This window comes from Rutidosis leptorrhynchoides, chromosome 10, assembly GCF_046630445.1.
Source record: "Rutidosis leptorrhynchoides isolate AG116_Rl617_1_P2 chromosome 10, CSIRO_AGI_Rlap_v1, whole genome shotgun sequence".
NCBI classification, from domain to species: Eukaryota; Viridiplantae; Streptophyta; class Magnoliopsida; order Asterales; family Asteraceae; genus Rutidosis; species Rutidosis leptorrhynchoides.
The window spans coordinates 86,553,165-86,625,253 of record NC_092342.1 but is presented as its reverse complement, the minus strand read 5'-3'; the positions used below and the strand labels follow the sequence as shown (position 1 = coordinate 86,625,253).

The following is a 72,089-nucleotide window of genomic DNA, read 5'->3' as shown; positions in this document are numbered from 1 at the left end:
TAAAACCGGATTTACGCCGTCGTAGTTACAACCGGGGGCTGTTTTGGTTTGGATAATTAAAAACTATGAAAAACTTTGATTTAAAAGCTATACTTCTGGGAAAATGATTTTTCTTATGAACATGAAATCATATCCAAAAATCATGGTTAAACTCAAAGTGAAAGTATGTTTTTCAAAACAGTCATCAAGATGTCGTTCTTTCGACGGAAATGACTACCTCTTTCAAAAACAACTTGTAACTTGTATTTCCGACTATAAACCTATACCTTTTCTGTTTATTTTCATAAAGTCAAGTTCAATACGAAACCGTGGCCGCTTAAATCACTCAAAACGGATTAGAAACGAAGAAATGACGAGCAAAACAAAATTGGTAAAAACTACTCATTTTAGCTACGTGAAAATTGGTAACAAATCTATTCCAACCATAACTTAATCAACTTGTATTGTATATTATGTAATCTTGAGATACCATAGACACGTATACAATGTTTCAACCTATCATGTCGACACATCTATATATATTTCGGAACAACCATAGACACTCTATATGTGAATGTTGGAGTTAGCTATACAGGGTTGAGGTTGATTCCAAAATATATATAGTTTGAGTTGTGATCAATACTGAGATATGTATACACTGGGTCGTGGATTGATTCAAGATAATATATATCGATTTATTTCGGTACATCTAACTGTGGACAACTAGTTGTAGGTTACTAACGAGGACAGCTGACTCAATAAACTTAAAACATCAAAATGTATTAAAAGTGTTGCAAATATATTTTGAACATACTTTGATATATATGTACATATTTGTTATAGGTTCGTGAATCGACCAGTGGCCAAGTCTTACTTCCCGACGAAGTAAAAAAACCTGTGAAAGTGAGTTATAGTCCCACTTTTAAAATATAATGTTTTTGGGATGAGAATACATGCAGGTTTTATAAATGATTTACAAAATAGACACAAGTACGTGAAACTACATTCTATGGTTGAATTATCGAAATCGAATATGCCCCTTTTTATTAAGTCTGGTAATCTAAGAATTAGGGAACAGACATCCTAATTGACGCGAATCCTAAAGATAGATCTATTGGGCCTAACAAACCCCATCCAAAGTACCGGATGCTTTAGTACTTCGAAATTTATATCATATCCGAAGGGTGTCCCAGAATGATGGGGATATTCTTAAATATGCATCTTGTTAATGTCGGTTACCAGGTGTTCACCATATGAATGATTTTTATCTCTATGTATGGGATGTGTATTGAAATATGAAATCTTGTGGTCTATTATTATGATTTGATAATATATAGGTTAAACCTATAACTCACCAACATTTTTGTTGACGTTTTAAGCATGTTTATTCTCAGGTGATTATTAAGAGCTTTCGCTGTCGCATACTTAAATAAGGATGAGATTTGGAGTCCATGCTTGTATGATATTGTGTAAAAACTGCATTCAAGAAACTTATTTCGTTGTAACATATTTGTATTGTAAACCATTATGTAATGGTCGCGTGTAAACAGGATATTTTAGATTATCATTATTTGATAATCTACGTAAAGCTTTTTAAACCTTTATTGATGAAATAAAGGTTATGGTTTGTTTTAAAATGAATGCAGTCTTTGAAAAACGTCTCATATAGAGGTCAAAACCTCGCAACGAAATCAATTAATATGGAACGTTTTTAATCAATAAGAATGGGACATTTCAGTTGGTATCCGAGCGTTGGTCTTAGAGAACCAGAATTTTACATTAGTGTGTCTTATCGAGTTTGTTAGGATGCAGTAGTGAGTCTGGACTTCGACCGTGTTTACTTGAAAAATGATTGCTTAACAAATTTTGTTGGAAACTATATATTTTTAACATGTGAATATTATGTGATATATTAATCTCTTAACGTGTTTGATATTATGTGATAGATGTCTACCTCTAGAACAAGTCCCATTGACTCACCTAATAATAATGAAGAGTCAAATGTAAATTGGAATGATTCGTGGACTGATTCACAAGTTCCCGAAGAGGAACCGGAAGAAGAGTCGGAACCGGAAGAAGAATCGGAACCAGAAGAAGAATCGGAACCGGAAGAAGAAATAGAACCAGTGGGGGAAATAATAAAACAGTTAAGTAGAAGAAAATCCTCAACCAACCGACCAAAGTTAATTATGGTCAATGGTGTTTCCGCCAAGGAAGCAAAGTATTGGGAGGATTACCAATTCTCCGATGAATCGGATCCCGACAAGGATTCCGATGATGTTATAGAAATTACCCCAACACAATTTAATAAGGCAAAAGAGAACAATAAGAGAAAGGGCATAAAATAGAGAAATTTGATTCCAAACCCGATGAACTTTATATGTATCGTCAACACCCGTATTTCTTAAGTTGTGACAATAACCCGGGAACCTCTAAACCACCAGGTTTTTCTAAACCAATGTGGAAAACGACGGCTCGTATTAGGGGAACATCATATATCCCTAGAAACTTGGCAAAACGAACCAAAACCGAAGAAGAAGAAACGAGCGAGTCGGAATAAGATAGTTGTATTCGTGTGGTGTAATATATGTAATATAGTATGCTTATGCTTTATGATATATGTAAAAATTGCTTGTATTAATAAGTATTTTTTTTTATGAATCTAACTCTTGTCTATTTTACAGTATAAAAACACAAAATGGATAGACAACCCAATATTTTAAGAGACCTACCCGGAGACATGATTGATGAAATCTTGTCTAGAGTCGGTCAGAATTCCTCGGCACAACTATTTAAGGCGAGATCAGTTTGTAAGACATTCGAAGAACGTTCCAAGAATGCCTTGGTTTATAAAAGGCTTTCGTTCGAAAGATGGGGGATATCACATTGAGAAATCCATAAGTTACGATGTGTTTACTTTGACGCATATATTGCGGGGAACCCAAATGCTATTTTACGCAACGGGTTAAGAAATTATTTTGACTCAATATATCCGAATATAGGACTTCGTGATTTAGAAAAAGCTGCTAACATGCAACATAAAGAAGCATGTTATGCTTACGGGTTAGTAATGTTCGCTTCTCACTAAAGTGAGAACAAGAACATCAGGCTACAACTATTAAACAAAACGTTCCTACAAGTGACGGAGTCGGTAATTGGGGTAAGAAATGAGGTTTTTAGATTGTTACAGGACTGTTGGACATTACGTAACCCTCGTCCCTTTGACGACGTTACAACACGCTGTCTTATCAACGGCCATAACGGTTATGTTCCACAAGACCAAGGATGGGAAGTAGTCCTAGTAAAACCAGAATGCATGACTTGTTTCTGGATGTATGAATTACGTGTATTTATTGCCTTTGCTAAACGACTTGTGTACTAGCTAGAATTATCTTCACAACCATCTTGTATCAAATTTATTGTGTGCTATATTTCATGATATATGTAAAATAAGCGGTATTGTAAGTTTGTAAAATATTGTGTAAAAGTTTAAACGCGAAATATTATTATAATCAGTTTTTCATATAGAATTGTAGTAGTTGAATTATATATTAGCTACTAAGTATGAACTTAACGGGTAGGTACTACCCGAATTTAAACTTATAAAACACTAATATGAAGAAAAAGCTTTTATAAATGAGTTCATATTATGCTACGAGATACTATTGACTACTCTTAATATTCTGTATGATTAACTTGTTTCATTTGACTATTTTGAAGGAAATGGCACCAACTACTCGACATACCTTGAATTTGAGCGAAGAGGAATTTCGTGCCTTTCTTGCTTCAAACATAGCTGCAGTACAGGCTGCGCTACATACCAACAATAACCTTGGATCTAGCAGTACATGAAATCGTGTAGGATGCACCTACAAAGAATTCACTGCATGCAAACCTTTGGAATTTGATGGAACCGAAGGACCGATCGGATTGAAACGGTAGACCGAGAAGGTCGAATCGGTGTTTGCCATAAGTAAGTGTACTGAAGAGGACAAAGTGAAGTACGCTACGCATACCTTCACAGGTACTGCGTTAACATGGTGGAATACCTATCTAGAGCAAGTGGGATAAGATGATGCTTACGCACTACCGTGGTCAGCATTCAAGCACTTGATAAACGAGAAGTACCGTCCCAGAACCGGGGTCAATAAGCTCAAGACAGAACTTAGAGGGTTACGAACCCAAGGATTTGATATTACCACGTATGAAAGACGATTCACAGAATTGTGCCTATTGTGTCCGAGAGCGTTCGAAGATGAGGAAGAGAAGATCGACGCATTTGTGAAAGGATTACCGGAAAGAATCCAAGAAGATATAAGTTCACACGAGCCCGCCTCCATACAACAGGCATGTAGAATGGCTCACAAACTAGTGAACCAGATTGAGGAAAGAATTAAAGAACAGGCGGCTGAAGAGGCCAATGTGAAGCAAGTCAAAAGAAAGTGGGAGGAAAACGGTGATAAGAATCACCAATAAAACAACAACAGCAATTACAACAATAATCGCAACAACTATCCCAACAATCGCAACATCAATCGCAACTACAACAAACGTCCCAACAACAATAACAACAACAACAACAACAACAGCAACATCAACTACAACAATCATCCCAACAACAATAACAACCGCAACAACAACAATAATCAGAACGGGGTTCTGCACCAAATTTTGCAACAAGTGTAAAAGAAATGGTCATAGCGCTGCGAAGTGTGAGGTCTACGGACCAGGGGTTAACAGAACGAAAGGAACAAATGGTGTCGGAACGAGTAATGGTGGAGCAAGTAGTGTCGGAGCAAGTTATGCCAATGTAGTTTGTTATAAATATGGAAAACCGGGTCACATTATTAGAAATTGCCCGAACCAGGAGAACACGAATGGACAAGGCCGCGGAAGAGTTTTCAATATTAATGCGGCAGGGGCACAAGAAGACCCGGAGCTTGTTACGGGTACATTTCTTATTGACAATAGATCTGCTTACGTTTTATTTGATTCGGGTGCGGGTAGAAGCTATATGAGTAGAGATTTTTGTGCTAAATTAAGTTGTCCATTGACGCCGTTGGATAGTAAATTTTTACTCGAATTAGCAAACGGTAAATTAATTTCAGCAGATTATATATGCCGGAATCGAGAAATTAAACTGGGTAGCGAAATATTTAAGATTGATTTGATACCAGTAGAGTTAGGGAGTTTTGATGTAATAGCTGGCATGGACTGGCTGAAGAAGGTGAAAGCAGAGATCGTATGTTATAAAAATGCAATTCGCATTGTACGAGAAGAAGGAGAACCCTTAATGGTGTACGGAGAAAAAGGCAACACGAAGCTACATCTTATTAGTAATTTGAAGGCACAAAAACTAATAAGAAAAGGTTGCTATGTTGTTCTAGCACATGTAGAGAAAGTACAAACTGAAGAAAAGAGCATCAATGATGTTTTTGTCGTAAAAGAATTTCCCGATGTATTTCCGAAAGAATTACCGGGACTACCTCCACATCGATCTGTTGAATTTCAAATAGATCTTGTACCAGGAGCTGCACCAATAGCTCGTGCTCCTTACAGACTCGCACCCAGCGAGATGAAAGAACTGCAAAGCCAACTGCAAGAACTATTAGAACGTGGTTTCATTCGACCAAGCACATCACCATGGGGAGCTCCTGTTTTGTTTATCAAGAAGAAAGATGGTACATTTAGGTTGTGTATTGACTACAGAGAGTTGAACAAACTTACCATCAAAAATCGTTATCCACTGCCAAGAATTGACGACTTATTTGATCAACTACAAGGCTCGTCAGTTTATTCGAAGATCGATTTACGTTCTGGATATCATCAAATGCGAGTAAAGGAGGATGATATTCCAAAAACTGCTTTTAGGACGCGTTATGGTCATTACGAGTTTATGGTTATGCCGTTAGGATTGACTAACGCACCAGCTGTGTTCATGGACCTTATGAACCGAGTGTGTGGGCCATATCTTGACAAGTTTGTCATTGTTTTCATCGATGACATACTTATTTACTCAAAGAATGATCAAGAGCACGAAGAACATTTGAGAAAAGTGCTAGAAGTATTGAGGAAAGAAAAACTGTACGCTAAGTTTTCAAAGTGTGCATTTTGGTTAGAAGAAGTTCAATTCCTCGGTCAGATAGTGAACAAAGAAGGTATCCAGGTGGACCCGGCAAAGATCGAAACCGTTGAAAAGTGGGAAACCCCAAAAACTCCGAAGCATATACGTCAATTTTTAGGATTGGCTGGTTACTACAGAATATTCATCCAAGATTTTTCCAAAATAGCAAAACCCTTGACTTCATTAACGCATAAAGGGAAGAAATTTGAATGGAAGGATGAACAAGAGAAGGCATTTCAGTTATTGAAGAAAAAGCTAACTACGACACCTATATTGTCATTGCCTGAAGGGAATGATGATTTTGTGATATATTGTGACGCCTCAAAGCAAGGTCTCGGTTGTGTATTAATGCAACGAACGAAGGTAATTGCTTATGCGTCTAGACAATTGAAGATTCACGAGCAAAATTATACGACGCATGATTTGGAATTAGGCGTGGTTGTTTTTGCATTAAAGACTTGGAGGCACTATTTATATGGGGTCAAAAGTATTATATATACCGACCACAAAAGTCTTCAACACATATTTAATCAGAAACAACTGAATATGAGGCAGCGTAGGTGGATTGAATTGTTGAATGATTACGACTTTGAGATTCGTTACCACCCGGGAAAGGCAAATGTGGTAGCCGACGCCTTGAGCAGAAAGGACAGAGAACCCATTCGAGTAAAATCTATGAATATAATGATTCACACTAACCTTACTACTCAAATAAAGGAGGCGCAACAAGGAGTTTTAAAAGAGGGAAATTTAAAGGATGAAATACCCAAAGGATCGGAGAAGCATCTTAATATTCGGGAAGACGGAACCCGGTATAGGGCTGAAAGAATATGGGTACCAAAATTTGGAGATATGAGAGAAATGGTACTTAGAGAAGCTCATAAAACCAGATACTCAATACATCCTGGAACGGGGAAGATATACAAGGATCTTAAGAAACATTTTTGGTGGCCAGGTATGAAAGACGATATTACTAAATATGTAGGAGAATGTTTGACGTGTTCTAAGGTCAAACGGAGCATCAGAAACCATCAGGTCTACTTCAACAACCCGAAATCCGGGAATGGAAATGGGAAAACATTACCATGAATTTCATTACTAAATTTCCAAGGACTGCAAGTGGTTATGATACTATTTGGGTAATAGTTGATCGTCTCACCAAGTCAGCACACTTTCTACCAATAAGAGAAGATGACAAGATGGAGAAGTTAGCACGACTGTATTTGAAGGAAGTCGTCTCCAGACATGGAATACCAATCTCTATTATCTCTGATAGGGATGGCAGATTTATTTCAAGATTCTGGCAGACATTACAGCAAGCATTAGGAACTCGTCTAGACATGAGTACTGCCTATCATCCACAAACTGATGGGCAGAGCAAAAGGACGATACAAACTCTTGAAGACATGCTACAAGCATGTGTTATTGATTTTGGAAACAGTTGGGATCGACATCTACCGTTAGCAGAATTTTCCTACAACAACAGCTATCATTCAAGCATTGAGATGGCGCCATTTGAAGCACTTTATGGTAGAAAGTGCAGGTCTCCGATTTTTTGGAGTGAAGTGGGGGATAGACAGATTACGGGTTCGGAGATAATACAAGAAACTACTGAGAAGATCATCCAAATTCAACAACGGTTGAAAACCGCCCAAAGTCGATAAAAGAGCTACGCCGACATTAAAAGAAAAGATATAGAATTTGAAATTGGAGAGATGGTCATGCTTAAGGTTACACCTTGGAAAGGTGTTGTTCGATTTGGTAAACAAGGGAAATTAAATCCAAGGTATATTGGACCATTCAAGATTATTGATCGTGTCGGAACAGTAGCTTACCGACTTGAGTTACCTCAACAACTCGCGGCTGTACATCACACTTTCCATGTCTCGAATTTGAAAAAATGTTTTGCTAAAGAAGATCTCACTATTCCGTTGGACGAAATCCAAATCAATAAAAAAACTTCAATTCATTGAAGAACCCGTTGAAATAATGGATCGTGAGGTTAAGAGACTTAAACAAAACAAGATACCGATTGTTAAGGTTCGATGGAATGCTCGTAGAGGACCCGAGTTCACCTGAGAATGAGAAGATCAGATGAAGAAGAAGTACCCGCACTTATTTCCAGAAGATGAGCCAACACCTCCAATCGCTTAAAATTTCGGGACGAAATTTATTTAACGGGTAGGTACTGTAGTGACCCGAACTTTTTCTGAACCTTTCTATGATTATATGTTTAATGAAAACTATATTTACATGATTAAATGTTTCCAACATGTTAAGCAATCAAACTTGTTAATAATTGGTTAATTGAAACGGAAATTTTGTAAACGTCTGATTACCCAGTTTGACCAATGATTCACGAACGCTATAAGTTGTATATGACATGATGATACATAAATGAATAAATATATATGTTTTACATGATATAATGATCATCAAGTATCTCATTAAAAATAGTAACAATAAGTTATATACTTAAAAAGGAGACTATTGACGTATGAAATTCGAAACGATACATATAACGATTATCGTTATAACCACGTCTTACTAAATATATATGAAGCATATTAATAAATTGTTATATTATATATAACATGATAATATGATAATTAAATATATCATTAAGTGTATTAACAATGAACTACATAAGTAAAAACAAGACTACTAACTTAAGGATTTCGAAACGAGACATATATGTAACGATTATCGTTGTAACGACATTTAAATGTATATATCATATTAAGATATATTAATATATCATAATATCATGATAATATAATAATTTAAAATCTCATTTGATATTATAAACTTTGGGTTAACAACATTTAACAAGATCGTTAACCTAAAGGTCTCAAAACAACACTTACATGTAACGACTAACGATGACTTAACGACTCAGTTAAAATGTATATACATGTAGTGTTTTAATATGTATTCATACACTTTTGAAAGACTTCAAGACACTTATCAAAATACTTCTACTTAACAAAAATGCTTACAATTACATCCTCGTTCAGTTTCATCAACAATTCTACTCGTATGCACCCGTATTCGTACTCGTACAATACACAGCTTTTAGATGTATGTACTATTGGTATATACACTCCAATGATCAGATCTTAGCAGCCCATTTGAGTCACCTAACACATGTGGGAACCATCATTTGGCAACTAGCATGAAATATCTCATAAAATTATAAAAATATGAGTAATCATTCATGACTTATTTACATGAAAATAAAATTACATATCCTTTATATCTAATCCATACACCAATGACCAAAAACACCTACAAACACTTTCATTCTTCAATTTTCTTCATCTAATTGATCTCTCTCAAGTTCTAACTTCAAGTTCTAAGTGTTCTTCATAAATTCTACAAGTTCTAGTTACATAAAATCAAGAATACTTTCAAGTTTGCTAGCTCACTTCCAATCTTGTAAGGTGATCATTCAACCTCAAGAAATCTTTGTTTCTTACAGTAGGTTATCATTATAATACAAGGTAATAATCATATTCAAGCTTTGGTTCAATTTCTATAACTATAACAATCTTATTTCAAGTGATGATCTTACTTGAACTTGTTTTCGTGTCATGATTCTGCTTCAAGAACTTCGAGCCATCCAAGGACACGTTGAAGCTAGATCCATTTTTCTCTTTTCTAGTAGTTTTATCCAAGGAACTTAAGGTAGTAATTATGTTCATAACATCATTCGATTCATACATAAAAAGCTATCATATTCGAAGTGGTAAACTAGTAATCACTAGAACATAGTTTAGTTAATTCTAAACTTGTTCGCAAATAAAGTTAATCCTTCTAACTACACTTTTAAAATCAACTATACACATTATCTATATCTATATTATATGCTAACTTAATGATTTAAAACCCGGAAACACGATAAACACCATAAAACCGGATTTACGCCGTCGTAGTTACAACCGGGGGCTGTTTTGGTTTGGATAATTAAAAACTATGAAAAACTTTGATTTAAAAGCTATACTTCTGGGAAAATGATTTTTCTTATGAACATGAAACCATATCCAAAAATCATGGTTAAACTCAAAGTGAAAGTATGTTTTTCAAAACAGTCATCAAGATGTCGTTCTTTCGACGGAAATGACTACCTCTTTCAAAAACGACTTGTAACTTGTATTTTCGACTATAAACCTATACCTTTTCTGTTTAGTTTCATAAATTCAAGTTCAATACGAAACCGTGGCCGCTTAAATCACTCAAAACGGATTAGAAACGAAGAAATGGCGAGCAAAACAAAATTGGTAAAAACTACTCATTTTAGCTACGTGAAAATTGGTAACAAATCTATTCCAACCATAACTTAATCAACTTGTATTGTATATTATGTAATCTTGAGATACCATAGACACGTATACAATGTTTCGACCTATCATGTCGACACATCTATATATATTTCGGAACAACCATAGACACTCTATATGTGAATGTTGGAGTTAGCTATACAGGGTTGAGGTTGATTCCAAAATATATATAGTTTGAGTTGTGATCAATACTGAGATATGTATACACTGGGTCGTGGATTGATTCAAGATAATATATATATCGATTTATTTCTGTACATCTAACTGTGGATAACTAGTTGTAGGTTACTAACGAGGAAAGCTGACTTAATAAACTTAAAACATCAAAATGTATTAAAAGTGTTGCAAATATATTTTGAACATACTTTGATATATATGTACATATTTGTTATAGGTTCGTGAATCGACCAGTGGCCAAGTCTTACTTTTCGACGAAGTAAAAAAACCTGTGAAAGTGAGTTATAGTCCCACTTTTAAAATCTAATGTTTTTGGGATGAGAATACATGCAGGTTTTATAAATGATTTACAAAATAGACACAAGTACGTGAAACTACATTCTATGGTTGAATTATCGAAATCGAATATGCCCCTTTTTATTAAGTCTGGTAATCTAAGAATTAGGGAACAGACACCCTAATTGACGCGAATCCTAAAGATAGATCTATTGGGCCTAACAAACCCCATCCAAAGTACCGGATGCTTTAGTACTTCGAAATTTATATCATATCCGAAGGGTGTCCTGGAATGATGGGGATATTCTTAAATATACATCTTGTTAATGTCGGTTACCAGGTGTTCACCATATGAATGATTTTTATCTCTATGTATGGGATGTGTATTGAAATATGAAATCTTGTGGTCTATTATTATGATTTGATAATATATAGGTTAAACCTATAACTCACCAACATTTTTGTTGACGTTTTAAGCATGTTTATTCTCAGGTGATTATTAAGAGCTTCCGCTGTCGCATACTTAAATAAGGACGAGATTTGGAGTCCATGCTTGTATGATATTGTGTAAAAACTGCATTCAAGAAACTTATTTCGTTGTAACATATTTGTATTGTAAACCATTATGTAATGGTCGCGTGTAAACAGGATATTTTATATTATCATTATTTGATAATCTACGTAAAGCTTTTTAAACCTTTATTGATGAAATAAAGGTTATGGTTTATTTTAAAATGAATGCAGTCTTTGAAAAACGTCTCATATAGAGGTCAAAACCTCGCAACGAAATCAATTAATATGGAACATTTTTAAACAATAAGAACGGGACATTTCATCCTGACCTCATGTAGTGCTATTGGAATAGAACTATGAATTATCTAAATATAATGGCGTCAGGCCAACGTGGTTATATTACGTTAATTCATAAAGAAGTCCCAATATTGTGACATGAGAAATAGAAAACGAGTCAAAGAAAATTTTTACACTACTCATTTAGAAATTCCGATGTATTACATGGGTAGGGAAAATATTCATTATCTTATTTATTGATATACGAGAAGCTCGTTTTAACCAGATTGTCTATCTCATGCTCTATCCTTCATAACTCGCTTGTTAGCAACAGCTTCGCTCGGGAACAGTTTTGGACCAAGGACTTATGTCCTGATAATAGTCAAAACAACATTTAACTCATTGGTTTTCATGACTTCATAACATTTGTTGGTCAAATGTCGCACGACAATTCAAGTCCTTTACTCGATCTTCCACGATCTTACTTCAACTTGTAACCTCTGAAATACAGATACTATGTTATCATCGGGAGTTTTACACATTTGTTTAATTGGGCGGTCCTCACGAGATTATGGTCGAATAGAAGCAATGAAATATTTTGTCATGTATACAACTTATAAAATCATATATGTACGTATGGATTCAAATGAATAAATTTACCCTTACCTATTTTGTCTAGTATATACTAAATCATACCTTCAAAATTATTTGTTAAAAACCACTCATTTATTGAGCTGTTTGACTAAGTCAATTTATTTTATATAAAATGGTACACGTTGTACATACTTCTAAATTTACTAAGAACTTCGTTCCATTTATGTTGTCACATCAAACGTTTAAAGATTTTTCAAAACTTCTTTGATTGATTATATTAAAGATTTTTGTATTAATCTACACCATGTATGGATCACACTTCTTCTTATCCTCTGTTTAGAGATGAAACTTACCATTAAGATCCTTGTTAAAGACTCTTACGCCACTTTGGATGGCAGTTTCATAAAATTGTTGAAAAGTCTTTGCGCTCATAAAATTTTCCCTCTTATGATTGGACATGGCCGAAACGCCGACCAATAAATCAATTTTCTGGGGTACACTCGGTGGTCACCCTATTGTAAAAAAGGCGCTAGGTGGATTTCTACCCCAACTGTTGTTATAGTGGGTATCATGGATGTATATTACACTAGACCGTTTGAGGAGTTTCTACTCTCAATATTCGCGGTTAACCGCAACACCCTCTTAAACATTAATCCTAGGATTCAATACTTTGAGGTGCACGATGAAATGTCCCGTTCTTATTGATTAAAAACGTTCCATATTAATTGATTTCGTTGCGAGGTTTTGACCTCTATATGAGACGTTTTTCAAAGACTGCATTCATTTTAAAACAAACCATAACCTTTATTTCATCAATAAAGGTTTAAAAAGCTTTACGTAGATTATCACATAATGATAATCTAAAATATCCTGTTTACACACGACTATTACATAATGGTTTACAATAAAAATATGTTACAACGAAAGAAGTTTCTTGAATGCAGTTTTTACACAATATCATACAAGCATGGACTCCAAATCTTGTCCTTATTTAAGTATGCGACAGCGGAAGCTCTTAATATTCACCTGAGAATAAACATGCTTTAAACGTCAACAAAAATGTTGGTGAGTTATAGGTTTAACCTATATATATCAAATCGTAACAATAGACCACAAGATTTCATATTTCAATATACATCCCATACATAGAGATAAAAATTATTCATATGGTGAACACCTGGTAACCGACATTAACAAGATGCATATATAAGAATATCCCCATCATTCTGGGACACCCTTCGGATATGATATAAAGGTCGAATAGTCAATATGAACGGGACATTTCAACTCTCACCATCATCATATTTTTTTTCAATTATAGCTTGGATCATTCAATCATTGCATAAACGGATTGCTCTCATCATTCTCTACACGATCATACCACTTGATTATTGATTAGGGTATAAACCCTAACCCTAGCTTTTCAATTTTTTTTGTTTTTATATGTTATAATGATAGTATAGTGCTTGTATGTTGTTGGATTATTGATTGTATGCACAGAATCACTCGTTATTGCATGTTTTCGGTTTGATTGATTGTGGACAGCAAACTATTCGACCGTTTCAGTGAACTAAACTGATGTAAATGTTAAATTAAAGTGTTTAGATGTGTTCCTCTCATCAAGACATTAATTTTAGACTCCGGATTCATGTTATTTCTATTCCCGGAACTTAAGTTATGATTAAAATGGTGTTTTGTTGAGATTAAATTGTGAAAACGAATTGGTACAGGTATGGTCCGACTTTGTGATCATCTTTGGAGTCTTTAGGGTGTACTAATGTGTTAGGATTGATGATGGGATGAACTTTCATAATCGGGTCATCGAAATCCGAGCCACGGATCACCCGGTATGACTAAAACATGTTTTTGAACGGATTAAAGCTACAAGTTGATTTATGGCTGTAAGTCACGACTTATTTGCTGTTCTTGGGGTGTTCTTGAGCACACTAATGTGTCGGGTGGGTTGGTTAGGCGACGATATATATAAGACACGCCGAAAAGTGATTCCCAGGGCTCAAGTTATGACCCGATGAACTTTTAATTAAAACTTATGGTTATAACATCTAGCTTATGATATAAAATAATGATTTTCATTATCATTAAATTACTTATGATATAAAAGTGATTATTTAAATTAAGACTTATGATATACATATTTATTATATCATTTATTAATTACATTTTGATTAATGAAACTTTAATTAAACTTGTGATTAATAATACTTTTATTATTAATGAAAAATACTTATGGTAAGTATTAAACTTATATTATGAGATTATTATAATAAGACTTATAATAAGGATTAATTAATTATTTAATTATTATAAGGCTTAGTTATTATTTAATTATAATTTAATTATTAAATACTTATGATTTAATAATTATAATTAGAAACTTATGATATGATTAATAATTCATTATTAATTAATAATACTTATGATATGATTTAAAATCTATTATTAATTAATAATACTTATATTATGACTAATATTTAATTAATTAATTAAATACTTATGTTATATTAATTATATCATTTAAACTTATGTTAACTTTAATAATTCAATTTAATTTAATTAGACTTATGTTATGACATAATTATACATATATGACTTTAAATAACATTATAACTTATGTTATTAATATAACTTATACTTTTAAAATTAACGTTGACTATGTTTGACCAAGGTTGACTTTTGAGTTGACTTTCGGTTGACTTTGACTTTTAGTTGACTTTTGTTGACTTTCTAATTAAGAAAACTTTCCTAACTTATAAACTTTCTAAAAATAGAAACTTTCTAAATATGAAAACTTTCTAAATTGAAAACTTTCCAAAAATATTAACTTTCCTAAAATAGAAACTTTCCTAAAATAGAAACTTTCCTAAAATAGAAACTTTCCAAAAATGGAAACCTGCTAAAAATAGAAACTTTCTAAAAATAGAAAGTGTGTGTCTGTACGCTGCTCCGATCAAACCGATGCATGTTGAGTATTGTTCTATGTCTACTTGTAACATGTACAATAGCTATCATACTAAGACTTGACCTAAGTTAGTTATTTATATCGATCTGCTTTATTTATAGGTCAGCGTTGTGATCATTCCTGATCACTTTACTTCTTTTGTTGTTCGCATTTTTGTGTGGTTACTTCATTTTCTTTAAGGTGAGTTATAGTCTCATTTTTTCCATTTTAAATCTTTTGGGATGAGAATACATGCACTTTATTTTATATTTTGGACACAAGTGGAAGTTGGTTTAAATTATTCATTGTGAGTCGAACAAAAATATTCCCTAATCTGGTAATTGTAATCACTGATTTCTACTGGTGAACGCGAATCCTATGGATAGATCTATCGGGTTTGACAACCCCATTTCGAGCGAGTCGCGCTAGCAATTTATAATCGAAATGTTTAGTACTTCGTATTTAGTTGAAGATACACTTGTTCGGTGTATATTATTTATTGTGTTTGGCAAGGATAAATAAATGGTTAAGTGGTTACCAGGTGGCTTACGGAAAATGGAATAATATTTTTATATGTTTTCTAGCATATAATTTTGTGGTCCAAAAAGGAGTTTTTATGTTTTCAAACATAAATTTTTATGGTTTAAATTAAATATTGTTTGCAATATTAAAATCTATAATTCACTCAACATTTTTGTTGACAGTTACTCGCATGTTTTATTCTCAGGTTCATGATTGATTGCTTCCGCTGTGCTTAGAGAGTCTGCATATTTATGATGGCAGCTTTTGTTAAACATTAACTTGCATTCTATTTTGATACATTTAATAGTGGATGTTGTTGACTTGTTTTGGTCAACTTTTGGTTAGGTAATAATGTATGATTTTTCTAAACTTACACATTTTGGTAGGTTTCCTTTATAGGAAATCATTTTTTTTTAATAAAGAATGCAAGGTTATTTATCAAATTCATATAGAGTTATGATCAAGCTGTGGGACCAAGATAACGATGGTCGTCAAGTGTACTATGACGGGTCGTTTCATTGTTGCTAATTGAGTGTGATAATGTTGAATGTCAAAACATGTGTTGATGATGATCTCAAAAGTCTAGAACACATATGAACTTTGTGAAAATCTTAATCTAATTGCAAACTCATTGACACTAATGAAGAGTGAAAATGTGAAGAACATTAACATCAAAACATCTAAGTATTGATGATAATTAAAGTTTGCAAAACTTGTTGCCTACAATTGAATTATACACTTTGAATTGATTTGAAATATCATTATGTAGAAAAATAGCAAGGACCAGGGACGCTCAATCTAAAGGAGGAGAGAATAGATATAATCCTCCAACTGATGCGAGATAACGTACAACATATAACAAGAAATGGCTCAAAGCAAGAGCAATAGCAGAAGGAAGAATCATAAGCCTTGAAGCATTCCCTGAAGTAATTGACAAGCTGTTTGAAAGGAATCTAGCTTCGTTTGTACTAATCAATGGACCTATAAATCCTGAGTTGATAAGAGAGTTCTATGCCAACTATAGCTTCAACACATAAACTAAGATGGTAAGATTTCATCTTAACAAAAAGTGGTGGGAATTTCCTCTCAAAACTTTTGGTGAAATTCTGGGTGTTCCTATTGAAGGAATGGAGTTCTACAGTAGACGACACAAACTAGAACATCTTCCTGAGTTTATTCAAGCTACCGATGTATTAACCTTGCTTTGCAAACCTAACGCCAATCACTCCGAAATCTTATCCAAAGGATTAACCGAAAAGGATCTCCGATTAGATCTGGACATTCTGAACAAAATCATTGACCACAACATCTAATGTAGGTTGGGGAACCACTCTCACATTCATGTTACCCAAATTTTTGTCATGTGGGCAATTGAATTAAATGTGGAGATTAATGTGGCATTTTTGATGATAACACGAATGAGCAATCTGATGACTGAATCAACTAGATCTCTTCCGTATAGAATGCATCTAAACAGTCTATTCAACTACCTCAAGGCAACACACGCTATTGTTCAATAACTTTCATTCGAGCCACTAGACAAGTCAACTATCATTCGAAGTGGTCATATAGGAGAATCCTCTCGTGGAAGAAGATCGAGTCTTCATGAGGATCTTGAAGAGATTGAGAACTATCAACCAGAGGAAGAATCGGATGAAGAGGAGATAGAAGATGAGGAGGCTAACTTACAGGAACATCAAGAGTTCGTGAATTCGAATTTCAAAACCAAGATTGACAGAATTCTGAAGCGAGAGGAAGAGATTAGCGAAAATCACTCTAGGTTCAAGAAGGCATTGAAAGGATTTGTGAAAACAATTTCTTGCAATAGGTCGTAACTTGTATGTCTGGGATAATGATCTTTATCTGTGTACTATGTGGAATGCTTAAATGTTGGTACTAAACAATTATGTGTAAGATAGTTAATAATGTTGTGTTTATTGTGTGCTTAAGTTGATTTTGCTTGTATACCCATGCAAAAATAGAAATTTGTCACTGTACGGCTGCTTCCACGGTCGACCGTGATTCGACAGCAGAACACCTGACATAATTAATTTGTCCTAGCACTCTTACACAAATTCAATGATCAATAGATTGCAAAAGGACAAATTGATATCTCTGACAAAGTGCTCTCAATTTAGCTACCTACCCCATTAAAGTTTGCTAGACACCATTCATCATTTGTCTATTAAAGCAAATACATTCAAAAAATTCACACCCCATCAACTACTCCAAACATCTCTTTGCAAAACAAAGGTTCTTCACAATGAGATCCATTGTTGAAGGGAGAGAAGTTCTTACACATCATCTTACTACCTACTCTCTTGAAAGCTTCTCAAACATCAAGTGAGGTGTCTTTCTTAATCTAAGAGGCTGACTCTATCCCCTTCACATCAATGAATTCTATGAGAATTTTCAACTCACACAATAATGAGAAAATCTAATTTTCTCTTTATGGAAAAAGTTATTCATTAACGCTTAAAGAATTTGGAAATATTATGGATGTTCCGAGTGAAGGTCGAACATTCTTTCTAGAACCAAATTCGTTTGATGAATTTCCTAAATGGGTAAAGAAAGACAATGCACTAGATATTATGTGTAACGGAACTCTTAGACCCAAATACATTAAAAAATCAAGTCTTACCAAATCCAGTTGATCAATTCAACTAAAAAAATATCATTAAACAAATGAAACCCAAATAAACTAAACAAATATAACTACAATTAAATTCCCATGTTCAATGAAACATTGGCAATAGAAACAAAATTCCAGCTAATCTCAACAGCATACTAAAGTCGAAGCACAAAATTCAAGCTTTTACCTGATGAAATGACATACACCCAGTAAAAAAGATTCAATCTTTAACACAATCAATTTATTAACTAATTAGATACTCTCACTAAACTCATTTCAAGAAACTCAACAATCACAAGTAATGAATACCAAAAATCAAACTTTAGCAACACTGCACAAGTAATGACATCCACCCAGTAAAAAAGATTCAATGAATACCTGATGTTGTAAATTCCGAAGAAACCCTAAAATTTCCTCCCAATTCGCGACCGTCATATAAGAACAACAATGGCAAGAAGTGTTCGATACTTTATGAATATGGATATGGAAGTCACACAGTTAGACCCCACTTATAATCTTTTTTGTTACGCACTCAAAGTGACGAATCTATGATCCGAAATCATGTGTATCCAATATAAGATAAACATAAATTAACATTCACTATAACGAAAATTAACATTAGATACTTTACAAAATCTAAATAACTATTTAAACGCTCATTTTAAAGACATGTTGTTTTATAATTGGTAAAAGTAGCTCACCTTGTAGCTAACCTTTAACTGATTTCAAACTTGTATCGGATAGGAATATTGAAATGTTGAATCGAAGAAGAAGATCATTCTGCATTCGAATTAAAACCAAATACGATATTCATTCAAGCATTTAATCAAACACTTAAAGTGAAACAAATATCCCACATGTCAATCAATAAATTCGTATTCTTCAAATAAACTTTATTATATATCAAGTTACAAAAGACAATATTCATGACTAATGTTATCGAAACCATCTGAAGTCAGCAACTAAAAAACCAAATCACCTGCTAAAATGGAATTAAAATTATATAAACCATAACCATAATCAGATTAAGAAGTTTACCAACTACAATAAAATCTCAAATGGAAGGTTTCGGATGACATTGCTTTTCATGCCCATCTTGGAATGCATAGCATCTACCCCTGATCGGTTCATCTCCTTCATTACCTTCATCCTAAGCATGTTCTCCATGGACTGCACAGTTGACAAACCCATGTTTCTATACCTGAATTGTGTAAAAAAAAAAATTCAAAAATAAGAGAAAACATGCATTTATAGAAGACTTGCCTGCTTAACCGGGTAACTTCATCATATACGAAACTAAATAAAGGAGTTTATGAATAAATAGTCAATAAACAAAATTAAAAGCATACTGAACCTTGATGAACAATGAAGATTCCATTATATCAGAGTATTGCAGTAGGAGATCGCGAAGAATTTTATCGGATACAAATATTAGTCATCTATGTAAATATATGTCATCTAGTAATTCCATTATAAAATAAGGGTTAAGAAATTTACCTTAATCGAAAATCGAGGATTCTAAAAGGATTTAATCCGGATCATGTAATAGCTTCGTGTTCATGGTTAGGGTTTCGAGTTCTTGAATATTATGTAACAAATGATGAATCAATCTTCATCAATTAAAACCCTAAATTAGTTAAACGAAGATCGAACTTAGCTGCAATCGTCCTTCGTCCTAATCAAAACCTGAATTAATTTTATCATATAAACATGTATGAGAAGAGAGATCGACCTGCACCAGAATTGACGGATCAATGGATAAGAGATTTTGATAATGATGAAGAAGGCAGCGATACGCATCAATGGATACATATCGATGGCTCAGATATTTTTGATGATGATGATGATGATGATGATGATGAAGGGAGCGATGAATGGGATTTAGTTTCGTGATTGATAGATGAAAGGTTGCAAATGATGAAAAAATTGTAATCCCTAATTTTTTGAAAAAGGCCGCATAGTTTTGGAGGTACAGGGGTATATGTGTAATCAAACAATTGAAGTTTGGGATTATTAGCTCATAATCTAGATTAGTACTTAATCAATGGTTCAGATCAAACAAAGCTAATATAATGAGTGGCTAAGATTGTTTCTCTTTTTTAAAAGTGAGCTAATTTACCTTTTGTTATTATATATAAGAGAGAAGAGAGATTGAGAAATATCCGGTGATACTGGAAAAAACTTTTCAAAATCTTTCAATCATAAATTTGAATTTTAATACTTTTATTTGTTTTATATATTATTTGATGAAATTTATATAAATGAATTAAATTTTAATTTTTAAACTTGTTGTTATTAATATAATTTTTATCAAATATATTATATAACATAAAACAATATATTTATTGTCAAATTGTGAAAACTAGTTTTCGAACCCTCGCTTCGCGCCGGAGGTTCGATTTTTAATGTATTTTATTGTGTTTAGGTACGTAGCCTGCGAGTGAAAAATCAACATATATGAATAGTACCCTAAATATTTAGCATTTTTTTAAAAGTGTCTGTTTTGCGTATAGTTAGTGACATTGTGTTCATAAAATTATTTCGAGTTTAAGGATGGTGTCGGAAAAATTTAACTCGTTGCGAGCGAGAAGATATGACCTGTTGAATATTTGAGTGGAGTTTATTTAGCATATTTTATGAAAATTTTGATTTGACGCTTTAACCCCTGTGTTGGGGGTCGATTTTAATTTTTGAACAAAGTGTGGGGGCTTGTGTGGTGTTACTTGAAAGAAAGAAGGGAAAAGGGGGAATGTGAAAAGACGAAAGTACACCTGGTACTGTTCATAAGTTTTGTCTAATAGTTAGTATGGTAATTATAGAAAGTAAGTTTCGATAAGGAAATTAAATACTTCATACTTCATAAATAATATAATTGAGTTTAAATAGTTAAAAATGGAATGTTATAGTGTTTAAACAAAAACATTGACTTAAAAACTTATGATTAGCATTGTCCTAACAATTTTAGATCGGGGTAAATTTTGTAAATTCAGGCAAACTCCAAATTTATATACATGTGCTCTATATAACTCCAAACGGCGGTGATAAAACGGAACAAAAAAAAAGATAGAAAGAAAAGAAAAAAAAAGAGGGCTGTTATAGAGGCCGCAATTCATCACCGGAGAAAGACCTAATTTGTGATTTACATTAAACGATTACTGATTGTAACCTTCATCCGATCGATTTGAATCGATTTTGTTTTTTTTCTATATATTCAATCGATCAACTAGCAGCAACTGAACCGATCGATTCAGGAAGATTCGAGATTGGGAAATTTAGGGTTTTTGTAAGTTCCTCTTTCAATTGAACTATTTTTTCCGCTATTTTTTGCTAAATTTATCCACTCTGGTACATTAATTACTCGAATTTCATGAATATTTGTTCAATTTTATAATCTGATTAGCTATTTGTTAATTTGATTCGTTGCCTGAGTGTAGTATTGTAACCCTAATTTAGTCACATTACCCCTAATTTTATATATGAATTGTTTTCTTTCAGTTAGTACATTAAATCGCTTTGTGTTTCTTATATACATGTTTTTTTTATTTGTGCGATATGATTGATTTATGCTGATGTTTTTATGCAGTTTTTGTGTTAATCACGTCTTACATTGTCCAAGTATTGGCTAGGAGACCTCTGAAGATTGAATATTTAAGTGTACAATGGCAGGATATGAGTTAGATGTAAGCAACTATGGAGTTCATCTTTTAACCTCTATATCTTTTCATGTCCTTTGGGATGGGAAGGGATGGGATGATGTTCTTTATCTTGTAAGTTAACTTTATTGTTTATGGTTACATTCGTGTAGCAATATGAGGATTATGAAGATGAAGCTGGTGAATATGATGAGGATGGTGATGAATACGAAGAACAAGAGGAAGAAGAAGAGGAGCAGTTGCCGACGCAGGAGGAGTTGGAATACCTTCAATTTAGGAACAAGTTGAAGGATAATGTTAGAAAGAAGATGAAGACTGGTGCAGGTTCCGTCCCTGCCAATTCACGGGAGATAAAAAGTAAAATGCCCTATGACAAGTGAGTACCTTCCTTTAAAAACTAATAATATTATCACGAGGCTTGTTTATATCGTTAGGTCTTGTCTTATGAATGTCCAAGGATCATAACTTAATAAAACTAAGCACTACGTGTTGCAGTTTTGGATCTTTTTTTGGGCCTTCACAACCAGTTATTGCCCAAAGAGTAATTCAAGAAAGCAAGTCACTGTTGGAGAATCCACATTTGGCAGAAAGGGTTTTAAAAGCTAAGAATGGTGTATGTATTTTCTTTCCTATTCTTCATAATAGTTATGGTTTTAGTTTTATGTATAAAAATACACTCAAGTAATAACTGTTTGGTCTTTATGAAGTGTGTAGTTGAGGTAAGAGTTGTGATAAAAACACATTTTAAGGTTTAGGTTCTTAAAATATGGAATTAATATTTTTAACAAGTTGATTTTAAATGGTTTATATCTTTGTTGGATTCTACAGAAGAACAAGGGTGGTACTTCAACTCAAGCAGCAACCAAGGCTCGACCCAATGGCAATGGGCAGCTTCGGAGAGTAGAAAATCATGTAAGATTTAGTTTTTATTTGACCAATATATTAATTTTTCTTAACCCCATATATTTAAACTTCTTTTTTACCTTTTAGGCGAAACCTAAAGCAAAAATTCAAATGTTAAAGAATACGAGAGACTACTCGTTTCTATTATCGGATAACGCCGAGTTTCCAGTTCCTCCAAAGAATCCTCCTAAAACTGTCCCCTCACCAAAACCTGGTATGTTACTTCATATATGTTTTTTAATATTATATTATATAAAATATAAAATAAAAATAAAAATACATATTCCAAAATATTTACAATGGAGTTTTTTGATATATGCTGAAGAGGTGCATTTGTCACAAAGACATGCAAATGGTAGTGGTAGAAAAGTAACGAATGGACGTGAAGAGAGAAAACCCGTGCCTACGTCTAGTCAAAGTCAAATGCGAGCGAAACCTGGTCAACAAAGTCAACGACCTAGTACTACCAGTAAGTCGACTTCAAGACCATTAGATTCACGAAAACAAGTTGGGAAAAATGAAGGGAGTGGTCTGGGCCGGCCTTTGGGACATAAACATTTGCCTTCAAAGACGCCATTGGCCAACAAGCAAAAGGCGGTTTCTACACAAGTTGCTAGAGGATCGATACCCAACGGGCACAAACCGGTCCCACCCAAAACACCAGCGTCTGTTCATAAACGACCCGTTGAACATAAGAGGGATGATAGAGGATCTAGTAATGGAAACATTACTAGAAACCCTGTAGTGACATCTAAACCTCAGGTATATTTGTTTGTTTGTGGTTTCCCTTTTTGTGTGTACACTATATAAGTGTCAGAATGGGCGGGTTGAGGTAATAAGTTAAGCTGGATTCAGGTCAAAACAACTAGTTTTTAGTACGGGTCAGAATAAGTCTGGTTGGGTTGACCTGAAACATTTTACTTTATTATTTAAAATAAAATGTGTCAAATCCAAAAATATTGTATCAGAATATAAATACTATATTGTCTTAACAGAGCCTGATTTGGCCCATTCATAGGCATATGGGTTGAAATTGTCACTTGGTAGGTACCATGCTTAAGATTAATGATTTGTGATGTAACATGTTTTTGGCTTGCTTTTGAATCTGACAGATAAAGCAACAATCAGCTAGACCACCATCCAGCTCACAACATAAGGAACGGCCATTAAAAAGACCTGCTCGGCCCTTTGATGATGATGATGATGATGATGATGATGATGATGATGATGACGGTCAGCAAGCCATCAGCATGATCAGAAACATGTTCAGGTAGACATACTTTCTATATGTGTTTTGTGTGTAGTGTTTGTGTGTTAAGAGAAATAAATGTAAGAATTATAAATAGTTTACCTACTTTTTAGAGGCTCACCAAATATATGTTTTATATAATTGTATAGATAATAATAGATGATAATTGTATAGATAAATGTTAGGTGTTCATTTTTAATATTTTTGAAAGCATGGATGACTATAAGAGACTTTGTTTTGCAGATATAATCCCAACAAATTTCGTGATGACGATGATGATAGTGACATGGAGGCTGGTTTTGATGACATCATGCTAGAGGAGAAACGCAGGTCAGTGACGATTATGAGAATCTGCGTATATTGAATGCACAACACTCGTTAAATTTTCAGGCCCTTGTTTGTTTCTGCGTCATCGTATATTTATCATAGTTAAAGTTATTGCTTTTATTATATGTTCACCCGCACAATTCTACAAATTTGGTTAAAATAATCAAAACTCAACTAAGTACTTGTTTTGACCTGTTACTTAAAAATTTGCACGTTTTGCACCTTTATGTTCACCCGCACAATTTCTACAAATTTGTTTAAAATAATCAATGCAATCTGTGTTAAACTAAACCAAATTTGTGACATATTTGCATATGTAACTGATAACTCTGTAATTTAGTGCGAGGATTGCTGCTATGGAAGATGAAGAAGAGCTTAAGAAAAATGAAGAAGAAGAAAGGAGAGAACGAATGAGAAAACAGGCAAAGAAACGAAAGCTTAGCAATCGATAATGATTCAAGGCCCGGCCCGGCCCGGCCCCTCATCAGCATTAGTGGATCAAAATTGGCCCCGTGTTAATTTATGGAAATAAATAATGAAATAGAGATGGGACCTGGTCTTGGTCTTGGTCTTGGTTTCTTTCAGGAACCATAAGTATGCATTTTACAAAAGGTTTTCTACCCATAGTTTAGTCGGAGATTATGCTTTAGAAAGGGTAATACATTGCTACCAATGTTAATTGGGTTTCATTAATTTCGAAGTTATGGTTTTTTCTTTTATTTCTAAAGCTATAATTTAATCTTTATTTAGAAAGAAATTGTACATTGCTACCAATGTCTCGTTTTTTAGTTGGTTTGAATCCTGTTTTTTTTTTTTTTTTTTTTTTTTTTAAGTTACTACCTATTCTCGTAGCCAGTTTTGTTGAGTTACTCTTTGTTTAACTAATCGAAGGATTATGATGAACTTCATGTATGAGACCCTACTATAGGCGGGGCCGCTTCAGAAAAATGGATACAAATAACAATTTATTTTGTTTGAAATTTGGAATCCTGAAAGGTGATGTATTTAAGTCTAGCTGTTTCTGTTTAAGGCTCTAATCTATCTGATCCTAACTCATTATGCCTGAACTTGTGAATCAATTGAAGGTGGGGGTGGGGCGTAACAAGTAGTAACAACTATTGTTGTAATCTAATAATGTATTTTAGCTGATCAGAATTTTGATTTGTTAGCTGAGTGATATATACCAAGAAAGAATTAGTAATAGCAACCAAGTTGGCAAGTTACTAAAACAATGTTGTCATGCCTTGCAACAAGCGAATCCAGAAATAGTAATATGATTTCATCTTTCAAGAGTGTTGTCCCATTAATGCCAAAGAATTATATAAATACATATATTAGAATATAAGATCGTCAAACAATAAATATAAATAAAAATAAATAAATAAAGATATATAGTTATATACTTTTTTTTTTTTTTTGAAAGGCAAGGTAATTTTATTAAAAATAACAAAACACGAAATACAAACTAGCCAGGAGCTAGACTAAACACAACAACATCACGCACCGCATAAATAAGACGCACACACACGAGGACATTAGAGACACGACAAGTAAGCAATTCTAAGTTTCCGAGTCGGATGACGCGCACGAAGAGCAGCAAGAGCAGCAACTAATATCCTCATCCGAGTCATTCATCACATTCTCGATAAAGTATCTTTCGTGCCACCGAAAGTTCTCTCGACGACGATTACGTTTCATATTACGCCTACCCCACACATGATTAATAAAATGACTTTTGATCAAAGGTGGGGCTTTTTTCTTTTTAACACGAAAGCGAGCAACCGCGGAATGTGCTAGACAAACAAATTTTCCCGGGCTAGGTTCGCCCACATGTCTTTCATCTGAGCCCAGGTCTATCCTGTTTGGGTCTTGATTATTCATAACAAACTCAAAAGAATGGTCTGGCCCAATACCACTTACAGGCCCAATTTGGTTATGAATATAACACGATTGGGGCACCTGGGAAACAGGATCAAGCGTGCCAGGTTCACTGTGCCATCAGTTCCCTCGAGACCTGTATCTTCACCATTGGAATTTGCATCTGAGTGCCTCGGTGATTGGAAATTCAAAGGTAACGATTCACAATCTAATTTGAAATCCGGGGTGGAATTCGAGGCAGGAGAGGCAGGAGGACCGTCGGATGGTGGTGGTTTCCTGATTTCGTCAGACTCCTCCGGCATGAACTCGCCGTCTTCAATCTCGATATCATCGGCTTCTGCATCCTTTACATCTGCCGGCGACTCACCTTCATCTACAGTCTCAGAAGATTTGCTCGCCTGTAAATCATTTAAATTATCTTCACGTAGTTTACCCGATTTAGCCGATAAATTGAACCCGTCTGTCGAATCTGGGTTCATAAATGTCGATATATTATCACCCATATTAGACCCCTTTGCTGGCTCAGATTGGACCCCAACGTTAATACCATCGATACGGGTCTTGTTAATTTCGACCAAGGACCACGAAATCCGGTCCTTGTTGAAGCTAAAAATAAGGTTATGATTGCTCACCGATTTTGGAAGATCAAATTCAATCCATTTACCATCGATTTTTAACTCGATACGATTCGACTTATTAGTTCCAATAGAATCTGCGAAGGATTTACCTCCCCAAATAAATGGATTTGATGTGCTAGACGATAGACGACTCCAAGGAGCAGGTGGGAATGCTTCAAAATCATCGACATTCAGATTAGGAGCATTACCATCTCCCTTGTCTTTCAAATTGACTGCACAACTTATATTCTGAACTCGACTGTTACCATCTCTCTCGATTGCCTTATAGGCACGAATCCACCTACCGTTGATGCGAATGTTGTTTAAGGATTTCGTGAAGGAGACAATGTCAGAAACGTTCTCAAAACGAACGTACCCGAATCGTTGACCGCTCGACAACCTCTTCCGAGCAAAGTATACATCCTTAAGAGCCCCATAAGTCTCATATACTTTCCGACAATCATCACGAGTCCACGATTCAGGAAAATTGAAAATTAAAAAAGATGTAACACGACATTCACTCGATTTTGCACACGAAAAGCCGTTTGGCTTCGACATTTGGGCTATATCATCTTCGGCCAGAGGGGTGGCCGGAGAAGATGGTGGTGGGATGGGCGATAGTAAGGGGAGATGATCGGAGCAGGGTGGTTAGAAAGGGTTAGCGTATACCACATAAATAAATAATAAATAAAAGGGTAGTTGTTGATGTGATGATCTCACGAATAGTCTCATGTTTGATTGACACAAACAACACATCTTAAGATGGTAAGACAAAGGGTCGAAATCAGCACTGTAGAATTTTGTTAGAACGTATACGTGTAACATCTCTTTTACTTTAATAATAAAAAATCTTCAACATTAATTTAATATTAGTAAGTATTAATATTAATATAACTAAAACGGAACAATTATTATAATATATAAATATATATATATATATAAATGGATAGTCAATTATTGATACACAAAAGTAATATTATTGTATTACCTAAACTTGTGATATTTTTGCTATAAATAGCCATGAATGCAAGCATTAAACTTGCATCATTTCTTACACTTACAAAGTGTTTCTTTCTTTCTCTCCATTATCATCTTTGTTCTTACACTTCATTATTAGTATTCTTAATCAAGAATCAAATCACTAAAGGTAGTTATAAGCCTACTGAATTATAACATCAAGAATCAAATCACTAAAGGTAGTTATAAGCCTACTGAATTATAACACGTTATCAGCACGATAATCTTAATACTAATTATGGTTGGCTCTGCCACCTAAATGACATATGGTAGGTTATACCACCTGAATAATATATGGTCGACACTGTCGTCTAATTATCATTTATGTTACTAACATTTATATTTCAATTATCTAACATTTATATGGCCGACACTGTCGCCTAATTATCATTTATGTTACTAACATTTATATTTCTATTATCTAACATTTATATGGCCGACACTGTCGCCTAATTATCATTTATGTTTACTAATATTTATATTTATGTTATATAACATTTATTAATGATTGCTTACATATGGTCGACACTGTCACCTACTTATCATTTATGTTATATTAAATTTATGTTTAATGTTTATATACTTATGAATATAAAGTGACTATAATTTATCATGTTGTTTGTTTTAATAGAAAATGTCGAATCTGTAAAAGCTTAAATTTACTCCTTTAGAATCAACTGGAAACAACTACATGCCATGGGTTATAAAAGTAAAAATGCATCTTAAATCAATGGGCATTCTTGAAGCCATAAATGAAAACAACACTTATTCTGAAAAAGAACAAGCAACGGCATGTTGCTTTATTCATCAACATATTGATGAATGTTTACAAAATAATTATGTGACTGTAGAAGATCCCCATGTTTTATGGGAAGGTCTCAAAAGCAGATTCAATAATCAAAGAGAAATTTTACTTCCAGCTGCTATGGAACAATGGAGAACATTAAGGTTCCAAGACTTTAAGAAAGTAAATGAATATAGCTCAGCTCTGTATAATACATGTTCACAACTTAAATTCCGTGGACATGAAATAAGTGATGCAGACATGATGGAGAAAACTTTCTCCACAATGAATGCTGCAAACATCACAGTGCAAAGAAATTTGAGAATGCTAAAGTTCAAAACATATCCTGAACTTAATTCATATCTCTTAGTTGCAGAGCAAAATGATGAGCTATTAATGAAAAATCAGCAATCCCGTCCTACTGGTACACTTGCAATCCCTGAAGCGAATACTGCAAATAATTATAAACAGGGACAAGGACGCGGGCAAGGTCGTGGTTATAATAACCATCACCATCATCATGCCAAAAGCCATAACTATGGTAGAAACCATCCTTATGGTAATGGTAATGGGCGAGGACGTGGTCGTGGTCGTGGTCGTGGCCGTGGTGGTCAAAGAAATAATAATCCACGAAAATATAAATATCAACCACAAAACAAGCCCACTAAACAAGATGTTGAAGAAAATTCTTCTAAAAATTCTGAAGAATCTTGCTACAGATGTGGTAGAATGGACCACTGGGCTAATACTTGCCGAACATCTAAACATCTTGTTAAGATGTATCAGGATTCGCTGAAAGATAAAGAAAAGGAAGTAAACTTTGTGGATAACGTCGATCCAACAGTCACTGAGAAACCATCTAATTTATATGAAGATTTCTTGAATGTTTAAGTTGTGTGTCTTTCGAAAAATAAACGATTTAATATCGTCTGTCTTTGTCATTATGTTTGCTAAATGTTTCAGTACTATCTATTTGCGTTTAAAATATTGTGTAATATTAATGTACTCACTATTTATTTCTTATATATGAAGTTCAATATGAATTTTGCTGGAATACAACATCAATCAAGTGGTGGAGATTTCTGTATAGCAGACAGTGGAACTACACACACTATACTTAAATCCGAGAAATATTTTATTGATCTAAAACTAACGGAAGGAACTATACATACAATATCAGGACCTGCTAACTTGATAAAAGGGATAGGAAAGGCAAATTTCATACTATCAAATGGTACAAAATTTTTAATAAATGATGCCTTATTTTCTCCCAAGTCAAGCAGAAATTTATTGAGTTTCTCCGACATATACCTTAACGGGTATGATTATCAGTCAGTGACAACAGAAAATGAGAAATATTTAAGTATCACTGACAAGAGTCATGTGGTTGAAAAACTGCCAAGACTTAGTTCTGGATTACATTATACACATATAAATGTACCAGAAATACATATGGTAGTTAACGAAAAATATATTGATCCTGGTGTATTCAGTTTATGGCATAACAGATTAGGCCATCCAGGATCAACAATGATGAAAAGGATTATTGAATGTACTCATGTACATCCACTAAAGGATAGAAAAATCCATCATGATACAATGGTTCCATGTACATCTTGCTCTCTTGAAAAATTGATAACTAGACCCTCACCACTTAAGGTTGAGAAAGAATCACCAATGTTTCTTGAAAGAATTCAAGGTGATATATGTGGACCAATTCATCCACCATGTGGATCATTTAGATATTTCATGGTTCTAATAGACGCATCTAGCAGATGGTCTCATGTTTGTCTGTTATCAAGCCGTAATGTGGCATTTGCAAAATTTCTTGCCCAAATTATTAAATTGAGAGCTCATTTTCCTGATTACATTATTAAAAGGGTGAGACTTGATAAAGCTGGTGAATTTACATCTCAAGCATTTAATGACTATTGCATGTCTATAGGAATTGTTGTTGAACATTCTGTTGCTCATGTGCATACACAAAATGATTTAGCCGAGTCATTGATTAAACGTTTACAGTTAATCGCTAGACCATTGATAATGAGAACAAAACTCCCTGTATCTATATGGGATCATGCAATTTTACATGCTGCTGCATTGATTCGCATCAGACCAAGTGCAAGTCATAAATATTCCCCCCTACAACTTGCTTTTGGTCAAGAGCCAAATATTTCCCATCTTAGAACATTTGGTTGTGCAGTGTATGTTCCAATTGCGACACCACAACGTACAAAAATGGGTCCTCAAAGGAGGTTGGGAATATATGTTGGATATGAAACATCTTCAACATTAAGGTATATTGAACCTATGACAGGTGACGTTTTTACAGCACGTTTTGCTGATTGTCATTTTAATGAAACATTGTTCCCTAGATTAGGGGGAGAAATGAAAAATAAAGAAAATGATGTTTCATGGTGTGAACCTCAATTAAAGTATCTTGATTCTCACACAAAAGAATGCGAGACAGAAGTTCAAAAGATAATGCATATACAAGAACTTGCAAATCAATTGCCTGATGCATTTACAGATACAAAAACGGTGACAAAATCATATATACCAGCAGTAAATACTCCAGCTCGAATTGAAATTCCAAAAGCTGGCAATAACGTCACTCATGAATCTTTGCCACGTCAGAAACGTGGAAGACCAATTGGTTCAAAGGATAAAAATCCTCGAAAAAGAAAATCAGCTGATAATGAAGTAAAAGAAAGTGTTCAAGAAGAACCACAAATCAGTACTCCTACTGCAGAGGAGATTGATGATGTCAATACAGAAATTGCAATCAATTATGCATATTCAAAAATATTATGGAACCGAAATGAAATGAAAAATCTTGATGAGAAATTTTCATTTAATGTTGCATATGACATCATGAATAATGATGATGATCCAGAACCAACATCTATGGTTGAATGTCAAAATAGACATGATTGGGCTCAATGGAAAGAAGCAATACGAGCTGAATTAGAATCACTCAATAAAAGAAAAGTTTTCGGATCCATCATTCTCACTCCTAAAGATGTGAAACCTGTAGGATACAGATGGATTTTTGTCCGAAAAAGAAATGAGAAAAATGAAGTTACAAGGTATAAAGCTAGACTTGTAGCTCAAGGTTTTTCTCAAAGACCGGGAATTGATTATGAAGAAACTTATTCCCCTGTTATGAATGCAATTACTTTTAGGTACTTAATCAGTCTGGCAGTTTCTAAAAATTTAGAAATGCATCTCATGGATGTTGTGACTGCTTACCTATATGGATCACTTGATAGTGATATATATATGAAGATACCTGAAGGATTTAAGGTACCAGAAGCATCAAATGCAAAACCCAAAGAAATGTATTCGATTAAATTACAAAGATCTTTATATGGGTTAAAACAATCGGGACGTATCTGGTATAACCGATTAAGTGATTACTTGATAAGCAAAGGGTATACAAATAACTTTACTTGCCCTTGTGTTTTCATTAAGAAAACAACATCCGGATATGTGATCATAGCTGTTTATGTTGATGATCTTAACATCATAGGTACAAATAAAGAGATCTATGAAGCCATTCAACTTCTAAAGAAAGAATTTGAAATGAAAGATCTCGGAAAAACCAAGTATTGCCTTGGTTTACAAATTGAGCATATGCCTAATGGTTTACTTGTACATCAAACAACATATACTGAAAAGATTTTGAAACGTTTCAATATGGACAAGGCAAAACCATTAAGTACTCCTATGGTTGTTAGATCACTCAATGTTGAAGCTGATCCATTTCATCCATGTGAAGATCATGAAGATATTCTTGGACCAGAAGTACCATATCTTAGTGCAATTGGAGCTCTTATGTATCTTACAAATTGTACAAGACCTGACATTTCTTTTGCAGTTAATTTGTTGGCAAGGTTCAGCTCTGCTCCTACCAAAAGATACTGGAATGGGATCAAACACATATTTCGATACCTTCGAGGAACTACTGATTTATGATTATTTTATTCTAACGAATCAAAACAAGATTTGGTTGGTTATGCTGATGCAGGTTATTTATCTGATTCACATAAAGCTAAATCTCAAACTGGATATGTATTCCTAAATGGAGGTACTGCAATATCATGGCGTTCTCAAAAACAAACACTTGTTGCTACATCATCAAATCATGCCGAAGTGATTGCATTACATGAAGCTACTCGGGAATGTTTTTGGTTGAGATCAATGACACAAATCATTACTGATTCTTGTGGACTAGAACGCGATAAAAGTCCAACAATTATCTATGAAGATAATGCAGCTTGCATAGCACATATGAAAGAAGGGTATATCAAAAGTGACCGAACCAAACACATACCTCCTAGATTCTTTTCATACACTCAAAATCTCATTAAGGACAACGAGATTGAAATGAGATATGTTCAAACAAGCAAAAACTCTGCTGATCTTTTCACGAAAGCACTTCCAACTGCTATTTTCAGAACACACGTTCATAACATTGGCATGAGACATGTTCAAAAGATGTAACAACCGAAGCGATGTCTACTTGAGGGGGAGTCAACTCCATGCTGCACTCTTTTTCCCTTAGCTAAAGTTTTTCCCACTGAGTTTTCTTTAGCAAGGTTTTTAACGAGGCAGTAACTTACAGTTGATCTTCAACAAACAAAATTGCTATCCAAGGGGGAGTGTTATAATATATAAATATATATATATATATAAATGGATAGTCAATTATTGATACACAAAAGTAATATTATTGTATTACCTAAACTTGTGATATTTTTACTATAAATAGCTATGAATGCAAGCATTAAACTTGCACCATTTCTTACACTTACAAAGTGTTTCTTTCTTTCTCTCCATTATCATCTTTGTTCTTACACTTCATTATTAGTATTCTTAATCAAGAATCAAATCACTAAAGGTAGTTATAAGCCTACTGAATTATAACATCAAGAATCAAACCACTAAAGGTAGTTATAAGCCTACTGAATTATAACAACAATAATTTTTTTTTGTTTATATATAGTAGCTGATAGCTGATTTATTTATTTTTTTATTTATGATATGATAGCTGAAATTCTATTCTATAGCTGTGTAAGTTAAAACCATTTCACATTTCCCATATCTGCCTGGAGCACCGGGCGTCTTCAAGCTGCCATTGTTACACAAGGTTCTTTCTCGTTATCTCCCTTTCACTCCAACACAAACACATAGTCACCTTCAGTTTATCTAATCTATTTTAATTAATTATTAATTTATCATTATGCAACCTGCAATTTACTTCTTTTATTCATGTTTTTTTCCTAATCGTATTGTTTATTGTGATTCTTTTCCCTTGAAATCTCTATGCACACTTGATTAACAAAATCTAACCTAATTGTATGCATCGCTCAGATGCTTATCACTAATTTTAATTTATATTGACTGTACATATACATATATACAATCACTTAATAATAAAAAAAATATAATAATGCATTTTGATGTTTTTAGAAAAAACGTTGTTGGGTTTATTATTTTGTTTCCATTTATGTGAAAGTAATGGCCCAAGCCCAACAAAAATAGGCCCAAATGCTTGTTGACTTGGTCAAGCATTCTAGGCATTTTGAACTCCAAGTGCAGATCCATTTTTCATTAAGAGAGAGATCAGAGAGTTTTAAGAAAAAGGGAGAAAACCCCAATTTCCGTTTTTTAGCTACAGCAGTTCATAAAAGAGACGATCCCCGGAGATCCGACCGTTGAATCTTCTTCGTTTTTGGGCTGTGTCTTCCTGACATCAGTGCCAACATTTTCAACCGTTGAATTCGTCTAAAGAGGTCTGTAGCTCGTGATTTTGCTGCTGGAACAGAGAGCAGATTATTGGGTGACGAATTTCCTCTTTTGTCTTTAAATTGTTTCATATACTTGTTGATTATTGTTGTTCAAGAGTATGATGATGTTGTATGCCTCTAGTTGATCTAGAGAAGGATTATTGTATTGCTCTCCTTGTTGATGATAGTGGAATTTAAGTGGCTTACGAGTCCCGTGGTTTTTACTCTCGATTTTGAGGGGTTTTCCACGTAAAAAGTCTCGTGTGTATTGTGTGTGCTTTGTTATTTCGTATTTGCTGATTTGGGACAGAATTGGGGCTGATTTGTGGTGATTGTGGTATACCTTATTTGTTAGTTTCCTCACGGGTTCATACGGGTCGGGAAATGCTTGTCAAACGGGTTTGTTTCCGCTTTGTAGTTTGCCCGTTGTGACCATTTTCCCATCAAATTGGTATCAAGAGCTAGGTTATTTGATTTGACTTGTGTGAAAGATGGAAGCTAATACAAGTAAAATGATTAGTTTAAATGGTTCAAATTATCATGTTTGGAAAGGTAAAATGGAGGATCTTCTTTATGTGAAAGATTATTATTTGCCTGTTTTTACTGAGGATAAACCTGAGGAAAAATCTGATGCTCAATGGAAAATTTTGCATAGACAAGTATGTGGGTATATTCGGCAGTGGGTTGATGATAATGTTGTGAATCATATTACTGGGGAGACTGATGCTAAAGCCTTATGGAAAAAGCTTGAGCAGTTATATGAACGAAAGACTGGGAATAACAAGTTGTTCTTAATTAAGCAGATGATGGCTTTGAAGTATCATGATGGGACTCCTATTACAGATCACCTAAATGCATATCAGGGTATTATAAATCAGCTTGCAGGTATGGGTATCAAGTTTGAGGATGAGATTCAGGGTCTCTGGTTACTTGGTACATTACCGGACTCTTGGGAGACTTTTAGGACATCTTTGTCCAACTCTGCACCGAATGGTACTATCACCATGGAATTGGCTAAGGGTAGTATTTTGAATGAAGAGATGAGAAGAAAGTCACAAGGTTCCTCTTCACAGTCAGATATCTTGGTCACAGAAACGCGGGGGAGAAGTCATAGTAGAGGTCAGGGTAAAAGAGGCAATCATCGTAGCAGCTCACGCAAAGGCAAATTTGCTAACGTTGAGTGTTATAATTGTCATGAAAAGGGGCACACAAAGTGGTATTGTCCAAAGTTGAAGAATGAGAAGAAAAAGGCATATGACAAGAATAAACAAAAGAAAAGTGATGGTGGTGATGATGATAAGGTTGAAGTTAACGCTATCACAGATGAGTTCTTTGTTTGTATTGATTATGATATGATCAATCTTACTCATGATGACACGAGTTGGATTGTTGATAGTGGTGCTACATGTCATGTTGCAATTTGTAGAGATCACTTCTCATCTTACACTCCAGGTGACTATGGATTTGCTAGGATGGGTAATGCCGGGTTATCAAAGATCGTTGGTATTGGAGATGTTTGTTTGAAATTTGACACGGGAATGGAGTTAGTTTTGCATAATGTAAAACATGTTCCGGATATGAGACTTAATGTTATTTCAACAGGCATTCTTGATGATGATGGTTATTATAACGGTTTTGGTAATGGTATTTGGAAACTAACTCTTGGTTCTATGATAGTGGGAAGAGGCAAGAAAGACTCAAGATTATACATCACGCGTCCGAAGATCATCCAGAACATTGTTAACGCAGTGGACAATGTTGATTCTACTGAGTTGTGGCATAAAAGACTTGGCCACATGAGTGAAAAGGGGATGTCTATCTTGTTCAAGAAGAATGTGTTGTCGGGTGTTAGTGGTATTGATTTGAGTAAGTGTTCTCACTGTTTGGCAGGGAAACAGACCAGAGTTGCGTTTAAGAGTCATTCTCCTTTTCGAATGGAGAACATACTTGATCTAGTTCATTCGGATGTTTGTGGGCCTATGAAGACTAGGACACTTGGTGGATGTTCCTACTTTGTTACATTCATCGATGATCATTCCAGGAAGGTGTGGGTTTATACCTTAAAGTCAAAGGATCAAGTATTTGAAAAGTTTAAGGAATTTTATACACTAGTTGAAAGGCAAACGGGGAAGAAACTCAAGTGTATTCGGACTGATAATGGCGGTGAATACATTGGCAGATTTGATGCTTATTGTAAGGAGAATGGTATTCGGCATCAAAAGACTCCACCAAAGACACCTCAGTTGAATGGCTTAGCAGAGAGGATGAACAGAACTTTGGTTGAGAGAGTTAGATGTTTGCTTTCACATGCAGGGTTGTCCGATTCCTTTTGGGGTGAGGCTTTAAATACGGCAGTTCATATTATTAATCTAACCCCTTGTGTTCCTTTGCGTTTTGATGTTCCTAACAGGGTTTGGAGCGGCAAAGATGTTTCTTACCGTCATTTACGAGTTTTTGGATGTAAAGCTTTTGTTCATGTTCCCAAAGATGAGAGGTCAAAGCTTGATATGAAGACTAAGCCATGTGTATTCCTCGGCTATGGTGAAGATGATTTTGGGTACAGGTTATACGATCCAGTTCAGAAGAAACTTGTACGAAGCCGAGATGTTGTTTTTACAGAAGATCAGATGTTAAAAGATGTTGAGAAGACAGATTCAGTTCCTCAAACTAGTGCCGATCTTGTTGATTTGGATCCAGTTACTTCACAACATGTTGGAGATGATGTTCATAATGATGAACATGGTACTGATGATGATTATGCTCCGGAGCAGGTAGAGATTCCAGTACCAGATGTGCCCCCATTTGTCCCACTTAGGCGGTCTACTCGAGACCGTCATCCTTCTGTTAGATATTCTGCTGATGAGTATGTATTAGTTACTGATGGGGGAGAGCCAGAATGTTATTCAGAAGCAATGAAAGATGCGCATAAGAAAGAGTGGGGTGAAGCTATGCAAGATGAGATGAATTCTTTGCATGAGAACAATACTTATGAGCTGGTGAAGTTACCTAAAGGCAAGAGAGCTTTGAGAAACAAATGGGTATTCAAAGTGAAGACAGATGAGCTTACTTCACAACCAAGGTACAAAGCTAGGTTAGTCGTTAAAGGATTCAGCCAGAAAAGGGGTATTGATTTTGATGAGATTTTCTCACCGGTTGTGAAGATGGGATCTATTCGAGTGGTTCTTGGGTTAGCTGCTAGTCTTGATCTTGAGGTTGAACAGATGGATGTCAAGACTGCTTTTCTTCACGGTGATTTGGATAAGGAAATCTACATGATGCAACCTGAAGGTTTTCGGGTTAAGGGTAAAGAAAATTATGTTTGTAGACTTCAGAAAAGTTTATATGGGTTGAAGCAAGCACCGAGACAGTGGTATAAGAAGTTTGAGTCGGTTATAGGAAAGCAAGGCTACCGAAAGACAACTTCAGATCATTGTGTTTTCTTTCAGAGGTTTGGTGATGATGATTTCATCATATTGTTGTTATACGTTGATGATATGTTGATTGTTGGTAAAAATATTAAAAGAATTGCGCAGTTGAAGCGAGAATTGAGCAAGTCTTTTGCTATGAAAGACTTGGGGCCAGCAAAACAGATTCTTGGCATTCGGATTTCTAGAGATAGAGGTGCTAAGACGTTACATATATCACAAGAGCAATACATTGAAAAGGTGCTAAGTAGATTCAACATGAAGAATGCTAAAGTGGTTAGTTCCCCTCTTACAAACAACTTTAAGCTATCAGAAAGAGATTGTCCTACTTCAAAGGAGGATGTTGAGGAGATGGATATAGTTCCATATGCGTCAGCAGTTGGTAGCTTGATGTATGCTATGGTGTGTACTAGGCCTGATATAGCTCATGCGGTAGGTGTTGTTAGTCGGTTTATGTCAAATCCGGGTAAGAAGCATTGGGAAGCTGTTAAATGGATTATGAGATACTTACGAGGTACTTCAAAGTTAGGTATCACATTCGGAAATGGAGAGCCGATGCTTGTTGGTTATACAGACTCAGATATGGCAGGAAACAAAGATAACATGAAATCCACTTCTGGATATTTGATGACTTTCGCAGGGGGAGCAGTTTCATGGCAATCAAGGTTACAAAAGTGTGTTGCATTGTCTACAACCGAGGCTGAGTATATGGCAGCAACAGAAGCGTGCAAAGAACTATTGTGGATGAAAAGGTTTCTACAAGATCTTGGGTTTAAGCAATCACGATATGTGGTTCTTTGTGATAATGAGAGTGCGATTCATTTAGCTAGAAATTCTATGTACCATAAGCGGACAAAACATATTGATGTGAGGTATCATTGGATTAGAGAACGTCTTGAAGATGGTTTGTTTGAACTTGATAAAGTTCATACCGATGATAATGGTTCCGACATGTTCACAAAGGCTTTAGCAAGTGAGAAGCTCAAGGTATGTTGCTCGATCGCGGATGGCGAACTCTTCCACATAATTGGAAAGGGGGAGATTTGTTGGGTTTATTATTTTGTTTCCATTTATGTGAAAGTAATGGCCCAAGCCCAACAAAAATAGGCCCAAATGCTTGTTGACTTGGTCAAGCATTCTAGGCATTTTGAACTCCAAGTGCAGATCCATTTTTCATTAAGAGAGAGATCAGAGAGTTTTAAGAAAAAGGGAGAAAACCCCAATTTCCGTTTTTTAGCTACAGCAGTTCATAAAAGAGACGATCCCCGGAGATCCGACCGTTGAATCTTCTTCGTTTTTGGGCTGTGTCTTCCTGACATCAGTGCCAACATTTTCAACCGTTGAATTCATCTAAAGAGGTCTGTAGCTCGTGATTTTGCTGCTGGAACAGAGAGCAGATTATTGGGTGACGAATTTCCTCTTTTGTCTTTAAATTGTTTCATATACTTGTTGATTATTGTTGTTCAAGAGTATGATGATGTTGTATGCCTCTAGTTGATCTAGAGAAGGATTATTGTATTGCTCTCCTTGTTGATGATAGTGGAATTTAAGTGGCTTACGAGTCCCGTGGTTTTTACTCTCGATTTTGAGGGGTTTTCCACGTAAAAAGTCTCGTGTGTATTGTGTGTGCTTTGTTATTTCGTATTTGCTGATTTGGGACAGAATTGGGGCTGATTTGTGGTGATTGTGGTATACCTTATTTGTTAGTTTCCTCACGGGTTCATACGGGTCGGGAAATGCTTGTCAAACGGGTTTGTTTCCGCTTTGTAGTTTGCCCGTTGTGACCATTTTCCCATCAAACGTTTCAAATTATTATTGGTCCAATTGTGTTGTTGAAGAATATAATTAGGTTTTTTAATAATCTGTTCTCAGTGAGCCATTTATGTGTGTATACTTGATGATCATTTTGTTTATAGAAGTAACATCTTCTAATTGTTGATATGAAATTTAATTCTGTTCACATCCAGATCAAGCGGATTTAGTTTTTTTTATAAGTAGTTATTATATTATATTATATTTTTCTATTAAGCAATTGAATATGTACAATTCAATTTTTTTTTTTTTTTTTTTTTTTTTTTTAACTTTATAACTGTTAAAAATTATCATTTGTAGATAAATATGTGTTTTTGTACTTTCATGTTGTGTGACAATTGTTCCACTTAATTCATAAGAAAAATTGGTCATTACTGGTTTCTTCCCTATATTGTTTGTAGAGATGATACTTAACTTATTAAGTTCTACATAGGGTAGATGTTATAATATATAGTACAACCATATATCATATTATCACATGTATTTCGAAGTTGTTTTCCAAGATAATTTGGAACTTAATTATTTGACATGCTTAAACGTACTGGATATCAAAATGTTTCATGTTGAACATTAATGTTTAAATTAGCTTTATATTGATATTTAATATTTTAAACCTCTTTCGCTGTAGGATTGCTAAAAGTTACAAATAATGGTTGCTTTTACATTGCCTCAAAACTCATCCATTCAACTCCGATCCTCGTTACTGCCTCAGAAAACTCAATGTCTTAACAGCGCACAGTTACTTCCTGTAAATGATGTTACTTTGCGTGGTACACGATCAATGGGAACTAGAAGTATGCCAAGATTATGTCATGTTCTCTCTGAGAAAGAATCATCAAGCTTGTCCGGTGGGACCGCCAAAAACGACAACCCGATAATTGTCATCGACAATTATGATAGCTTCACATATAACCTCTGCCAGGTTATTTCTTATTCTTGAAAAACTTAGCCAGAATATGAAACATACGTTTGTCTGTTTCATATTAATTAATGTCTTTTAAATTAGATAAACTGAAAACTACGTCTTTTTTTTTTTTTTTTTTTTTTTTTTTTTTAATCTCTAGTATATGGGAGAGCTGGGATGCAACTTTGAGGTTTACCGTAATGATGAGCTAACAGTGGATGAACTTAAAAAGTAATTACTTTATTTTCGTAGTATAATTGGATTTTTATTACATTTGTTATATGGATCTGTAGATTTTATGTTATTTCCTTCACGAATTTTTTATATTTCTTTTATATCTGTTCTTTTTTTCTATTTTCTTACTTTCCTTGTATCGTTTTGTTTTATAGGAAAAAACCAAGAGGAATTCTTATATCGCCCGGACCAGGTATGATCATTTTTCTTTTTTCCTAGTTCGCCTTCAATATTATTTTTTACCCAGAATATCAATCTTAGTATAGGACATATATGTTTTTACAGGTGCACCACAAGATTCAGGAATATCGTTGCCAACGCTACTGGAACTTGGACCTTATATACCTTTATTTGGTGTATGCATGGGACTACAGTGCATTGGTGAAGCTTTTGGAGGTTAGTTTGTTGACATTATACAGTACCAGTGATATAGTTTGTTATGAACATGTGATTAAGTCTTGTGACGGGACCATTTATTTTCCAGTTGTCAAATTTTGGTCTTTTCGAGCAAGAAGTTGGTTAATTGAATGCTACTGATGTAACACAACATTCCCCATTTGAAAAAGATTTTAATTTTAATTCAAATTTCCCGTTTGCTCATCAGCTAGTTGTCTTACAAGAATATAAGATACTAATACAAGTTTGTTAAATTTTGTTTTGCTAAGGTGTTTTCTAAGTAAGTGGTTATTTTAATTAAACTATGTGTAAAGTCATATGGTACTTACAGAGTTTTAAAGTTTAAATTTTCATCGTTGACAAACTTTGATAACTGGTTCTTTTAGCGGTTTGATATCACTCATTGATCCATTATTCCTTTAACAAGCCCAACATGGTTTTTCTTTTTAAAGTTACCAAATCCCTGTTTACACGTATCAGGTTTGTGTGTCCCTACTCGGCTAAACGTCTAAACCTGTACCTCGCAACACAGACCTTACAGGTGGCATATAAAAAGTTAAATCGATATGTTTTAGACCATAATTGAACATATATATAATTCGATTTTATTTTAGAATAGTTACATAAACACAATCACTAGAATATATTTATTTATAGTTGATTCTGGGGAGACTTTTATTACGGTACTTTTTTTTTTTTCTTTGCCCGCGCTAACAAGTTTTGTACAGGAAAAATCGTGCGGTCTCCTTATGGTGTTATGCATGGAAAAAGTTCCCTGGTTTATCATAATGAGGGCGGGGAAGACGGTTTGTTTGCAGGCATATCAAAGTATGTCCAATCACTTCTAATTATCATCGCGAGTAATTTTTTTGCTCGTCTATTAAATGTCATTGTGAGGTGTTACCCAAGGTTGCAAAAATCACTACTTGGGGGAGTACTCAGTCGGGACTTTTTAGGCCGTACTCGTCAACTCGGGTAGTACTCGGAATTTGACCATGTTTGACTTTGACCAATTTTGACCCATTTCCCAGTAACCCGAGTTTTGACCGTTTTTCTAATAATCCTTATTTTTGGCGTAGTTTGACTAAGTTTTACTTTGACCGATTTTCTGAGTAACCCGAGTGTTGACCTGTTTTACGAGTAATTCTTGAGTTTTGGCCGAGTTTGACCGAGTTTGTTCAAGTTTGACTTTTACCAATTTTTGACTGATTTTCCGAGTAACCCGAGTTTTAACCGTTTTACAAGTCGTCCTGAGTTTTGGCTGAGTTTGACCAAGTTTGACCGACATTGACCAAGTACTCACTGAGTTGCAAAAACTAGTTCTGAAACACTGGTTTTATCGTTAGACCATCACTGGGTTTTCCAGTTTCTTGCTTGACTAATTTACCTCTTATTCTTGTTATGACATTTTTTTTTCTCAACATTACGGTTTCTGTATTTAGAATGATGATAATTAATGTGACATTTTTGTTGGCAGCCCGTTTACTGTTGGTAGGTATCATAGCCTTGTGATCGAAAAGGACACCTTTCCTAGTGATGAACTTGAATTGACAGCGTGGACTGAGGATGGACTCGTGATGGCTGCTCGTCACAAAGTTTATCACCATTTGCAAGTAATGTTCATTTTCCCTTATGGTCTAATGCTTGTATAAACATTAACTTAAGAATAAATTTTATGAGTGAACTTGTCGTTTAGGATACTAGGATTGAATTGTTAATGTTGTGTTGTTATGTTGCAGGGAGTACAGTTCCATCCAGAGAGCATTATAACAACAGAAGGCAAGAAAATTGTTGGTAACTTCATCAAACTTATAGTAAGCAAGGAAGCTGTTTCTGGAAACTAAATTGCTCAGTAAATATCAATCAAAAGCTTGAGATAATAGAAAACGTTATTTGCTATATGGTAGCTTACTAGCTTTACCCATTTCAACATCTTAAACCTTCTTTCATAGACATTTTGGTTTTGATATTTTGGTTGTTATATAAGTACTAAGTCAAGGATTGGTTTTTCGTAGCTTTCATACCATAGTTTTTGTCATAATGAGAGGTTGAATGCATCCATATACAGATATGTACAATATATTTTGATATAACTGTTTTTCTATAGAATTAATGCATGGGTATATTTTTCTTGGTTTAATGGTTGGTTTTGGTATATTTATCTAGTTTATCTGCAATGGCTAAATTGTCATGACTACTGAAATCCTCTGTTTTCGAATCGATTATTTTGTATATTTCTAGTGGAGACATAAAATTTCATGATAGCAGTAAATAATTTGATAGATCGTTTTGTGAAGCATGTATGAAATAACAACATATTTAAGTTGGATTAAATTAGGTTTCTTGTTCTATTGTTATTATCATTTTGGGATATTTGGTTGAAGCCAAATTTTGAGCATCTTGTTGCCATGCTTTTGAACCTTCTTCGCTTTGGTTCTATGACATTTCCAAATCAGTATCATGTAACTTTTCATAGTTTAATACAGAGTACTAAAAATATTTATCTTAAAATACATTTAAATTCTAATGTAATTTATCTACTAAAATAAATAATCACTTAACAGCAAGCGTCGATTTATTGGCGTCTTCGCTGCCGTTTAGAGCCTAAATTGAATTTCAGGTAGGATTTGAAACCCATAGAAATTTAATTCTATCATTTTCATGGTGTCTCAGTTTTTATTTTAAATTTTAATCTACTATTTTTTTAAAATTTTTTTCCTACTTATTGGTAGGAGGTCCACTCGGAAGCAATCTCTTTATCCGTCGAATAGAGAGAGTGATGACTTTCTCTACTTTTGAGAGTGTTTCCATCTGAGTCGAGAAATGACTTGTTTTTATTCTCGGATAGAGTAAGAATTGTAGGCTGTTGTTGTTAACAAACTAGTAGACCCAAAAAAAAAAAAAAAAAAAAAAAAAAAAAAAAAAAAAAAAAAAAAACAGCTTAGCTCATCCTTTTGAAAACAAACATAACCAAGCTTTTCCCTTAAAAAAATCAATAAAAGAAGACAAAGCGAAGAAGTGGATTAGCAATGCCAGTTGAAGTAGTCCAATTTTGTTGGAAATATTATTTAATTAGATTACAAGAATTGTTTAAAGATGAAGGTTGTGATGCTAAATCGAGATTAGATGATAATGGGAAACCTTATGTGACCGATAATATGAATTATATCGTCGATTTGTATTATAAGACACCGATTAAGGACGCTTGGGCTCCGGGTAAAGAGATTAGTAAGTTTGAAGGTGTGGTTGAACATGGGTTGTTTTTGGATATGACCACTGCTTGTATTATTGCTGGTAAAGATGGTGTTAGTGTTAATACTAAGTGATTAGGGGATTTGGGTTTGTTTTGAATCTTAATAAAGTTTTCGACTTTATGTATATGGATCTTGTTTCACTAAGATGAATGTGTAACAATGTTGAGATCAAAAATTCTGTTAATGTGTAAAAGATAGAGATTTAAACTATGTTTTGATTCGTTTTCTTCGTATTAACTGTTATAACGCATACGAGCAAGTGATATAATAGATTGACGATTGTTATTCTGAAAACTTGACAAGTTTGTTCTCTTCACCCCGACCCTGTGTTTCCTTTGGAAACCCATCAGACCCACCCCGAAAGAGTCGGATGTCGGAAAATTACCTCCACCGAGTCCTCACACATGTGACAGGAGCAATCATCGTCCCACTACAACAAGATTTGTAAATTTTTGGCGCGAGTGAGGATTGAACCTGCGTCTATTTTAAGCCCAAGTCTCCACATGGTAGGTACCGGCTTCAAAGGTACCGGGTACCACTGAGCAGAGGCGAAGCCAGAAAAACTAATCGATGGTGTCACTAAATAATAATTGATTTTTTGTTAGATACTAAAAGTAATAATTTTCTTCGATGAAAAAAATTATTAACATGGACTAGTAAAATTAATACGAAAGAAAATTATGGTTTATCAACATAAACCTCCTCGTGGCAATGGTAGTTCACCCGCGATGATTCCAGACTGCGCGCAAAACGAGTAATTGTTTTGAGATTAGTCGGCTCACCAAACGAGTTGAAAATCTTTGTAAATAAAAATATATTTTACTTTTAGTAGTTATAAAAATAATATAGATATTTTTGTTAGTTTAGAAAGTCATAAAATATGTCATGTTTTATGTATTCCACCAATTTGTAAGTTGTATGTATGTTTTTATTATTTGAAGTATAATAATAATAATATTATTAAAAATATAATGCAAAATACGAGTAATATTAAACTAAATTGATATATTAAATTAGAAGAAAGAGAGGGAAAAAGTCATGGCAAAAGATATAATACAACACACGCATGTAAATAAATACCGAGTAAAAGAATAAGTAAGTGGGCAGTAAACTCGACTTGAACTTGCACCTATTCTAAAAAAATTAGTTGCAAAGTTCATGAAACCACTCAAGCACCTTGGCTTTTTATATCTAAAACTACAAAGGATAATTATAAGATTCGTACATTTGATGGTGTCAACTGCACCCACAAGCAATAACGTGGCTCCGCTACTGCCACTGAGCTATTGCTACATTGGTAACTTTATTCATGTTAGCCTGCAGTTACTCAGTCTACATTTATCTTGTAGTAACTGAATGTCTTAAAGTTATTTTTTGGTAGGATTTAGTGCTTATTTTTATGATATTTGAGCCTTTTTAGTTGTGAATACAACACTGTATACTTTCTCCAAAGTGCAAGTTATCTTGATTTACTTGTATTCTTGTAGGCTATTTAAAATGTACGTATCAAGTGCTTAGTTTCATACATGGGGCTAACTTTTTTGGAGTGTTAAGTATAATCTTTACATTTGACACTACAAATGGTAACTTTAAAATTTGAAAATGATTAGTGTATTTCAAAGTTTCTTAGAATAAAGATTACTTCTTTTTTTTTCTTCTGGAAATTAGACACTTGGGCCCCTTGTTAATCCAGAAGGGTGTCCTAGAACAAATTCCCTTTATCTGGCTTTAGTTTCTTTCATGTTGAAGCCTTTGCAAAAGTACAAGTCTCCCTTGATACTAAACCTATGATATCAAGCAAACTTTACATAAATACATCATTTTGTGACACTATATATTCACAATATCTGAAACAAGACAATATTATAAACTTAATTATTAATCTGAATCATCGTTCACCGATCTTCATTTGCAATGGATGGTATTACTCGCGCCACTTTATATACGACCTACACTAGAATCACAGTATTGGCACACTTGTTTGGTATCTTAGCAAATATCCTCATGCTAATTTGGTTGTTGCACTATCGCGAAGGACTTGATCTTGATTCATCCAGTCCATATCGTATATTTAACGTAAATTAATTCCATTTATTTTTATCTTTATTGTTCTAATAATAACTTCGAATTTTTCATGTCATATTAACTTCTCTTGTATACAGGTTCACCCTTTTCTTATGTTCTTTGGATTCATATTCCTCACGGGTGAAGGTATGTGTTTTATTTTTTATTTTGTTTTCGATCTTGAGTTAATTTATTTGGATCAAGATATGATGTTGATGGTAATGGTAATTAATACGAATTTAAATTATACGTGTGGTGATGACATAGCGATGATGGCGTACAAAACGTTACCGGCTGATAGACAAACGCAGAAGTATTTACATATGTTCTTGAATCTTTGTGCTCTCGTTTTGGGCGTTGTGGGTATACATGCAGCATTCAAATTCCATGATAAGATGAATATAGTTGATATGTATAGCTTGCATTCTTGGATCGGCATTGGCACTTTCTGCCTTTTCATCTTGCAGGTATTAATCGTTTTACAAATTTAGCTTTGACAAAATTATGTGGTTGGTTCTTAAAACTGTTTGCAAGTATGGGACTAAACTTTTTATTGACGTGGATGCCCCCCGACGTTTGCACATGTTATGCTATTGGTGCTCAACGTTGACGACTGTTAGTGATGGGACCAACCGCGTAAATACCCTCACATATAAGGCACGTGACTGAATTTAATGGAATCTGACTAACGGTTGTTAGTGATGAGACCAACCGGATAATATGTGCAAATACCTGGGGCATTCACGTCAATGATAAAAACTTTAGGCCCATACATGCAATTTTGAACAAAGTTTAGGGACCAACCGTATAATTTTATCCTTAAATTTCATTCTGTTATTTGCTTCTAAGCTAAAATTTATACTCCCTCAGTCTCAATTAAATAGTTGACTTTGTATTATAACTTTGATTGTAAATAATTTTTTTTCTTGTGTTATATAATATTTGATGAAAGTTCTTACAAATGAAAGTACATATAAAATTTAATTTATTCACATAAATTTTATCATATACTATATAACATAAAAAAGTTATTTAAAGTCAAAGTTAAGAAAAAAAAAGTCAAACTATTATATTGAGGCGAAGGGAGTAACAATTAAAGTTTTTTTGTTTCCTTTATTGGTTTTAGGATTGTTTATCGATGTGATTAGGAATCGAATATTTTCTTATTATCATAAACCTTGAACTTGTTTGCTTATTTATGATACATATACTTTGGGCAGTGGTTATTTGGGTTCAGTTTATTTCTGTTTCCAAAAGCACCACCAGTGATAAGAGCAAGGTTAGCACCATGGCACATTGCTAGCGGAAGAATGTTGTTATACATGGCGATATGTGCAGCTGAAACAGGACTGATGCAAAAATTTACGTTTATGCAGCTCACGAATAATCACGAAAGTTATTTGATCAACTTCCTTGCTTTGTTGATCCTGTTATTTGGGATCACAGTTGATCTTTCAGTCCTTTGGACGTTTCGTTTGAGTAACGCGCTATAATGGTCTGATCGTTACATTTTTTTATAGGGTTTAAAGTTTGTTGAAAGTATTTCATTTGTATCTAAGAGTTTTATATATTTGGATTATTTTGTATTTTGTGATTGCCGTTGTTGTTAACTTCAACATGTGTTATATAACTCATATAAGAAGCCACCGAGTGCCATCATAAGTTTCGGCTGATTATAGTATTTTTTTTTTTTGTAATAAGAATTGAAATTGAAACTGTACCCAACTGTCTACTTTTAAAGAAAATTTATTTCATTATAAATACAACACTTACACACCAAAATAAAAACACATATCGTTCTCTATAATTCATATTCATTCTCCTAAGAATTCAATTATTCTAGATGATTTAATACCCGCTATACCGACGAATACAACAATGAATTTATAATGTGGCAGGATTCCTATGATAACCACTACACCAAAACCAAGCCGAAGTTCAGTCCGTAGAAGATATGAAACATAGTGGTAGTGTTGGTGGGTGATAAGTCAGGAGATGCAGGTATGGATGAGGACACATATGACGAAGATGGGGGCAGGTAGGTGTCGATTATGGGTACTTCAAGGTTGCACCAAGTTTCCATGGATGCATAGGTACGATTTAGAACTTCCTTGGAAAGAACAGGATTAGGAAATTCATCTTCCACAAGCTTGAAATGTCTTGATGTGTAGATCTAGTGTGTTAGAGGATATGGGCAATAGTAAGCACTTTATGTGGCCGAGTATCCTAAAAATATGCATGGTTGAGATCTAACATTAAGTTTGTGGCTTGTATAAGGGTGAAGCTAGGGATAACATAAGCAACCAAAGCTTAAAAGTTTGAGATAATTAGGTGGTTGCCCAAATAAGGCGTGAAATGCCGACTTGTTATTAAGTGTTGGTGTCGGCATTCTGTTGATCAAGTACACCGCAGTTGTAAGGATTATATAGAGACATGTTAGCTAAATCGTTGCAATATAGTGCGAGGAACCTGTGTCGAGAAGCCACGGTGAAGACTGTGGTGTTGAGGCGAGGGTTGTTGCCTTAACATGTAGAGCTAGTAGTCGATAAGTAGGTGGAGTAATATTTGGGCATTGTTCAGCAAACATTGGACACTTTTGCAAAGACTGTTCTTTTGTGTTGCATCATTGACATTATTTGGGGATGGGCGAGAACCTATGAAGGCAGGTTTGGAGTTGGCGTTTGAAGTCCTTGTTGTGCGAGCTGGGTTATAGTTATTGGTGTTGTGTTGGTTTATTCTGTAAGGATCTTATAGCCCAAACATAATATCCTGCAATATAAGCTCAAGAGTCCATCCTTATTCTATAACTAATTGGTGATAGAATGACTTTTCCTTAGACTTATATACATACAGTTGTTTTGTCCCATGACCGGTGTGGGACTTTGGTTTGCACCCTTACAAACCTCCCCTCAAATCCAAGTCCATTTGGGCCTCCCCTCCAATGATAGTCCAAATCCAACCTTTACCGCCGCCAACTAGGAACTCTCAACCTGGTGGGAGGGCAGGGAGATTTCGATACAAGGCTTTCTAGGATCAACTCATCGTTCTAGGGTCCCCTCGAACGATAGTTGGGTCCACTCATCGCTGCATATAATGCTGCATATAACCGAGGATGCGTCACGCCGCTGCGTGAGATCGGGGTACACCCATTGCGTCGTCCACCACATCGGGCCTATAGCCTAGCTCTGATACCAGTTGTAAGGATCGTATAGCCCAAATACAATGTCCTGCTGATGTGCGTAGAGGTGTATACGAAATAGTTATATTTTTACTACAAAATACTATTAAATACGATACAATTTTACACAAGTTATTTATTTATTTATAGAGTGGATATACCTAAACCTTGCTACAACACTTATAGGCAGTGTACCTAACCGTACAGTAGTGTAGTTTTTAGTAAGTCCGGTTCGTTCCATAGGGAGCTAGCCAAGTTTAACGCTATATTTTTAAAAACTATATTTGTATAAATATAAATATAAATATAAGTAGTATTATTATTATAAAAGGGGGTTTTTACCGTTTAATGACCGGTTTGTCGATTTTAAAACTTAAGTCGCAGTTAAAACCTAATGTAAAATATTAGAAATAAAAATAACTTAATTTTAAGCGTAAAATAAATAGCGATAATGAAATTGCGATAAATAAAAGTGCGATAAATAAAATGACAATAAATAAAATTGCGATAATTAAAAAGTACGATAATTAAAATGACAATAAATTAAAGTGCGATAATTAAAAGTGCAATTAAATATGAAATAAAGGAATTATGCTTATTTAAACTTCCGTAATCATGATGTTTGACGTGTTGATTTTAGTTTATTACCATGGGTTAATTGTCTTTTGTCCTGGATTATTCGATATGTCCATCTGGTTTTTGTCCATAACAGTCCATCAGTCATAAATATAAAGTGCGAGTGTCCTCGTCAAATTATCCTTATATCCGAAGTCAAATATTCCAACTAATTGGAGACTTAAACTATAATTACACCAATTTTCCTTGTGTATAATTCACCCCTGTTTTAATAAGTCCATAGACTATTAATCCATTCCCGTGTCCGGTTAAATGAACGATTATTAGTACTTATAAATATCCCGCTCATCGTGTCCGATCGAGTGTATATGGTTATTTATAGGTACGTCCAATTGTAAATCTTTATATTAAATTAATAAACTATCATTTAATTAAACAAATATAAAGCCCATTAATAGCCCATAGTCTAATTTCCACAAGTGTCGTTATTTTGTCCAAACCCCAATTATGGTACAAAGCCTAATTACCCCGTCTTTAATATTTAGCCCAACATCATGATTACTTCGGCTTAAATAAGCATAATAATAACTTAGCTACGAGACATTAATTTAAAAAGGTTGAACATAACTTACAATGATTAATAATAGCGTAGCGTTACACGAACAGAATTTCGACTTACACCCTTACAACATTCGCTAACATACCCTTATTATTATTAAATTAAAATTAAAATTAAAGTTATAAATTTTATATATATATATATATATATATGTATATCGTTGAGTGATAGAGAGAAAAAGGTGTCCTAAAACTCACAGAAAACTGGCGAATTTATAGGATGTGGCCTGCTACAGTAACTCATGCGATCGCATGAGATTTTAGTGCAAATCTCATGCACTCGCATGGGCTCATGCACTCGCATGGGTTTTATGCCTATTTCCCATGCGATCGCATGGCCGTCAGATCCAGCTCACATATTTTTTGTTTGCTATTTTGTCGACGTTATTTAATATAATATATAATGTATAAATAATTTATATAATTATTTAAATATTATATTATACTCTTGTGCATAGTTGACTTGTAATTTTAGCTCCGTTACGTCGCGCGTTGATAGTTGGCTCAGGTCCCGGTTCCGGTTTTTCGAACATCCTTTCGTATAATTTAATATCTTGTACTTTGCGTTTTGCGACTCGTACTCTTGTAATTTTGAGACGTTTCTCATCAATAAATTGAACCACTTGAATTATATCTTGTACATTTGAGCTTTGGTCATTTGCTTCTTCAAATCGTCGTTTTCTTCTTTTGTCTCCGCACTTATTTATTTAAACGAATATTACATAAAAATAGAACAATTGCAACTAAAAGCTTTACATATTGGAAGGATATTGATACTAATAATATGTTCCTTTTTAGCATTATCAAATATCCCCACACTTGAACGTTGCTTGTCCTCAAGCAATACAGAATTTGAAATTAAATCACACTTCACTCGAATCACTTTTTTATTTTCACACTTTATACATCACTGATTTTGATACGGCGGTATAAACAATGATAGTAACGATGTGGTTTACAGTCCCACATGACTATTAAAAATTTAGATCCTTTAAGGAAATTGGATCTTTATGAAAACATTTGATCTTTTGAAAATTTATTCTAGCTTTTTCTCTAGATAAGTTTTCCGAAATAACCCTTCACCGGTGTTTGCAAAATATTTTTGTGGGTTTTGTGGGTTTCAGATTTTAAAATTTTAGCTCAAAACTTGCGGTTTTGTGTCACCCACTTGCTAACCTTGTATTAGGAAATCACACGTCCAGTATACTTGCTCCGTATATTACCTTTCGGTAAACTACCGTTCGGTTGTAAAGGAAAGCGTTAAACAAGCAACTGTTAAGGCAATGTCTAATGACATGCAGATGTTCATGGTCTAAAACGTGTCGGATGCAATTACTATCCTTTGTAGGAGCAATAGTAAAGATCACCCTATAGTTTTTAGGTCTGGCACAAGGTCCTGTCTTCGACCATACTATGCAACCACCTTTCTTACGGTTGACACCCGATTTGGTTCAGGTGACCTAATGAATTCCAGGTGAATTCCTAGGATTTTACGTTCAATGGTAATGAACGCATTGAAATGAGTTTTCAGAAAACAAATCGGTTTTAATTTGATCAAAATATTTTCTCGTTCAAGCTCGAGTTTAGATATCATTGAATTTCATGAGTTTGTAATTCTTAATCCTTAAAGTCAATCTCAAGGATTGAGTAATATCAGGCTTAAATGCTGATTTTTAATCTTTAAGTAGATTATCCTTTCTGGGGTCTGATTCATTAGTCTTATTAAGCTAATTTGCACGGCGCCCTCCCCATTTTACGAGATAAATCCTTCTCATGGTTAGGATAAATTTGATCACTTGGCGACCCTGTTTGATGCTGAGGTCCGTGGATTTCCTGCTGATTTTCGAGATGACTTTTCTAGATTTTTTGTCAACCTACAGCTGGTCTGGATGACAACTTCTTGACCTAAATCAAGAAGCGCGTGTCTTTTTCGGAAGACTTTACTTCCTTTTAATGATGGAATTGATTCATCGTGTAGATCCATCTATTCTTTCAAAGGTATTACAATAAATCGGGTAAAATTGATTAGTTTAGTTCAAAGCAAAAGTACTTGCAATAATCTGTACCAAATATGTGATATGTGTTTTAAAGAAATTAGTAAATTCTTCCCACACTTAGCTTTTATTTATTCTTTTCTTTGCCTTTTTATTCTCCTCTATTCCATTTTAAATGAATTCAAGCGTTTTGGGTTGTTTCTCAATTTATGTTCTCTCTGAGGTAACAATAATTTCGGTATTAACACCTAGTTTTATCGTTCATAAATATGTGTAAACATGATTTTGAATTCATTTAGTTGAAAATTTTCCAAATTTTCACAAAATTTGTGTAAGACCCGATTATTTATAGTGTACATATGTGTATATAAGTGTAATGTACGGTACTTGAAACGGGGTTCTGTTGCGTGTATTTAAAATACAAAAGGAGCTGAACTGGCAGGGTTGCGCGCCGCGCGGCCTTGTGGCGCGCCGCGCCAACTGTCTGTGACAGTTTCCTTTCTCTTTTTAAATTAGATATTTTGGGGGTATTTTGGTAAATTCACATCAAGGCCGAGTTTAATGCTTGGTTCAGTAGTTTGGGAGCTCATTTACTCCCTTGTTCACCAACCTAATCACCTCCCAAATTATTTTAGTGAGAGAGTGAGTTTTAGTGAGGGAAAGCTCACTTTGAAGAGGAAGAAGAGGGTTTCTTGCTAAAGCCCAAGTTCTAAAGTTGTTCATCTCGTCAATTGCTACATTTTGATAGTTGTGGTATGCCTTAACTTTCAATTCTTGTTTTGTTTTCGTGTATGGGTTAGGGTTTGTGTTGAAGATGAACACTAAGGCCCATTTGTAGGTAAATTGGGTGTTCTTGGGTAAATTGGGTCATGTAGACTCAATTATGTGTAAGCTAGGGTTTTAAAGGTATTAATTGTTGTTATGAAACCCTAATTGGTTAATAACTTGCTAGAACACCTTAGGGATGTGTAAATGGGTGTGATTTGGGTATAAATGACCCAAAATGAGTGTATTGACTTTTATTGAGTCAAACGGGTCAAAATGGACCAAGATTGGTTAACGTTAGTGTTTTGTGTTAAAATCTAGTGATTTAAAGTGTATGAAGGCCTTGAATGCCAAGAGTTAGGGTTTTTGGTAAGAATGACCCAAATTAGGGTTAAGTGTCAAAATGGGTCAAGATGACCTAGGATGATGTGTGTTATGAGTTTAGGCCAAGTCGATTGATTGATTATATGCTTGTGAAATAGGTACGCTACCTCGGAATTCAAGCTTGGTTTAGTAATCACCGACGGCATAAGGTGAGTGGAATAATTATGCGTATGTGTATATAATGTATTTATTTGTGTTGCATGAATGTGGCATTGTCGCGTTGTTTAAGACACCACATGGTATCGAAGTGGATGTCGCGTTGTTTAAGACACCACAATGTATTGGGGTGGATGTCGCGTTGTTTAAGACACCACCCATCGTATTGAATGGCATGTGGAATCGTCGCGTTGTTTAAGACGCCACATTGGAAAGGGTGAGTGAGTCGCGTTGTTTAAGACATCACCCGGGGGATTAGTGACTACGCGTTGGTTAAGTAGCACTAACGGATGTTATGAACTCCAACGGGCTCTTAAGCACCGTTTCCCTTGTTCGAATTGGTTAACCAAGGTTATGTGATTTATGTATTGAAAGTATTTAATCATGAAATATATGCTATTGTATTACTAGCTATTGTGGTATTGCGGTTATTGGTATATGCTTAGTATTGAAGCATGCTTGATGAATTGTTAAACTCGAATATGATGTTGTGTAAGTGATGCGAGTAAGTAGATTATATATGTATATGTATAATTATTTTGCTCACTAAGCTTTGCTTACTCTCTCGTTGTTTACCTTTTTATAGGTTCGTGTGTGGATAAGGGTAAGGGCATTACCTTGGATTGAGTTTCCCGCTTCGATGATTAAGAAGCGCTTTTGGCTTTGGCTTGGAGTTTGACCGAGACTTGGGTAGTTAAACCCCAAACACCATGCTCGTTGTGTCGTTTGGCAATTAAACTTTTGTGGTCGAAACTCTAATTTGTATTAAACATTGTATTTTAAACTTAGTGGCGTTTTGGGCACGTGTGGGCCCCACTTTGTAAAACTCGCTCAAACCTTAGTTATGTGCTAGTTTTACATATATGAAAGTATGGTTAAAAGCGTTTTGGCTGAAAATGTCGGGAACTAGTCAAACATTTTCGTTAAATAGACTTTCGGGGACAGCGGGCTGTCCAGGCAATTTGGCGCGCCGCGCGGCCACCTGGCGCGCCGCGCAGCTGGCCTGCACCAGAAAATTTTTTTTTTTGTTTGCAATTTCGTCGTGTTTGGTCGGTTACGGTTTGGGTTGTTACAAGTGGTATCAGAGCATGGTCTAAGGGATTTAGGTGACTTGAGATAGGCGCCTAGACTTAGACTTTTGTGTGCGTATTGTGCGGGACTTGTAGGACTTTGGGTCGGACCGGGTCTTGGTTAGTACATAGGTTTATATGAACTAATCATGCGTTATTGTTTGTGTTGTATAGCAATCATCGAGCGAAATGAACGTTGTACTAGCGAGTTAACGCGACGAGCTCGCGTAGTAATGATTAGCTACCCTTACTACGGGTGCAAATCGTGTCAAACAAGCGATGTACGACGATTGTCGAGCGAGATGGAGTGGTATGGTGTATAGGTATATATGTGTCATGTCTTTAGTTTCGTTGTTTAATCTTTTCCGTTTTATAGAATGAAGATGAGAAACGGACACGACACCGATATTGGGGGCACGAGCGAGGACCCCGAGTTCACGGCCAAGGTTGAGGCCATCTTTCAACGCCAAAAGGCGGAGTTTCGCGAAGATGTTAAGAAGATGTTTCTCGAGACGATTGACGAACAAGTCGTCACTTTGGTAAAGGAGCAAATTAAGATTGCTCTTCAAGAAGAAAATGGGGGAAGGCGTGACTTTTTCTTCAAGAACTTTAGGGATGCTCAACCTCCTACTTTTGAGGGCGATCGGGACCCACTCAAGAGTGCCCGATTCATCTCCGATATGGAGGGGGCCTTCCGTACTTGTGAGTGTCCACCCGACAAGAAGACTAGGTATGGTTGTAGCATGTTAAGGGGTGACGCGAAATTGTGGTGGGATGCTAAGATCCAACTTTATAGTGAAGAACAATGTATGGACTTCACTTGGGATGAATTTAAAGCGGAGTTCTTCGATGAGTACCGAACTTCGGCCGATCTTACCAGGCTTAAGGACGAGTTACGCACCTTAAGGCAAGGGTCGATGGACTTGAACACTCTCAAATCCGTGTTCTTGTCCAAAACGCAATTTTGCCCGGAGTATGTCGGGAATGATAAAATGTTGAAAGAGGATTTCTATCGAACCTTGAATGACAGTTATCAAGAAAAGATTAGCGTAAATGTGGTGAAGAGCTTCGATGAGTTGTTTAATATGGCGAAAGGGTTTGAAGCGATTGTGTTGAGGAAGAGAAAGTATGAGGGTTCGAGTCACTCAAATTTTTCAAGCAAGAAGTCAAACTTTTCAAAGAAGGGTGCAACCGAGAGTGTCGGAAGTGTCAAGAAGAGTGCGCCGGGAGAGTTTCGTTATACTTGCCATAATTGTGGGCGAAAGGGACATATGGCCCGTGATTGCACCAATCCCTCTACTACACCCAAGTTTACTTGTTTCAATTGCGGTAAAGAAGGGCACAAACGGCCCGAGTGTCCCGAGTTGCGTAATGATAATGCTAAGCGGATAGAGAAGGCAGCGGGTACGGCTAGGGGTCGTAACTACTTGATGTCTAATGAAGAAGCTAAACAATCCAATGAAGTCGTTTCAGGTACTTTCATGGTTAATTCTAATCCGGCTCGAATACTTTTTGATAGTGGTGCTAATTTGTCTTTCGTATCTCCAAGATTTGTGCCTAAGTTAAATAAACCGCTAGTAAAGTTGAGTCGTCCGGTAGAAGTTGAAATAGCGGATGGCAAGACGGCGCTAGTGGTTGATGTGTGTAAAAATTGCAATGTTGTGTTTGGCGCCGAAAGTTTCGAAATTGATCTTATTCCGATGACTTTGGGTGATTTTGATGTTGTCGTTGGTATGGATTGGCTCGATCGTTATAGAGCCGATATTGCATGCCACGACAAGTTTATTCGTGTAAAGACCCCAAGTGGGGGAGAGATGATTATTCATGGTGACAAACGAAGGAGATCGGTGCCGATATGCACTTTTGCTCGGGCACGACGTCACGTTATTACCGGTGGTATGGCTTTCCTTGCTCATGTTGTCGACACTCGTAATGAGCCGCCACCTATTCGTGAAATTCCGGTAGTTAATGAGTTTGAAGATGTCTTTCCGGATGAGTTACCGGGTGTCCCGGCGGAAAGACAAGTCGAATTTCGCATCGAGTTGGTTCCGGGGGCTACCCCCATTGCTAAAACTCCTTATCGTTTAGCACCAACGGAAATGCAAGAGTTATTGAATCAAATTCAAGAATTGCTCGAGAAGGGTTTTATCCGACCGAGTGCTTCGCCATGGGGCGCTCCGGTCTTATTTGTGAAGAAGAAAGACGGTAGTATGCGTATGTGCATTGATTACCGTGAGTTGAATAAAGTGACGATCAAGAATCGTTATCCACTACCTAGGATCGACGATTTGTTTGATCAACTTCAAGGCGCAACGTATTTCTCTAAGATCGACCTACGGTCCGGCTATCACCAAATGCGGGTCCGTGAGGAAGATATTGAGAAAACGGCTTTCCGAACGCGTTACGGGCATTATGAATTTGTAGTTATGCCCTTCGGTCTTACGAATGCACCGGCGGCATTCATGGATCTAATGAACCGGGTGTGCCAACCTATGTTGGACAAGTCGGTTATTGTATTCATTGACGACATACTAGTCTACTCGAAAAGTATGCACGAACATGAACGTCACTTACGTGAAGTTTTGAAGACGCTAAGAAAAGAGAAGTTGTATGCAAAGTTCTCTAAATGTGAATTTTGGCTAAGGGAGGTTCAATTCCTTGGTCACATTGTGAACGAAAGCGGTATCCAAGTGGATCCGGGGAAGATTGAGACGGTGAAGAGTTGGGGACGACCGACTACGCCCACGGAGATCCGAAGTTTTCTCGGATTGGCCGGTTATTATCGTCGGTTTATCCAAGACTTTTCTAAGATCGCCTCTCCATTAACAAAGTTGACGAGGAAAAGTGCTAAGTTCAATTGGGAAAACGAGCAAGAAATTGCTTTTCAATTATTGAAAGAGAAGTTGTGTCAAGCTCCGGTGTTAGTGTTACCGGAAGGCGTCGAGGACATGGTGGTTTATTGTGATGCTTCCTTAAATGGGCTCGGGTGCGTTCTTATGCAAAGGGGTAAAGTCATTGCTTATGCCTCTCGACAATTAAAGGAACACGAAACGAGGTACCCGACTCATGATCTTGAAATGGCGGCGGTTGTGCATGCGTTGAAAATTTGGCGCCACTACTTGTATGGTGTCAAGTGTACGATATATTCGGATCATAAGAATTTGAAACACCTTTTTACTCAAAGGGATTTGAATTATCGTCAACGTAGATGGATGGATGTGGTGAAAGATTATGATTGTGAGATACTTTACCATCCGGGTAAGGCGAATGTGGTCGCGGATGCGTTAAGTCGAAAGACTCAACATCCGGCGATACGTATAACATCGTTACGTTTGATTATCACTAACGACTTTCTTGAAAAGATGGTTGAAGACCAAATAGAGGCTTATGTTCACGATAAGCACACGGAACGAATTGTGGGCCAATCGGAGTTTATTACTATGGGTCCGCGGGGTTTGTTGTCCTTTCAAGGAAGGGTGTGGGTGCCTAAGACGGGTGATTACCGACGGGTGCTACTCGATGAAGCACATAAGTCGAAATATTCCATTCATCCGGGCGCGACGAAAATGTATCATGACTTGAAGAAAGATTATTGGTGGCCGGGCATGAAACGCGATGTTGTAAAATACGTTGAACGATGTGTTACTTGTTTGCAAGTTAAAGCCGAACATCAAAAGCCGTATGGTAAGTTGCAACCGTTAGAGATCCCGAAATGGAAATGGGAGCACATTACCATGGATTTCATCACTAAATTACCTAAGACGGCGAGAACTCAATATGATTCGATTTGGGTGATCGTGGACCGGTTGACGAAAAGCGCTTTGTTTCTTCCTATTAAAGAAGCAATATCGTCGGAGGCCTTGGCTAAGTTGTTTATCAAGGAAGTGGTCTCGCGACATGGCGTTCCTATATCTATTATTTCGGATCGAGATACCCGTTTTACATCTCGATTTTGGGAAAAGTTTCACGAAGATATGGGTACACAATTAAAGTTGAGCACGGCGTATCATCCTCAAACGGACGGTCAAACCGAACGTACGAACCAAACTTTGGAAGATATGTTACGGGCGTGCATTATCGATTTCGGTGGTAGTTGGGATGAGCATCTACCTTTGGTGGAATTTTCGTACAATAATAGTTTTCATACTAGTATCGGGATGCCACCTTACGAGATGCTTTATGGCCGAAGGTGTCGAACTCCCATTTGTTGGGGAGAAGTGGGTCAAAGAGAAATCGGAGGTACCGATTTGGTTTTAGAGACGAATAACAAGATTGATATTATCCGGGAGCATTTGAAAAAGGCTCAAGATAGGCAAAAGTCGTATGCCGATAAACGTAGACGAACGATCGAATTCCAAGAGGGCGACATGGTTATGCTTAAGGTTTCGCCATGGAAGGGTATTATTCGATTTCGAAAACGGGGAAAGTTAGGTCCTCGGTTTATTGGACCGTTTAAAGTCTTAGCTCGTGTTGGTGAAGTTGCATATCGATTGGAATTGCCCGAAGAGCTTGCGGGGATCCATAACACGTTTCATGTTTCTCACCTCCGTAAGTGCCTTGCGGATGATTCTTCATGGATGCCTTTAGATGAAATTGAGCTAAACAATAAGTTGGAGTATGTTGAAGAGCCAATTGCAATACTTGATGAAAAGGTCAAGAGGTTGAGGCATAAGGAGGTTAGGACTTTTAAAGTTCAATGGCGGCGGAATAAGGGTTCCGAGTTTACTTGGGAACCTGAAGAGTTTGTGTTGGTTTATCTTCCCGCTTGTCATGCGGCATGGATTGCGAGGTCGCAATCCGAATAAGTGGGGAAGAGTTGTAAGACCCGATTATTTATAGTGTACATATGTGTATATAAGTGTAATGTACGGTACTTGAAACGGGGTTCTGTTGCGTGTATTTAAAATACAAAAGGAGCTGAACTGGCAGGGTTGCGCGCCGCGCGGCCTTGTGGCGCGCCGCGCCAACTGTCTGTGACAGTTTCCTTTCTCTTTTTAAATTAGATATTTTGGGGGTATTTTGGTAAATTCACATCAAGGCCGAGTTTAATGCTTGGTTCAGTAGTTTGGGAGCTCATTTACTCCCTTGTTCACCAACCTAATCACCTCCCAAATTATTTTAGTGAGAGAGTGAGTTTTAGTGAGGGAAAGCTCACTTTGAAGAGGAAGAAGAGGGTTTCTTGCTAAAGCCCAAGTTCTAAAGTTGTTCATCTCGTCAATTGCTACATTTTGATAGTTGTGGTATGCCTTAACTTTCAATTCTTGTTTTGTTTTCGTGTATGGGTTAGGGTTTGTGTTGAAGATGAACACTAAGGCCCATTTGTAGGTAAATTGGGTGTTCTTGGGTAAATTGGGTCATGTAGACTCAATTATGTGTAAGCTAGGGTTTTAAAGGTATTAATTGTTGTTATGAAACCCTAATTGGTTAATAACTTGCTAGAACACCTTAGGGATGTGTAAATGGGTGTGATTTGGGTATAAATGACCCAAAATGAGTGTATTGACTTTTATTGAGTCAAACGGGTCAAAATGGACCAAGATTGGTTAACGTTAGTGTTTTGTGTTAAAATCTAGTGATTTAAAGTGTATGAAGGCCTTGAATGCCAAGAGTTAGGGTTTTTGGTAAGAATGACCCAAATTAGGGTTAAGTGTCAAAATGGGTCAAGATGACCTAGGATGATGTGTGTTATGAGTTTAGGCCAAGTCGATTGATTGATTATATGCTTGTGAAATAGGTACGCTACCTCGGAATTCAAGCTTGGTTTAGTAATCACCGACGGCATAAGGTGAGTGGAATAATTATGCGTATGTGTATATAATGTATTTATTTGTGTTGCATGAATGTGGCATTGTCGCGTTGTTTAAGACACCACATGGTATCGAAGTGGATGTCGCGTTGTTTAAGACACCACAATGTATTGGGGTGGATGTCGCGTTGTTTAAGACACCACCCATCGTATTGAATGGCATGTGGAATCGTCGCGTTGTTTAAGACGCCACATTGGAAAGGGTGAGTGAGTCGCGTTGTTTAAGACATCACCCGGGGGATTAGTGACTACGCGTTGGTTAAGTAGCACTAACGGATGTTATGAACTCCAACGGGCTCTTAAGCACCGTTTCCCTTGTTCGAATTGGTTAACCAAGGTTATGTGATTTATGTATTGAAAGTATTTAATCATGAAATATATGCTATTGTATTACTAGCTATTGTGGTATTGCGGTTATTGGTATATGCTTAGTATTGAAGCATGCTTGATGAATTGTTAAACTCGAATATGATGTTGTGTAAGTGATGCGAGTAAGTAGATTATATATGTATATGTATAATTATTTTGCTCACTAAGCTTTGCTTACTCTCTCGTTGTTTACCTTTTTATAGGTTCGTGTGTGGATAAGGGTAAGGGCATTACCTTGGATTGAGTTTCCCGCTTCGATGATTAAGAAGCGCTTTTGGCTTTGGCTTGGAGTTTGACCGAGACTTGGGTAGTTAAACCCCAAACACCATGCTCGTTGTGTCGTTTGGCAATTAAACTTTTGTGGTCGAAACTCTAATTTGTATTAAACATTGTATTTTAAACTTAGTGGCGTTTTGGGCACGTGTGGGCCCCACTTTGTAAAACTCGCTCAAACCTTAGTTATGCGCTAGTTTTACATATATGAAAGTATGGTTAAAAGCGTTTTGGCTGAAAATGTCGGGAACTAGTCAAACATTTTCGTTAAATAGACTTTCGGGGACAGCGGGCTGTCCAGGCAATTTGGCGCGCCGCGCGGCCACCTGGCGCGCCGCGCAGCTGGCCTGCACCAGAAAATTTTTTTTTTGTTTGCAATTTCGTCGTGTTTGGTCGGTTACGGTTTGGGTTGTTACAATTTGGCAATTAAACTAAGTGTAAACCCGAGAGAATTTATAACCCTTCCCCACACTTGAGATCATGTAATGCCGTCATTTGCATGAAATCAGACTATAATTATAAATTCATGAGGGTGATTAGTGTAGAAAAGTGATTAAAAATACCGAGTTTGCAAACATATTATTTTATATCACATTTGATATTTTGCGTCTTGTCGTCAAAATTAGTAGCTTTTGCTGAACTTAATGTCAGTCTTTGAAAGTGCGCTGTTTTACCATGTTTTGTACATAAGATAAACTACAAACATATATATATATATATATATATATATATATATATATATATATATATATATATATATTTATAAAACCTTTATTTATTAAAACAATTTAAATGAATAATTTTTTTAAAAAATTTTGTTTCCTTTTACTTTAGGAAGTTTCGGTATGTTTACCTAGTTCGTCCCTCGACAAAATTTAAAATTTGTCGTTTTTAAAGCGATTGTTTTAAAAGTAAAGATTTTTGGTTTTTTAATTTTTTGGTATACTTTAGATCAATAAAATTAAAAATAATGATAACAAAATTTTTCACCCCGCCCTCGGGTAAAGCAATTTCGGTTCCATGACCTAGTCTTCAACTTACGATGAATTTTGGAAATCATTTTTTAAACTTAATGAAATAAAGTAATTTTTTGTTTTTAAATTCACACAAAGCTTAAATTTAAAAATGCATATTAATTTTATACAAAACCTACAAAACAAAAATTCAGAATGGGGGGAGAAAACTAGTTCTTAAGTGTCTGCTAGTGGAAAAGATCAATCGGATTCCATTCTCGGAACTACACGAGAACATAACAACTAACCCTAGACAACATTATTTCTTATAACATTTGAATCTCCCCACACTTAGGTAGCTGTGGTGTCGAAATTGTGGTAAACTTCATCGTCAATTTCTCTTGGACCATAATCAATTTGCATATCTGTGACTTTTGCTTTAAGCCATTGGTCGAATTCATGTGTAATATCCACAAATTCAATTAGTTTTGCCTTTTCTTTAGGTGATAGATTGGATACTAACCGGTTACATAACTTAAAGTTTCCCTTGGTTCTAGCATCGCGAATCCGTTTAATAAGTTTCTTCATTGAACTGTTAATAACGGAGTCATTTAATTTCGCATCAACAACGGGGTTCTTTGTTATCAGGTCATCATTAGGTGTTACTTCATCTTCCCCACACTTAGGAGTTTTATTATTGCTAAGCACTACCATTGGAGTTGGTAAAACAACATGGTTCTTACCAATCGTTTTTGTTGGTTCAACGGTTTTGGTTGGTGGAGATTTAGACTTCCGACTCACAAAGGTGATCGATTTTTCATCATTACTAAGTGTCATTCTACATTTTCTTACATCAAATAACGCCCCGGTGGACGCTAAGAATGGTCGACCTAAAATTAGAGGAATGTTTGAGTCCTCTTCTATGTCAATGGCAATAAATTCAACTAAAAAGGTTAAATTACCCACTTGAACGGGTAGGTTGTCAGCAATTCCAAATGGGTGCCTAATGGTTTGATCAAAGAGTCGAACACTCATCTCTGTTGGACTTAACTCACCTACTCCTAATCTCTTATATAATGAAAGAGGCATAACACTCACACTCGCACCTAAATCTGCTAGTGCATCATACATGACACAATCACTAAGTAGATAAAGAACAATAAATTCATCCGAATCACCCAACCTGGGTGGAGGTTTTGGTGGAACTATCTTCACCGGGTTTATCTTTACGGTTTTTATTTCTTGCACTTTCTTATTCTTCTTCTTCTTTCCAGAGGTATCACAAACTTTATTACCTATCACTTGCTCATACTCAACTCATTTTCTTGGAAACGGGATGGGTGGCCTGTATGGTGCCACCACTGGCTTTACATACTCGGGTTGTGGTGATGGTGTAACTTCTTCATTGTTACTCACATCTAAAACCTTCCCATCTTTTGGAGCTGGTTTTTCAGAATTTGTTGATACCATATTAACATTCTCATTCCGAGGATTTACTTCAGTATTACTCGGTAGCTTTCCTTTTTCCCTCTCACTTATCATGCTAGCAAGAGTACCTACATGTTTTTCTAGATTCAAAATGGAAGCTTGTTGAGTTCTTAATGACTGATCAAACCTCTTATTTGTTTGAGTTTGAGATGTAATAAATTGTGTTTGAGATTCCATTAGCTTTGCCATCATTTCTTCCAGATTTGGCTTTTTCTCTTCGGTTTGTTGTGGTAGTTTATACAAGCTAGGTCTTTGTTGATTGAAAGTGTAGTTTTGAGTTGGTTGGTTATTCGGACCTTGTTGGTTGTATTAGTTATTGTTGGGTCCATTTGGATTGTAAAGAATGTTTTGATTTCGATTGAAGTTTGGCCTTGGCGGTTGATAATTATTTTGATAATTAGTTCCCGGCCTTTGGTTCATGTAGAAAACATTCTCTCGTTGTTCCATCATTTGCTCAATGTGACAATCTTTCGTTAAGTGTGGTCCACCGCATTGATCACAACTGATTCGTATTGTGTGAATATCTTTAGTCATCTTTTCCATTCGTCTCTCGAAAGCATCTATTTTTGCGAAAACAGAATCAAAGTCATGGCTAGAATCGGCTCTAGCCGCTTTAGATGAACGAAAGATATCTTTTTCCTGGTTTCACTCATGAGAGTGGGAGGCTGTGTTATCAATGATTTTGTGAGCTTCGGTTGCGGTTTTCTTCATAATGGAACCACCAGCTGTTATGTTGATGTCTTTTCGTGTAGCAACGTCGCATCCTTGGTAGAATATTTGTACTATTTGATAAGTATCTAAACCGTGTTGCGGACTCCTCTCAATAACTTTCCAAATCTTGTCCACGCCTCATATAGAGTTTCATTTGGCTTTTGTGTGAACGTTACAATTTCTCCTTGAAGTCTCACAGCTTTAGATGCTGGAAAGAATTGTTTAAGAAATTTCTCAACTAAAACATCCCATGTGTCAATTGCCCCTTCAGGTAACGATTCTAACCAATCTTTGGCTTCTCCCTTTAAAGTCCAGGGAAATAACATGAGATAGATCTGTTCATCCTCAACTTCTCTGATTTTGAATAGAGTACAAATTCTATTAAAGGTTCGAAGATGTTTGTTTGGATCTTCTTTTGGCGTACCACTATATTGGCATTGATTAGTTACCATGTGTAGGATTTGTCCTTTGATTTCATAATCTGTCGCATTAATGTCTGGTTTAATAATGGCGTGACCTTGGCCAGTGCGTGTGGCTCTCATTCGGTCTTCCATACTTAGAGGTTCAGTTACTTCCATAATTGATATTGTTGAATACGAATCACTAGAGAATTCTGATTTAACGGTTTGTGGTTCAGGAGGAATGATTAGTGGTTTAGGATCTTGGAATTGTCCTTGAATATCCTCCGGATTCTCGGTAGTGAAATCGGGTTCAAAAAATGGATTATCGGAAAGTTGAGTTGGAGTACTTGGTCGACTAGATGACGATTCTAAAGAAAAATCAACAGCGACAATATTGGCTAGATGTCTTGATCGAGTTACAGGTGGTGAACGTATGAAAGGTGGTGAACGTTTTGCTCAGTGCATTCACTGAATATCCTATTAGTGAAAGGACCCGTCCTAATCCACCAGGACGAAGTCATCATCATTTGGTCCCATTGCGATGATCGGCTCCAAGTAATGTCCTTATATTGAGCAAATGCACAGCGGAAGACTTAATTCGTACCTGAGAATAAACATGCTTTAAAGTGTCAACTAAAAGGTTGGTGAGTTCATAGGTTTATCATAACAATCATTTCAATATGTTAATAGACCACAAGATTTCTTAATCATAAACATAATACACTCGCAAGTGTATGTAAAGCATTCTAAGTGGTTGAGCACTTGGTAACCATACTTAACATTTAATCAACGTCGCATATTCCCTTTATTATGAAATCTCACTACACCGTACCAAGTGTAGTCACCAAAATGAAGTACTGTGCAACCGTTGAATACTGGTCGTCCAGTCCGGTTGGGGTTGTCAGGCCCGATAGATCTATCAACAGGATTCGCGTTTACAATACCCATGTAAATAGTAGTTACCAAGCTACAGGGAAATATGCCAGTGGTACAACTCAACGTAGAATATATTTTGAAGTACTTGTGTCTATTTTGTAAACATGTATAAAAGCAGCGCATGTATTCTCAGCCCAAAAATATATATTGCAAAAGCAATTAAAAAGGGAGCAAATGAAACTCATTTTTGCCTTGAAGGTATTTAATTCGACTTGGTCTCCGATAGATATCATGAACCTAACCATATATATAATATATCAACATATTTTTTTTTAAGTAATCGTTACATATATATATACTTTTAATACTTTTAATATTTTCTTAGTCCGTAGTTAGCAGTCTGATGTTAGTGGTCCACAATTAGTTGCTTAAATAAAATAAATAAAGACCCCATCGTATTCGTATTGATCAGAATTAATCTCGACCCATGGTACCATGTTTTCAAATGACGTGTTGCGTACATAAAGTACCGTGTTGTCAAATGACGTGTTGCGTACAATCATGAGGTCTTATGATTAATCTTCTCGTGTTATTTACGGGTGGTCCTGAAATATATAAAATCAAATCATAAGTAATTATATATAAAATATCATATTAATTAGAAAAGATATGATTAATTTACTTTTTCTCCAAATATTTTCGTAGCTAAACTAGCTTCGGATACCCAATCTTGTTTTAGTCGTAGTTTCTTCATTACAACTCCGTTTTTGTTGGTTCAACTTGCAACTTCCTTGAATCGAGTCAAATTTTAAGAATATGAACTGAAAATACCTTAGTTTGTATTTGAAATCATAGGTTATAGGTCAAACTTTGGTGAAACTTATGAAAGTGATCATTTTCCATCATAAAAACAACATTTAATGATCATTTTTCTAAAAATACTTACACTTTGAGTTAAACCATGAAATTTTTATGTGTTAACATATTCATAAGAAATATCATTTTTCTAGAACATGAACTTCCAATTCAAAGTTCAAGATGGTTTTTAATTCTCCAACCCAAAACAGCCCCCGGTTGCACTCCGACGACGTAGATTCGGTTTTTAAGATGTTCTTTGTAAAACCAAGTTATATCTTGTTAGGTTAGCATATCATTATGATATATTACAGGTCTTGAAGTGTTTTAAAAGTCAAGTTAAAAGGATCTATTTAGTTTGTGAACAAGTTTGAAATTATTCAAACTATGTTCTTGTTGTTAAAATTTTATACCACAAAATAAGATAGCTATATGAATATGAATTGAATAAGATTATGAACAAGGTTACTACCTCAAGTTACTTGGACAAAGTTACTGCAAAAGATAAGAAATAATCTTGGAATCAAAGAGTGGTGGAGTTAGATCAAAAGGTTGGAAGTAAACTTCTTCAAATGGGTGGTTATTTTGATATGTTCTTGAAAGAGTTTTCTTATGGTGTTTAAGGCTTGTAATTGAAGCTAAATGATGGGGAAAATGCTTGGAGATGATCAAGTATGAAGTTAGGAGTATTTTGAGAGATAAATGAGGGTGTAGGTATGAGAAAATGGAGTGAAGAAATGGTGTTCATTTATAAAAACGTTTTTAGTTTATAAAGAAAGAAAAGGATTCCTAATTTTGTTTTCTTACTAATAATTCATACTACTTGACAAATTCTAGTTACTTCATATCTAGGGCAGTAATAATGTTGATTAGGATGTTGATTTGATGTGTATATACCAATAGTAAATACGTATAGAAGTTGGGTATGATACAGGTACATATACCCTAGATATACGTATAGAAATCTTGAGGAAACGGAACGAGAATTCAAATATAGCTATCTTTTGTGAATATAATTATATTGTTTTATGTATTTAAGTCCTTAAAAAGTGATTAAATACATTATATATACGATACATGTATAAGCATTATAGATTATAAGTATATATATCAAAGAATGTTACGTATAGTTATCGTTTTGAAAACTTAAGTTAGTAGTTTCAAAATATACTTATAACTCATTGTTATTAGTACACAATGAGATGTTAAACCATCCTTAGATCATGTTAAATATATATAAATACATATATATACACAAACGTATAATTATCGTATGTTATATAGTTCGTGATATCATCGGTCATATTGGACGGTCAAACGTTGTGTAAAACTCTTTTCAAAAACACAAGTCTCAACAATTTGGATTGCTTATCATGTTGGTATGGTTTAATTTATGTAAATATTAATCTCATAAGTATAATTTGGTCGAAAAATTTCGGGTCATTACAGTACCTACCCGTTAAAGAAATTTCGTCCCCGAAATTTGATAGAGGTTGTTATGGATAACAATAAGAAGGTTTTCATGACAAATATAAGGTGATAATGGAGTTTTATCATTATTGAGTAATGTAGATAAAACGATTCGATTATGCGAAGAATATAAATGAGACTATCTTAAAAGAGTGAGATGAGTAAAATATATTCGTCTTAACCGATGACGTAGTTATGATTGATTTCCGGGATTTAAGGGATTTAAAGAGAATCTTACGTAATAAGATTTGGTTCTTTGGTGATTAAGGAAATCAGGATCTTCTTTGATTATATGCAATAATCTGTTTCGATTGCTCTGTCGGATATTTCACTATAAATTCACCCCTTCGTTTCCTTATTTTCCACGACTCACACCTTTTATTCTTTCTCCCTTGATTCTTACTTTAAAGCATTCATCAATATGCTCCATCCAGTCCTGATTCTTGATATACTCCTAACTTTTATATCTGTCATTCTTCTTTTTCATCTACCACCAGAAGAATCTATTTACTTCTACTATACTCTTGTGTTTATAGTGTTTCTAATTCTCCCGTGTCTCTATATGGCTATCTGTATCGATATACACGGTTTGTAATTTCGGGGTTATTATCGAAGTTTATATTCTTCATTATTTTTCGGAGCTTCATGCTTTAGTTTTCTCTTCCCGACTTCGAGTCAAGCGAGTAATGGTCCGAAATTCGTAGATATGAAATTCAGAATGAACATAGCTAATGCTCTAAAAAGAAAATGGTAATAGAACAATTTTGATTTGTTAAATTACCAGAATACCCTGGAGAAGACCGAGTCATCCAGAAAAATATTCTCTTGATATGTTTAGAGATTAGATAGAATGTAAGAGTCGTGTAAATGGCACATGATGATGGTACTGTGAATCATCATGCTTCATTAGAAACTCAGCATGACTTACTGTAATATAATGACGTTGATCAAGTGTCATTATATTATACTAATCCATGCTTCAGTTCCCAACACTACTTCAAAACATTCATATTTTAAACTCGAAGGTTTCAGAATTTAGAAACTAACATAGTTTCTTTTATATTGCAGATATTTCGGAGAGATAAATGATCTCAGATAAGAATAGTTATGAAAATATCGCCAGAAATATGGAGGATATTTATAATAGAACAAACGAGAATATCTTATAATTTCTAATATCAATGGATGATGAAGAAGATTTCTCTGTGAAGGTTTAGAATGAGAAATAAGATGTTTGCTAACGATTTCAGCAGGCACAGAATCATTTGGATTCTTTGAAGGCAAACTTATTCTTTGTGATTTGTCCAAGGCTTTCTTCATAGTTTCACATAATCCGCTTTTCGGTACTAAATTTTCTATCGAGCGTTCCTAACACTTCTTTCTTTATCATCAAACTTTTGGCCATTAAGATCATCTACAACATGCTGCTTCGTCAGCATTTTCAAAGTTAACTGATCTGGGTCATCGGTTATCAAACTGAGGTAGTTTCAGGAGAATTGTGTTTTTAGAATGATTAATCGCTGATGGTAATATTGTGGAATATAAAAGGTTCCCCAGTAACAATAAAGAGTACGCATATATATCGCGGTTATAATAAAGTTGTTTCGGATGAAAAGTCGGAGTTGACTTGCTGGAGCTGTGACAAAATTAGCTACTTTGGAAAGGGATTGCAAAACGATCTTCGGTAATAACAATGTCAAAGGAACTAGAACAGATATGTGTCAAACGTTTACTCAGTTTCTGAGGGTTTTTCAGGTGCATAACTATATGCATCAATCTTTTCTTCCGTAGATGAAGTACGGTTGGTTTATCCTCTTGATTGAGGTGTTTTTAAGAATCATGATAGATTTGAACGCTGATTGTAATCGTCGAGATACAATGAGGTTTAAGATGAAATCAAGTGGCAATCTTGAAGAAATATTTAGTTTCATATGTTATAATCAATATTTTAATTCATTTTAATTGTCCAATGTCATTAGTCCACAGTCGATAGTCCACAGTAACAGTCCAATAATTCATATATAGTTTAATATATAATATACGAATTAATTAATACGTGTCGTGACCCGTATACCTCTCAGACTCGATCACAACTCAAACTATATATATTATTGTAGAATCAACCTCAACCCTGTATAGAGAACTCGATCATTACTGCATATAGAGTGTCTATGGTGATTCCAAATAATATATATAGATGCGTCGATATGATATGTCAAAACATTGTATACGTGTCCCAATATTTAAAGTGCGTAAAATAATTACAAAAATTAAATGACGATAAATAAAAGTGCGATAATTAAATTGCGATAAATAAACTGCGATAAATAAAATGTAATCAGTTAGCTAGGAACAGTTAGCTGGAACAGTTAGCGTGGATTCTTAACAAAATTTTTCATAGTTAATTTGTTTGTTTCTAACAGATTTTATTTTGTCATATGTTTTCTTCATATGCCACTTGTTGGATTCTGGGAAGTCAAAATCCAAATATGAAATTGAATGAAAATGGTTATTCTGCGGTGAACAGATACGTATATCGGTGGTTGTAAGTAGGATAGTAAATGACTATTGAATCAGCTTCGACGAATGTACAATGTAACTTATTAAGATGAAATCTAATTATTCCTCGGGTATTACCTACCCGTTAAAAAAAAATTCACCATTAATATTTTGTACAAAAGAACTTTTAATTACAATCTTTATGAAAACATATATACATATATATTTTCTTCAGATGAAATCATGAATTTAATGAGTTAATATGATATTAATCTCATTTGCTTTTCGGTTTGAGCTAGAATAAGAAATCTCTAAAACTTTTTGGACCAATACTTCATCGTTCATTATTATTGGTACTCCTTGGTATCTATGGTGCGTATGATGTTGATGTTTGTGGGACAGATTATGATGTCGAGACGTGTGATGCGGATGTTGTTTGTTAGTGGTGATGATGGTATTGTTGATGTTATTGATGGTGGTGCTGATTATGCTGCTGGTGCTGCTGCTGGTGTTTGCAACCTTCGCACCATGTTCTCCAAAGCCGTCACGCGAGCGCGAAGTTCATTAACTTCTGCTAGTACACCGGGATGATTGGCGGTTGGAGCGAGCGAATGAACAAGATTTGTAATATGGAATAGTATATAATCGTGACGAGATACTCTAGAAATGAGAGGGAAAATGCTGTTTCGAATAGGTTCGCCGGTAAGTGCTTCAGGTTCATTGCCAAGAGGGAAATTTGGTAGATGGAATGGATCACCTTCTTCTTGTCTCCAGTGATTTAGTATATTACGAACCCATCCCCAATTCATCCAGAATAGATGATGAGAAATTGGTTGATCCATTCCGGTGACGCTGCTTTCGGAGCCCGAATGGAAATCCATATCGGCATAACTGTCGGAATCTGAAGAATTCGAACTAGATGCGGAATCCATCTTGTATAATGGGG

General features: G+C 35.3%; 4 protein-coding genes and 1 long non-coding RNA gene across 6 annotated transcripts; 4 read left to right on the top strand and 1 right to left on the bottom strand.

Moving 5' to 3' along the window:
- Window positions 1-18,419: 18,419 nt before the first annotated feature.
- On the bottom strand, window positions 18,420-20,323 carry LOC139873120 (uncharacterized). Of its 2 annotated transcripts, XR_011767271.1 has the most exons (5): window positions 20,125-20,323; window positions 19,890-20,019; window positions 19,431-19,593; window positions 19,094-19,172; window positions 18,420-18,938 (listed from the first exon to the last, which is right to left on the bottom strand). It is a non-coding gene; the product is annotated as an uncharacterized lncRNA (long non-coding RNA). The 2 variants fall into 2 exon arrangements; XR_011767270.1 differs by having other exon boundaries at window positions 18,422-18,938; window positions 19,890-20,323.
- Window positions 20,324-21,465: 1,142 nt separating this feature from the next.
- On the top strand, window positions 21,466-25,243 carry LOC139872788 (uncharacterized). Its single transcript, XM_071860713.1, has 10 exons — window positions 21,466-21,675; window positions 21,976-22,072; window positions 22,198-22,421; window positions 22,541-22,658; window positions 22,874-22,957; window positions 23,036-23,162; window positions 23,274-23,710; window positions 24,061-24,218; window positions 24,441-24,527; window positions 24,865-25,243. The coding sequence occupies exons 2-10, from the start codon at window positions 22,052-22,054 to the stop codon at window positions 24,974-24,976; spliced, it is 1,368 nt and encodes a 455-aa protein (XP_071716814.1). The 5' UTR covers window positions 21,466-21,675; window positions 21,976-22,051; the 3' UTR covers window positions 24,977-25,243.
- An 8,625-nt stretch (window positions 25,244-33,868) lies between these two features.
- LOC139872535 (anthranilate synthase beta subunit 2, chloroplastic-like) lies at window positions 33,869-43,465 on the top strand. The gene is made up of 8 exons (XM_071860425.1): window positions 33,869-33,972; window positions 40,478-40,771; window positions 40,914-40,984; window positions 41,143-41,180; window positions 41,273-41,383; window positions 42,112-42,211; window positions 42,861-42,996; window positions 43,123-43,465. Exons 2-8 carry the CDS (start codon window positions 40,499-40,501, stop codon window positions 43,225-43,227), a joined length of 834 nt encoding a protein of 277 aa, XP_071716526.1. The 5' UTR covers window positions 33,869-33,972; window positions 40,478-40,498; the 3' UTR covers window positions 43,228-43,465.
- Window positions 43,466-44,412: 947 nt separating this feature from the next.
- Window positions 44,413-44,709, top strand: LOC139870426 (probable ribose-5-phosphate isomerase 3, chloroplastic). Its single transcript, XM_071858237.1, has one exon. The coding sequence runs from the start codon at window positions 44,413-44,415 to the stop codon at window positions 44,707-44,709; it is 297 nt and encodes a 98-aa protein (XP_071714338.1).
- Window positions 44,710-46,551: 1,842 nt separating this feature from the next.
- LOC139873527 (probable transmembrane ascorbate ferrireductase 3) lies at window positions 46,552-48,256 on the top strand. The gene is made up of 4 exons (XM_071861452.1): window positions 46,552-46,713; window positions 46,800-46,848; window positions 46,969-47,168; window positions 47,922-48,256. The coding sequence occupies exons 1-4, from the start codon at window positions 46,552-46,554 to the stop codon at window positions 48,192-48,194; spliced, it is 684 nt and encodes a 227-aa protein (XP_071717553.1). The 3' UTR covers window positions 48,195-48,256.
- Window positions 48,257-72,089: the final 23,833 nt, after the last annotated feature.

What these genes read in the sequence shown, in the direction of transcription:
- LOC139872788 (XM_071860713.1), top strand. Translation starts at nt 22,052, where the DNA reads ATGGCAGGATATGAGTTAGAT. An exon ending in AGTAAAATGCCCTATGACAA is followed by an intron (nt 22,422 to 22,540) that starts GTGAGTACCTTC and finishes TACGTGTTGCAG; the next exon opens with TTTTGGATCTTTTTTTGGGC. An exon ending in ATGCTAGAGGAGAAACGCAG is followed by an intron (nt 24,528 to 24,864) that starts GTCAGTGACGAT and finishes TCTGTAATTTAG; the next exon opens with TGCGAGGATTGCTGCTATGG.
- LOC139872535 (XM_071860425.1), top strand. Translation starts at nt 40,499, where the DNA reads ATGGTTGCTTTTACATTGCCTCAAAACTCATCCATTCAACTCCGATCC. An exon ending in TCTTATATCGCCCGGACCAG is followed by an intron (nt 41,181 to 41,272) that starts GTATGATCATTT and finishes ATGTTTTTACAG; the next exon opens with GTGCACCACAAGATTCAGGA. An exon ending in TTGTTTGCAGGCATATCAAA is followed by an intron (nt 42,212 to 42,860) that starts GTATGTCCAATC and finishes TTTTGTTGGCAG; the next exon opens with CCCGTTTACTGTTGGTAGGT.
- LOC139870426 (XM_071858237.1), top strand. Translation starts at nt 44,413, where the DNA reads ATGCCAGTTGAAGTAGTCCAATTTTGTTGGAAATATTATTTAATTAGA.
- LOC139873527 (XM_071861452.1), top strand. Translation starts at nt 46,552, where the DNA reads ATGGATGGTATTACTCGCGCCACTTTATATACGACCTACACTAGAATC. An exon ending in GTCCATATCGTATATTTAAC is followed by an intron (nt 46,714 to 46,799) that starts GTAAATTAATTC and finishes TCTTGTATACAG; the next exon opens with GTTCACCCTTTTCTTATGTT. An exon ending in CATATTCCTCACGGGTGAAG is followed by an intron (nt 46,849 to 46,968) that starts GTATGTGTTTTA and finishes GTGATGACATAG; the next exon opens with CGATGATGGCGTACAAAACG.